Consider the following 71,562-nt stretch of genomic DNA (forward strand, 5'->3'; position numbering starts at 1 on the left):
TGAGTCTTTTTTGAGGTTTCTCTGGTCAGTTGACAAAACAAACAAAACAAAGTTCCCTCCCCAGGCGGTGGTTTATGACACCAACTGTCTGCCATCTATAATCCAGTTTTGAGTTCCCTCCCCAGACTCTGACCTCAGGAATTCACATGATAAGGTGGGGCCAGGTTTCACAATGAGCTCACCCGAAACCCTGGCTGATTGGGACCCACACCCAGTTTCACACCTTGGCTCAGGCGATTAGAGGATCATCAGGGGGTCCATTTGTCCCTCTGTGGGGGATACTCCCACTAGGTTTAAATCTGGGACTCCCCACCATTTGACCTTAGAACTGAAGAAGCTTCTCGGATGAGAGGTGAAACGTCTTCAAGCAGCTTAAAGAAGTCCAGACGCTTTTCTTTGCAACCTCTTTTGACTACGATGACCTGGATGACTGAGAACCTTCACAGACAAACAAAACAAACAAATTCAATATTTACCACCTGTGACTGTAATGAGAGTCCTAAAACATTCAATATGGCTAACATTTTTTTGGTTATGATAGACTACCAGGTCATTTTCCTATGTAAATTAGGACAAGGCAATTGCTATAATCGCTACTGATAACTAAAAACATGTCACCATATTTAGTGATTAAGACTTTGCATTACAGACTGAGGGTGTGATTAGAAAAGTACAGCTACTATATGTGTTTGCCCAAGTGAACTGACCAAAGTACCAAATTGTTATGTCTGTAATTTCTATCCCCCGGTGGAGAGGGATGGCCCACACAGTTAGAAGATTGGCTATTAACTGAGGGATGACCATGGTGACTATGATGTGGAGGTCATCAGCGTTGGGGTTGTTTCTCAAAGAAGGAATGTATTACACATTATTTGTTACTTTTCTTAAAAGTAATCTGGCATGTTGGGTAATTATTTGCTACACAAAATAATTTGTTAGACTACTTGTTACATTACTTTTCTGTTACCCAGTAAAATTACCTGAAAGGCATTGTTATTTAATTATAAGTTCACAATATAAACTTTAGACAGTAGTCCCAGCACACCAAGATAAATTCCAGTTTCAATTAGATCATACAATGTTTCTTGTACAGTTCTGATCCAACTGGCTGTCCGTTAAGACACTGGACTATTCTTGACACAAATTAAGGCCTTTACTGGTGCCAACTGCAGCCCCAGGGTGTACTTGCACTGCATTTGGCACTGGGGTGCTTTTTCCTTCAGTGGAACAATGGAGATTCAGGAGGTGCAGGGGATTCAAACTGTCCCTGGCTATGTCCAGATGTTGCAGGGAGCATTCCTCGTGACTGAGGGCCCTCGTTGGTGTGGCAACAACTGGGTTTTTCAACAGGACAATGTTACAATACACAACGCCTGCACGACAAGGGACTTCTTCCAGAACAAGATCACTTTTTTTGGACCATCCTCCGTGTTCCCCTGATTTAAATCCAACTTTTGTACAATAAAAATAAAAAATATGTTTATCGCCACTCCTCAAAAGTTGTGCTCAAAAGTTCCTTTCAATACACTCAGAATACAAATAACTGAAGAAACTTTGTAATGCAAGTAACAACATAAGTATAATCTTAATATAATTACTGAATTTAGTACATTAATGCGTTACGTTACTGCATTACTGTTAAATGTGATGCAGTTACAGTAACTTATTATTTGGGAATCTGATACACCCAACACTAGAGGTCATCTGCCTTAAAGGATGTGAGTTGACATAATTTCAGCCAGGACATGTGGGGGATATGATGTCCAACACTGCATTTATCTCCTTCAGGGAACAGAAGTTGAAGACATAAGACTCACTCACAGATTCCCTTTCAATGAACTACATTTCCAAGTGAGCAACAAATACATGTGAAACACTTAACCTTGCCTTTGTTTGGAAGGAAGATCCACAAATTCACTAAATTCACAGTGAACCATGCTATCAGCAAAACAGGTTAACAAGAAGATATTGGATTGTGATGAAGTAACGGCAAACAGGCCCTGTGATGCTAGTACAAGTATATGAAGTGTTGGTCATAGTATCTCTCATCAACGGTGGTTTTCTCTCCGAGCTCATAAAGAGGAAATGAGACTAATTTACAAATTTGAAATGGATGATGCCTGGGGGTTTTTTGTGTGAAAAAGAAGCAAAAGTTAAAATGATTCTATTTTTGTCATTGTGCACGAACCATTTTAACATGTAAGAACATTGTCACAGGGATTTTTTTTTAAATTGTCTTTGGTTAGTTGACAGAACAAACCTAAGCAAAAATTTGTATAGTTTGTTTGTTTAGTTTTTTAACGTAAAGTTGCCTTCATCATTAGTAACATGTTCCACTTTGTCTCACTCAAACAAACCTTTCCTTCTGGTCATCGAGCAAGATGTATGTGCTTTATTGAAGAAAAAATAAATAAAATAAGGAACTGATCAGCATGACTGATAAATAAAACCCTGACCCAACTCTATTTTAACAAGAAACAAAGCCAACTCTTAAAATTCTCGGTCACTACTGTTTTTCTTTGTCACTCCTCTGAGCACATTTACTTAACATAAGGACAAAGGTAAAGTCCTTTCTTTAATTACAAAACATACAACCTTTTGATGACATGCATGAGAATAGTAAAGAAAATTAGTAACATTGGTTGGGAGAAAGTCAAATGAAAAAATCAGGAATATCCAGAAAAAATAATTGTATGTGATTATAAAGACTCCACAAGAGTGAATCTGCACCATTAAAATTATTTCTTACAAACTGAAAACATGAAAAGGCACAAACAATAACACTGAACTTTATCCAAAAACAAATCTTGTAGGCGGACACATTTTGAATAATTGATCATTAGAGGTGATGAAGGTCAAAGGGTGAACTTGTTAAATACTGTATTTCTTAAGTGACAACATTTAATTGTCTTACAGTACTATCTAGACATAGTTTGTAGGCCATAGAGTCACTTTTGGTCCAACACTATGTCTCTCTTATCATGCAGAGTGTCACCAATTCTGAGGCCTCAGTTTGTATGGCTGGGGTGGTGACCTGCCTCATGTGGTCGATAGTAATGCTGGGGCAACACATGGGACGGTCCAATCTTCATTCCTGTTTTTTTTATACACGTCATTCCCAGCATAACAGCGCAGTACAGATGTTTTCTGATGACACTGCAGTGGTTGGGTGTATTGAAGGTGGGAGTCAAAGTACAGGGAGCTGATGAAGAGTAGATATAAAGTTGCCCTTGAATAGTGAGGAGGTGGAAACAGCTAGAGGTCCTTCAGTGCACCTGAATGACAGACAGGATGGGAAGACCAACAGTGATGCTGTAGAAGAAAGGGTTTAGCAGAGTCTACGTTCTGAGGAAGTCCTATAATTTGTGTCTCTGGCACTTTTATTTTATGTTGTTTATTTACTGTCGTGGTGTCACAGACATTAATGTTTAAATAAACTGGCCTCCTTTAGTAATCTGTCAAATACTGTTACCGTCCAGAAGATGGCAGTGTACTACAAAGAAAACAAAAAAAGTTTTAACAATGAATTATTTACTTATGTCAATTAAAATGTCATAATGCATTGTATGTTAAATAATGGAACATGGCATATTAACTGATTGTTTTAATTGCAATACATAAGTAAGATGAATGCAAGAAATATTTATGAACAGAGTCTACAGGTGAATATGTTTGTGTTACCAAGTTATGATGATGCAAAGTGTTGTGTAAGAAGGGGAGAGATTTAGTATGCCCTAAAGGTGTTGTGGTTGTTGATTCTTGATGTTATTGGGGTGCAGAATGGAATAAAAGAGGTAGGTAGAGAGTGTCAAATGTCTGGCTTAAAGTTCAGAAAGAGTTCTGTGCACAGAGTAATCATATACAATCACTGAATAAAAAAATGTGTGTTTTCACTTAAATGTGCTTTTGCAATACTTGTAATGGGTTTTTCTGAAGTTTGTATTTTTAGTCAAAAGATAAGAATACAGCTTTCACTACTACATGGGAAAGAAGACAGACAGGAAGAGTGTAGATCACAAAAACCTGAAGGTTTCCACAGCAGACACAATGCTGTTGAGTACAGTGAGGCGGGATAATGGAGAAGGGCCACTCCTGCAGTCCACTGTCATCACTACAGTTTTGAGCATACTAGGCTTGGTTTTAACTGCACCACAGAGCCAGATGGTCAACCCTACATCAGTCTGCTGACTCATTGCAATCCTTGATGAGTCAGATGATCATCATGGCACACACACTTGACTATTTTGACAGACAATGGATGGATGGGTCTGTTGAGGTGCAGTCATTTGTGTAATGCAGGGGTGTGAGACGTATGGCCCATCCAGCCCTTGAGCTAATTTCACATGTCTTCAATTCAACTATTAATCGTTTATGTTGGAGCTGAATCTTCAGTCCTGCTGAGAAGCTGGGTAGACAGGGGTGGGACTTTACTTTGATGGGCACAGCATGCGGCCAATCATATGCAAAGGCAGACTGGGTTTTTATTTTCCACCATCTTCTGTTGTGGAGGGCAAAAGACATTTTTTCAAATAAGGCCTTTATGAAAAAAAGTATTTAGTATTGAATATTGCACAAAAGTAACTATATACAAAGTGCCTTTGAATGGCAGAAATGCAGGAATGTCTGGATGTACCACAAAGCCATGGCTCAGTGTCTGAGTGTCTAAAGGAGTCTCGCAGGCCTGAACGTGCGCTTGAAGCCATTTGTAACTTGTTTCATCACCACAAACAAGCACTTGCATAATTTTCAAACTTTTAATTGTATTCTCATACGTTTTACAGCTTTTTCTACTGATAAAAACATCCCTTATGGCCATTCATACTACATGAAGTAATTAAGCAATAAACAATTAAAGCTGACATCTCCCCAACCAAAATTTACTGAACCAGCAGCAAAAGAAAAACAAAACTATGCTTCACATGCCACAGAGATGAAAATGCTGGTGTTGTCTCTCAGAGATGAAACTCAAGGTTTCGTCTCTCCCCAACTAAAATTAGCTGAACCAGCAGCATAAAAAGACCGAAACGATGTTTCACATTTGAAAACCACAGCTCTCTCTCTCTCTCGCTCTCTCTCTCACTCTCTCTCTCTCGGTGCGCTTCAAGACCAGTTTCCCATAAAAAATCTATATTTACTGCCTTATTCGCTTGCGTATTACTGTTGTGCACAGTGTTGTCGGCCATTGTTGTTTTTTCCCCCCAAAAAAACTACCTCTGACAAGCCTAATTTCTGCAATTCAATACCAAAGATTTTAAAACTTTTCCTAAATTATGCCAAGTTGCAAAATACTTCTCTAATAAAACCTCTGTTTTTCACAATGTAAAATGAGTTTGACACCCCTGGCGTAAAGTATCGTCCACTACAGTGGAATATCTTTCGTGGAGCGAGTCACCGGAACCAATGGAATTTCCTCCTTCCCGGAGTCAGTGTCTGCTGATGTCACATCACCACTAAGCACAGCGCAGACACTCCATGTACATGCCAGTCAAGAGTGCACCCCTAAACATTACCCCATTAACATATTAAACCCATGCAAATCCATTCCCAGGATTAATTGGTATGTAAGGCAAGAGCTAATTACAGCTGTAAGTCTATAATTTTCTCTTGAACTTAACTTGCAGTGGCACTACAGAATACTTGCAAATATCCCCATGCACACATTTAATTTCCACCCATTCTGCCTCCCCCAAACCTCCCAGTGGGATACAGTTGGGTAAGTGTGAGTGTGAATAAGTCTCTCTCTGTGCTTACTGTGTCTAACACCTGCTATAATCACCTGTTGGAGATCCAGGCCAATATACAGGCAGTATTCAAGACCAGCAGCAACATTTCTTCTTCACCAGGTGGTCAACTAACCACACGTTTGTAGCAGGCCTTTTGCTTCTTGTGCTTAGTTCCATGTTAAACTTATCTTGTTCTCTTGTGACCTTTGTAGTCTCTCAGATCACCACTCTAATTACCTGGTAGTTTGCATTCCTCCCTGGAAGCTGGTCACCACCTACAGCAGGTGGCTGTAGCTTAGGTGGTAGCGCAGTTCATCTATTGATTGGAAGGTTAGTGGTTCGATTCCTGGCTTCTCCAGTCTGCATGTCGTAAATGTAGTTAGGAAGCACTCAGTTAAGACAAAGTGTGTGGTTGGGTGAATGTGGCATGTTGTATAGAGCACTTTGAGTAATCTGGGAAAGTTGAAAAATGCTATATAAGAATCAGTCCATTCACTGTCTGAACAGAGTTTTCTCATGTTACTTTTGCACTATTATGCACATGTTGTTATTACATGGCTTAATTAGGGTACACATTAGGCTGACATCTGGGGCCAGAGCTGAAACTGTTCTGGGCCAGAACAGGGCCAGCAGTGTGTCTGCAACTGGCCTGTGGCTGCTCACAACTTGCACATGGCCCACATACCGCAAAGAATGACGGCCCTTTGGTGGCCCAGACCAGGTTTGCCAGCGGTAATCCACACATGTGCCAGCAAAGGACCACCAGTGTGTCTGCAACTGGCCAGCACAAGGCTATGATTGGACTTCCAACAAAATCATTGTAAGTATAAATGTACAAAAACTAAGAACTGGGAACTGAAACTAGGAACTTGGGATAAACCAGGGAGAGACAGCAAGAGTGGATGACATGACAAAAAGCAGAGGGAAACTGATGACATAAATACACACACACAGGATAATGAGGTGATGGGCAACAGGTGGGAAGATGTGATGAACAAATCATAACATGACAAAAAAGAGACAGGGGAAGTGATACTGAACACAATGCGTGTGAGACAAAGACTGCCAAAATAAAATGAGAAACACAACACAGAGACAGAGAGCAAATAAAGAAACATAGATAACCATGTCATCAAAGTAACCAAAGAAGACCAAAACTATACTCCACGTTTGAAAAACACTGTCATGAATTCCCTCTTACTTTGGCCATCTTGCTTCCACCATGATAAATTCACACTTCCTGCACAGCTCTATTTCTCATTTCTAGATCAGTTTACCATCAAAAATTGATATTTTCTGCCATAATCAGTTGCTTTTTACATGCCAGTCTATTGTTGCTTACAGTGCTGTCAGCTGCCTTTTTTTCTTTTTTTCAATAAGTGACCTCAGACAAGAAGGTCGGTATTGCAATTCTACTATTCAACATTACATTCAACAATTTTACCTTTCACAAATTATGGGAACCCATATGGAAAAGAAATAGTAAAATCTTATAAAAGACTTGCATAAGATGTGGCCTAATCATATAAGGCTTATATGATTTACTCATTGAAAGTGGCCACTTTCTCATTACTTTCATATTTTGTTTTAGTAAGTATCCAAAACATACAAGTTTCATTTATAAAAATTTTCAAGGGATCTTATATCTGTTTTCACTCATGTATGCTTTTCATACAAGTTTCACACAAGACAGATACAAACTATATAAGATTTATATAAATCTTTTCCATATGGGAAATTGCAAAAGCAATGAAACCTATGTAACTTTGTGAAAGACAGAACATTTTGTGTTTGTGGTGGGGTGTGGTCTGCGGTGCCTTGCGGACGCACCTGCACGGCATCCGCAATCACGCCTGCCGTGTTAAAACACAGGGACTCAGGGGTTGGTGTGGGGTTGTGGTGGTGTGATGCAAATGTTAAATAAAGATGGCTCAAAACATGGATCTGTGGTCCCGTCGTGCCTTATTCACACCACAGTGTTGTTTGTTTTTTCCCTTTAGAAATTTGAGCTTTTTACAATTGCAGTTTTAAAAAACAAACAAACAGAGCTAACAGAACTTTTTCTCTAATTTTAAACATTTATTATTTACAATTTTACACCTACAAGATGTAGTGACATATTTCTTTTTTTTTCTTACAGCAGCTTTTTTTTTTATCATTTAGAACAACTGTTAAATGTGTAACTTCTTTACACTGGAGTTTTACTGGCGTCCTACTTCAGCTCAAAGTGGGCTGTATGGGCCTGGCATATAAAAGGAGTTCGACACCCCTGGTGTGGAGGGAGAAGAGCACAGGAGAGTGGACACAGAATACTAGTATATGTACAAGGGCAGTCACTTCTTTTAACTTAATTAGTAATTCACCTGTCTTCAAACTGACATCCAAGTTGTGGGTCATACTCTCTGACAGCATTCAATATCATATCTTTGATTTCCAGCAACATCTGTATTCGCATACAATCAACAGAACTGCTACTCTATTTCTCTACCTATCAAATCAACATCCAATACTTCTTGCTTCACTTCCAACTAGTGTCCTGCACACACACTACAGGGAGTGCAGAATTATTAGGCAAATGAGTATTTTGTCCACATCGTCCTCTTCGTGCATGTTGTCTTACTCCAAGCTGTATAGGCTCGAAAGCCTACTACCAATTAAGCATATTAGGTGATGTGCATCTCTGTAATGAGAAGGGGTGTGGTCTTATGACATCAACACCCTATATCAGGTGTGCATAATTATTAGGCAACTTCCTTTCCTTTGGCAAAATGGGTCAAAAGAAGGACTTGACAGGCTCAGAAAAGTCAAAAATAGTGAGATATCTTGCAGAGGGATGCAGCAGTCTCAAAATTGCAAAGCTTCTGAAGCGTGATCATCGAACAATCAAGCGTTTCATTCAAAATAGTCAACAGGGTCGCAAAAAGCGTGTGGAAAAACCAAGGCGCAAAATAACTGCCCATGAACTGAGAAAAGTCAAGCGTGCAGCTGCCAAGATGCCACTTGCCACCAGTTTGGCCATATTTCAGAGCTGCAACATCACTGGAGTGCCCAAAAGCACAAGGTGTGCAATACTCAGAGACATGGCCAAGGTAAGAAAGGCTGAAAGACGACCACCACTGAACAAGACACACAAGCTGAAAGGTCAAAACTGGGCCAAGAAATATCTCAAGACTGATTTTTCTAAGGTTTTATGGACTGATGAAATGAGAGTGAGTCTTGATGGGCCAGATGGATGGGCCCATGGCTGGATTGGTAAAGGGCAGAAAGCTCCAGTCCGACTCAGACGCCAGCAAGGTGGAGGTGGAGTACTGGTTTGGGCTGGTATCATCAAAGATGAGCTTGTGGGGCCTTTTCTGGTTGAGGATGGAGTCAAGCTCAACTCCCAGTCCTACTGCCAGTTTCTGGAAGACACCTTCTTCAAGCAGTGGTACAGGAAGAAGTCTGCATCCTTCAAGAAAAACATGATTTTCATGCAGGACAATGCTCCATGACACGCGTCCAAGTACTCCACAGCGTGGCTGGCAAGAAAGGGTATAAAAGAAGACAAACTAATGACATGGCCACCTTGTTCACCTGATCTGAACCCCATTGAGAACCTGTGGTCCATCATCAAATGTGAGATTTACAAGGAGGGAAAACAGTACACCTCTCTGAACAGTGTCTGGGAGGCTGTGGTTGCTGCTGCACGCAATGTTGATGGTGAACAGATCAAAACACTGACAGAATCCATGGATGGCAGGCTTTTGAGTGTCCTTGCAAAGAAAGGTGGCTATATTGGTCGCTGATTTGTTTTTGTTTTGTTTTTGAATGTCAGAAATGTATATTTGTGAATGTGGAGATGTTATATTGGTTTCACTGGTAAAAATAAATAATTGACATGGGTATATATTTGTTTTTTGTTAAGTTGCCTAATAATTATGCACAGTAATAGTCACCTGCACACACAGATATCCCCCTAAAATAGCTAAAACTAAAAACAAACTAAAAACTACTTCCAAAAACATTCAGCTTTGATATTAATGAGTTTTTTGGGTTCATTGAGAACATGGTTGTTGTTCAATAATAAAATTATTCCTCAAAAATACAACTTGCCTAATAATTCTGCACTCCCTGTATATTTAACCTCCTTCTGTCCATCATGTGCCAATCATAACACATTGCACATAACATTATACATATTACACATTCCACACTCTTAGCTTTCCTTCTCTTCTTGTGGCAACAAGGTGTATCCATACATTTGTGAAATACTTTTTTCTAAAGCAGGATCCATAAATGATTATGCGGCCAATTCATTTAACGTTAACAGCTCCACAAGAAGAAACCTAGTTGTGATGAGTAAACAAAAGGAGCCTTGGTGCTGCTGGTACAAGTATATGAGTTGTCTCTTCTCTCAAAGTGTGAAGAGGAAATGAGACTAACATGCCGATTTAAAACTAACCCTTTTTTGTGAAATGAAAGCAAAACAATTTTATTTCTTTCTGGGATTGTGTAAGAACCAGTTAAACACACGACACAGTGTACTGTTTTAATTTGATGCTTTGGTAATTTGCTGTTAGTATTTGACACACATTGCTTTACTGGTGCTTCTATACATTGTACTGCATATATCATACATGGTCTGTAAAATGTAAGCATGCCTACTAAACAGCTATGTAAAGCCTCTCATTTGCTGCTTTTTTGGTCTCATAGTTTGTGGTCTATTGTTTTTTAGGTCAACTGGTGAGTGTTTTTTGGGTGTGTGTGTGTGTGTGGGGGGTGGGGTGGGGGAGGGGGGGGTTCGCTCAAAGTTCGCTCAAAGGGAAAACTGAGCTTATACTAACAAATAGCTCTGTAGATGTGTTAAAACTACTTATAATCAATGCAGTGAAGAGTCCATTGATAAATTAATAAAACAAGCTTTCCCCATAATACATGCATGAGACTTTGTGGTAAAGTGAACGCAATGGCTAATACAAGCAGGAAGGAAACCAAACCTTTCACTTCTCCCCTGGAGGAAATGAAAGCACCCACACAGTCTTTATTTTTTAGAAGACGAGATGGATGCTTTACAGTGGCTTGTGTTTTTCATATGCATTTGCTTCAAAGGTATGATATGTTCTGCGTTTTGTATGAATTTATTTTCAGAAATTCTAGAACTAATTCAGGGGAATGTGCATTTTGTTTCATGCATTTAAGCATTCTTTCTCTTATCGATTGTCCTGTTTCTGCGCCTCACTTCACTCCATTTTATTATGCAATTTATTGCAGCCACTCAAACGGAATCATCCTGGACAGTTGATGTGCCATCCTCAGTGGAAGGTCTCCTTGGCTCGTGTGTGGTGATCCCCTGCTCTTATAACTACCCAGATATAACGGCCCATACATTCACAGGGATTTGGAAGATTGATGACCAAGTCATCTATCATCCAACTGAGTCTAACACTATGGAGAAGTATAGGGGACGAACAAAACTTCTGGGAGACCTCAGCAAGAAAAACTGTTCTCTGATGATTGAAAATCTTCAGCAAAGTGATGGAGGACCTTTCTTTTTCAGGATTGAACTAGAAGGTCCAAACATGTTTTCCTACTCTAATAACAAAGTCTCTATTTCAATGATCGGTAAGTAAAATTTTAGTTAATACTGTAAAAAATTACATTTTGTAGGTCTCATAAGCCTTTCTTTATTTCTAGGCTTTTTTTTATTTTCAGAAAGATATGTGCTCAATTAATATAAATTAATTTTAAATGTTTTCAGGTTCTTCATTTTTGGTATTAAAATAGGCTTAATCAAATTTCTTTAAGCAGATGTGTGATGTTACCACACAGTTAACAAGTTGTTGTTGTTGTTTTTTTACAAAAATTATAATTTGGTTGGGAAAAGTGCAGACACAGTAAGAAAATCATGCCAAATGAAGCCCCTACTTTTTTTAAATCTTATATTTTTAAGCAAAATAAATTATTTATTTATTTTTTCCTGTGGACAACAACCTAAATGAGGCAGGAAATATATTTTTTATGTTTTTTTCCCCACATTTTTCCTTCTTAGATTTTGTGAAAAAGCTAATGTTTTTTGTGTTGGTCACCTCAATGGACTCTTATTCATGTTTTATCAATAAAGACAAGCCCAGTCATTTTAAAACATGACATCAACTTCCACATGCGTCAAGTGCCATGTGTTGCATTACAGCAGTCATATGATGTTCATGTGTTTTCGTTAAAACAGGTGAACCAAATCCCACTGATTTCTTTGTGCAAGAAGAGGTAAAGGAGGGTCAAACTGTATCTGCATTCTGCTCTGTGTCTCACTCCTGCCCCACATATCCACCTGATTTCCACTGGAGTCACTCTGGAGAGCAACATTTTCAGACACAGAATCTTCAAAATGGCCAGTGGAAAGCAACATCTACTCTGACCTTTCGCTCAGACCGCACTGATCACAACAAACCTTTACAATGCAGAGTTACATATCACGGAGCAAAGCAGCGGGAATCATCCAAGACAATTAAAGTAAAATGTAAGTGTGCAACTTTAACAACATGTTGATGTTAAAAACGGGGCGAGCGCTCAGGGGGTTGGGAAGCGCATCTGTAACCGGAAGGTCACCGGTTCAATCCCTGGGCTCTCTGTCCTGATCTTTGTGTCCTTGGGCAAGACACTTTACCCTACCGCCTACTGGTGTTGGCCAGAGGGGCCGATGGCGCGATATGGCAGCCTCGCTTCTGTCAGTCTGCCCCAGGGCAGCTGTGGCTACAACTGTAGCTTGCCTCCGTGAATGTGAGAGTGAATGAATAGTGGCATTGTAAAGCGCTTTGGGTGCCTTGAAAAGCGCTATATAAATCCAATCCATTATTAAAAAAGAATCCCTTAAATATTGTAAATGCTGTAATTTAGTAAGAACTTTTTAAAAGATGGGACACAGTTTTATATAAAGTTTTAGTTGTTGTTTTTTTATCGGGGCAAAAAAATGTAATAATGAAACCAAAGAGACTGAAAATTAAATGTTTTTCAAAAAATCTGAACAGAAAAAAATCATAAAATGTTTCTGGTTGATATGTAACATTGGCTTTGATATTTTGTCATAACATTTATGTTTATCTCTTTGGTTTCTGAAGTTTTCTTTTATTGCTACACCACGTCAAAATATTGAAACAAGCTCAACTTTGACCTGATTGTATGAAAAATAAACTAAAATGCTGCACAGTAACATTAAGGGTTAAATGTTTCTGTGCAGATGCTCCAGTGAATGTGAAGGTCGAGTACCAGCCAGATGTTAATGAGGGACAAACTGCACACCTGAAGTGCTCCAGTGATGCTAACCCTGTCAGCAGCTATGAGTGGCACAATGAATCTGGTGCTCTGCTGAATAAGGGGCAAACCTACACAATGTCAAATGTCTCCAGACACTCAGAGGCCGTGTACTGCACTGCTGTCAATGAAGAAGGACGAGTCAAATCAAGCACCGTGCAGCTCAATGTGTTATGTAAGTAAACAATACAAGAAATATAACAACAGAAGAGATTTTTCTTTTCATTCAAACATATAATAAATGTATGGTTATCTGCTAGATCCTAATTATATCTGCTGTCTTAACAGATGCCCCTGACATTGAGACTTATTCTAAGTGTTCCTCATATAACAGCATAGTAAAGTGTGATTGCATCGTACAATCCAGGCCTCCCAGCACGGTCCATTTTGTTCTTGGTGACAGAGTCCTGCCAAGCAGCAAAGTAGAGAAAAATGGCTCTGTTACTACTGGGACTCTGCAGACAGACTTTGGGTCCTTCAAGTTTGTGCACTGCCTGGCAAACAACACGTTGGGAAATGCTAATCTCACACTCTTTTTACCTGTTAATGGTAAGAAAAAAAAAACTTTGAATCTCAAGAAAACAGCGTAGATTATTATCACTCTATATTTACATGGCAAAACAAAAAATATTCAATGTGTTTTCTTTTTGAACAGACAACATGCAGAATATTTTCATAGCCTCTGGAGCAGGTGTGATTTTTCTGATAATTCTGATAGCCATTGGAGTGGGAGTTGTTAAAAAATGGTAAGTTGTTAAGGACAAGTTACACACTCTAAAACATTAACAGGTATAAGTTCAAGTCATGTAAAATGTCAATACCTGTTTTAAATATGATCATAAAATAAAACAATATTTATCTGCTTCTAATTGTTGCGATGTTATGCTAATGTTGTATTTTAGAGGTTTTGAAAAGTCTTAGTTTTTCTCCTGATGTTTTAAATTTCAGCAGGGGGCAATCAGACGGCACGCCAAAATCTGACTTAAGCACCATGAGGTCAGACAGACCTGTGGAGCCCCCTCGTTACGCCCAAACAAAAAGGTTTAATTCTTCAAATCAGTAAAAAAAAAAAAAAAAAACATTATTCTTTATTAAACATGAATGATGAATATTTGATATAATTTGTGTGTAGAGGAAAAACCCAAACTTGTTTCCTTTTTGCATTCTTTGTACAGGAAGGAGAACTATGAGGATGTCCATTGCAATGACATTTACGCCAATGACAGTGTGTATGGGAACATAGAGGTAGGTAAAGTTTTGTATTTTTTAAAATTTAATCTAATCATGCGTCAAAGACTGGAGTGAATTAAGCAGTCTTTTCTGTGCAGACTGACTGGGATGAATCAGTATACGCCAACATGTAATATATGTGGAAGACCAGCGGCGGTCAGGTCGGACTCAAGGGGAAATAAAATCCTAGTGCTATATTCATCTTATACCACATACATATTATATCAGTTTGCCTGTCATCTGTCATTCACATTTCCTTGTAAAATATTGTAAGAGAAGTTCTGTTTTGTACTTTTGTTTGTCTGATCAAATAATGTGCTTTGAAAAATTACTATTAAAGTTTTGCAGTAATTACAAAGTTGTCAAGTTACTAAATATGTTTATTAGCTGTTTTATCGCTATTGTTTTTGTGATTAGTTATTGAACAACAGCACAAGGTGTGCTAATCCTCTTCATAAAAAATGACATTTAACACATAGTAGCTGGGAATGTTTTAACTGGAGAAAATACTCAGGAAAGCGTGTCAATTTAAAATCTTATATTAGCTACATTGTGAGTTAATTAAATATGCATTACAAATAAATAGTATCAATGCTTACAAACAGCCTAACAGATATGGGTGACCACATCTCCCACTTTATGTGGGACTAGACTGGATGTTTATCTCTCATCTCATTATCCCACTTCTCATGGCAGTGCGTTGTGATCTGGTCACCCTGGTCTGTTTATTCATTAATCAGCAACAACCATCGAGATAAAAACCAAGAAATGTGTGCTGTCCTCAGGTCTAAGGAGCTAAAAAAAAATCAAGAAGAAAAAAAAATCAATAATAAGAAAGAGTACGCTGATTGTTGGCATGGTTGAAATGACTCCACTTTTTACATTACCCTCAATACAAACATGTTTGTTGAGGTTTAGCCAGAAGCCAATTGTTTTAAAAGTCTGTGTCACTCCTTTCAAGATATGTATTTAAAGTAGATGTTAAATTAAAAATCTTCATTTTAATTATAAGGCATATAAATCAGACTAACTTATTTTTTCTTCCACAATCCTAACCACCTGCTCAGGATGTTCAATTCGAGGGTCTGTATATGTACAGACGATATTTTTATTTATCACAGTTGATTGGAACCAATTGGTTGTGACAAAGAAAGCTTATTTTAAACATAAGTTACCACAGACAGTAAGAACGAAGATCCTTAAATAAACTGGCCTCCTTCAGTACTCACTGAAATATTAGTACGGGGCAGAAAATGACAGTGCAATACAAAATGATCATCAACTGTGTGTGTGTCTGTGTGTGTGTGTGTGTCATCCTGGAGAAGTTGAACTATGCAACCTCTGTAGGGTGGGTCCAGGTTATCACCTCATGCTCAGTGACCCTACTCAAACTTAAAACTAGTCCTTGTCGCCCCTCCCATCCTCCTGTGTTTGCCCATAAAAAATCATAAAAGAAACTTGTGGAAGGATCCCACAGTTAAGTCCACCACGGTTCAGTTGCTAGGTGAAAATTATATCTTCAGACAGGTATTGGACTAAAACATGTTAACTTCTATTCTTACTTTGTCATTTTTTATAATACAACTCATTACAAATTAATCTAATTTTAATTTGATTTAATCAAGAACAAGTGGTGTTTAAAAAAAATTAATCAAAGGAAAAGGGTCAATGCAGTGATTCATTCATATGTCACTTAAAATGAAGTCCATATTGGCCCATAGTGTAATAAATGTTTTCTTTTTTGCAGAGTTCAATGTCAGGTGATAAATGTGCCTATTTTATTAAACTTTATGACATATGACAACATCAAAATGAAATAAACTTTCTGGAGAATACATAAACTTAAACCTCACAACTAAAAACTGTTTGTTTTGGTTATTTTCATCAACATTTCAAAAACCTTTAAAATGGTGATTGCATTTTCCAGTAATTGATTGATTGATTGGTTTATGTTAATTACTATGAGATAAACTTCAATTGTTACTGTCTGATGACTCTTAAATGTTCCATCAATAACAGACACGGTCAGGCTTTTAAAATAGACCAGATCAGCCATCATTCAGCATTCGTTGCTTCAGTAGAAAGATCCAGCAGCTGCTTTAGTGACCAGGTAAAACAGAAACAAAACTCTGTTCTGCAAATTCTTCACTCATACATTCATACATGTATTTATTTACTGGTAGGCTTGTTGTTGTTTTTTTCTTTTTAATTTACAGATTTTCTCCTTGGTATCATGGGTAATTCAGCAACCACTGGCTTCAGCATTCCCAAGAAACTGTCCTGGGGAAGCCAGAAAGAGGACACAGTCAGGATGCAGGACTTATTGGTAAATCGTGACGATGATCTCTGGAGTGTTACAGGAACACACAGCTTAAGTATGGAGGAGATTGATCTCGCTCACAACTACCCTTATGCTGAATTACCTGTTCAGGAGAGCAACAAAGTGTATTCATACACATGTGAAATACTCAACCCTGCTTTTGTTGGAACGGAGGATCCAGAAATATGTGGTTTTACAGCGAACAATTCAAGCAACACAACAGAACAACAAGAAGATACTCAGTTCTGATTAATAAGGTGGTAACAAACAGCCCCTGAAGTGCGAGTGCAAATATGCTTCTTGGTAGCATCTCTACTAAAGAGTGGCTTTCTCTCTCAACTTGTGAGAGGAAGTAACAACAAGATGCCTGCATATGATGACATACAGGCATTGACTATGTAAAGGAAGTCCTTTGCTCTGTAGAAACAATAAGTTTCAGCCATTCTCTTTACAGATTAAAAACTGTATTTAAAATGTGTTTTCCTTTTTAAACAAATGTAATTCATGTCTTCTTTTGTGAAAACCGTGCATATAAACAACTTTGCACTTTGTTGTTGCTTACAGTTCCATCCTTGTGTGACAGTTAAACACATGGTACTGGAGGTATTATGTAACAGAAGTATTATATTAACAGTTTGTAACTAAAATGTAAGCCTCCTTGCAGAAGTGAAAGGACATACATTCTGACTTCCATGTACTTCTGGTTTGGCCTCTTGGTTTATGGTCTAATGGTGAGTCTATTTTGGGATTTCTCTGCTCAGCTGATAAAACAAATGAATATTTGTTATGCATCCAAGAATCCATCACCAAAACTAGTATTGACAAAATATACTTTTATAAGATATTTTGTCTTTGATTATCTTTTAATAATAAACTTAAATGTAAATAGGTCTGGTATGGAGCAATAGGCAGGGTACACTCCGAACAGTAGCTCAGTCGGTCAAAGGGACAGATTGACAGCAAACCATTAATACTCACATTCACGCCTACGGTCAAGTTTAGAACCATCAGTTAATCTAACATGATACTTGGATTTGAACTGTGGGAGGAAGTACCCTGACATAACTCATGAAAACACAGGGAGAACATACAAGAAAAGGCCAGACTGGATTCAAACCCACAACCTTCTTGCAGTGAGGCAACAATGCTAGCCACTGTACCATGGAACACTTTGAGTTATTCATAATTCAGTGTCAGTGTCCAGTATCTACTTTTGTCCGTGCAGTGAATTCTTCTATCTGTTAATTTTTTAGTTTTTTTTTTTTCTATCTTAGTTTTTCATGCTTCCCTCCATCTCTGGAGTCTTTGTGTACTTTATGTTTTGATGTTGTTTGCATGTTTCCCAGCTGTTTTTGTTGTCTTTCTGGGGCTCATTTTGATCTTTTTTCACAGTAGTTCTGTGTGTATGTGTATTCCAGTCCATATTGTCTGTTGTCTGTGTGACTGTTTTTACATCATTTGCACTAAACCTGCATTCTTTGATTTTATTCATACTTTGTGTTTTTATACTTGAATGGATGTGCAGTCTTGTGTCAAAGTGTAATTTATGCCAGATATCTTTATAGACCAGATTCATAACTTCCTGTTTTTAGTGCCTATTTTTGAGCATTAAACATTTATTTGCACACAGGCTTCAGCTGCTGCTTCATTGCTTATCAAAATTTTTCTGTGTCGTAAATATGAAAAAAATCATTCCCAGTCACTTCAAAGTGGGAAAAAATAGCACCACTGCACCAAAGAAGTATTACTTTGAACACGACTTACTGGCGACTACAGCCAGGAATATTTGAAAAAAATCACCAGAAGATGGTGCTGAAAGACTATAATGAAAGAAAAGCCTCCCAACTACAAGGGATTACGTCATACTTGGAACAAGTCAGTGATTAACTCGTGATCAGTGGTGATCAGTGGTTATATTTAAGGTATATACTTAAAGACTTAGCGTTACAGATTCCTTCTAAGAAGAAAAAGAAATTCTGCAAATACACTTCATTTTGTTTTCTCTCATTTCGTGTTGTTCAGGATGTTCAGGTTGACAATGTATGTCAACATTAAAACTTAAGCAAAAAAGGCAGTGGCAAGAAAACAATCACAAAGCATTTTCTGGATTTCTTTTTTGAATAAAACAGTAAACAAAATCATTAACACATAAATGCACAAACTGACATCTGAAGCACAACTGGTCTAAAAGAAAAATCTTTTTGCAAACATCAGGAAGTGTGAGCCATAGAGAGAGGAGAGCTCCGAGCAGGTAGAAGCCACTGTGAAGACAAAGGCTTTTTTTATTTTATTTAGTCATTTTTTATGAGATTTCATGATTTAACAGATCTGGCAGTATTTAGGACTGGGTATGGCTTATGAAATTAAGTCAACGTCACAAAAAAAATGTAGTTAATTGCAATAATTCATGATTTAAACAGATGCCAACAGCCTTTTCCTGTGTACTGAGGGATTTACAGTGTTAAATGTGGAAAAGGGCGATCGTGGCTCAAGAATTGGGAGTTCGCCTTGTAATCGGAAAGTTGCCGGTTCGAGCCCCATCTCGGTCGTTGTGTCCTTGGACAAGACACTTCGCCTACTGGTGTTGGCCAGAAGGGCCGATGGCGCGATATGGCAGCCTCGCTTCTGTCAGTCTGCCCCAGGGCAGCTGCGGCTACAACTGTGTGTGAATGCGTCCACCAGTGTGTGAATGGGTGGATGACTGGTTGTGTAAAGCGCTTTGGAGTCCCTAGGGGGGACTAGTAAAAGCGCTATACAAATACAGGCCATTTACCAAAAGAACCCAACCCAGTATGTTTATCATTCATCTTTTGACTCCTTAAGACCTTTTAAATAAGTGTTTGTTTTCTTCCTTTGTATTGTTTAATCTTGTGTATTTGTGAACTCACTGAATGGAACCTGAGTCATCACCTTTAAAACATAGCAACTCAGAACACACAGTTCACTCACTTCAGCACAGTAACGTCAGAAAAGCTCAACTTAGCATTGGTATATTCGAAGTCAAGCATTTTCTCAAAGTGTGACTGCGCAAATTTACCAAGAAGATGGTCTCTGAGACAATAAACAGTGTAAATCTTGTGCCCTCTGATAGAAGCTCAGGTAAGTCACCCTCTGATTTTCATCCACTGCAGACAGCTTCAAACTGAGTTTTATATCTGTAATTTAGTGTATTTGTACACTAAAGTTTTTCAAATGCAAATTATTTTATTTTAAGTATTTTTTTATTTAGTTACAGTTAGCATCATTTTTCTTGGTTTTTGTGCAGAAAATACATGAAAATACAACTGGTTGTTATTGGAAACGGATCAACTGTATTCTTAATTTTCTGCTGGAGTCTTTACATTTTTACTATTTGCAGTATGATGTTATTGTGACTTTAAAGCCTGGTTGTGTAGACTAAGTTAAAGGACAAAAACACCACTTTTGAGTGTTGTTATATTACAAATATAATGTTATATCTTCGTCATATAGTTATGAAGCAAAATGTGGACAAAATAGAAATACCTGAGTAAAGACATAAAGTAACTGGACTTCAGTGCAGTCTTAGAGTAAATGTACATAGTTACTTTCAACCAGCTGGATATATTGTAGAAAGTCTGACACAGACCTTAAACTAAACCCCCAAATCTTCTCTAAACTTTAGCTGCATTAATTAGTTAAGTATTTTCAAATTTGTAAAATGGTGAACATTAAAACTCAGTGGCACTGAACATCACACAGACTTCTTGGTTCAATTGAAATCAAACTGCATGCTGTCATCAGCTTGATAATAACTGGGATTATCTGATTTATAGAGAGCTGTGGCAACACCACTAAAGCCAAATGTAGCTTGGAAAAAAAGAGGAAAGCCAGCACTGCATCAGAGTCACCTAGAAAAAGGCTGAGGAGTGGCTGTGGACCTGCTCAGTCGGCAGTAGACACTGTGCCAATAAAGGGTGTGAAAAGAAAGGCCAGCACCTCGAGAGAGACACCAGCTAAAAAACAGGAGAGAGGCACCAGTATCAGAGAATCACATGAGGATCACAGAACTAAGCAGCTGCCAGGAACAGAAACATCTAGACAGACAACCAGGGAAGATGACTGTGAGCCCTCGCCAGGATGCAGCAGTCAATCAGCTCCCATTTACAACAGTGGGAACATGTCCCTCCCATTCAACAGAAACAGAGGTAAACTAAGTAAGATCAGTGGTAGATGACTATACAGGACCGAACTGTATGGTTAGGCTGTGGATTTAGGATTAAAGGTATCTTAAGTTTGTTTTGTTGCTTTTAGGTTTGCAAATTCTTCATTGAGTTTTAAGCCTTTTTCCAATGGTTCAAGGTTCAAGGTTCTTTATTTGTCACATGCATAGTTATACAAGTATAACACACAGTGAAATGTAGCCTGACACGCTCCTCGACATGTGCAAAAATGGGGGGGGGTAGAGGAAGAACATTTTATATATATATATATATAAATAGTATATACATTGGGTGAATGTGCAGTAGTAGCAGCAAGCAGGTGAATTCTGTACATTAATATGAATAGACATCTGACTATTTTACAGAATAGACAATATAAACATATTTAAAATTAAAGGAATTTGGAATGTACATTGTGCCTTGGTTTAGAGTGTCTGGAAGAGAGTCCTGTCTCAGTCAATTATAGATGATGTGAGAGGGCGGGTGTGTGTGTGTTTAGGGCCCGGATGGCTTGGGGATAGAAGCTCCTCTTGAGTCTCTCTGTCCTTGCCCGGATGATGCGGAACCTTCTACCAGATTGCAGAAGTTGGAACAGTTTGTTGCCAGGATGGGACGGGTCCTTCAGTATCTGCGCTGCTCTAGTCTGGCATCTCCTGGTGTAGGTGTCCTGAAGCGGGGGGAGAGCAATCCTGCAGCAGCGTTCTGCTGTACGGATCACTCTCTGGAGAGCTTTTTGGTCCTTCACACAGCTGTTCCCAAACCACGATGTCATGTTCTGTGTGAGGATGCTCTCCACAGCGCCTGTATAGAAAATCCTGAGGATCTTTGGAGAGACCCTGAACTTCCTCAGTTGTCGTAGGTGATACAGGCGCTGCCTAGCCTTTTTGGTCTGGACCTGAATGTGGGCAGCCCATGTCAGGTCTGAGGAGATGTGGACACCAAGATATTTGAAGGACTGCACCCTCTCCACTGGAGCTCCATTGATGATAATGGGCTTGTAGTCTCTGTGCTGACCCCTTCTGAAGTCCACCACCAGCTCCTTGGTCTTGCCGACGTTCAGCTGGAGGTGGTTGTCCTGGCACCATGATGCCAGATTCTTCACTTCATCCATGTAGGCCGCCTCATCGTTGTTGGAGATGGCACCCAACACCACTGTGTCGTCAGCAAACTTCACAATGGTGTTGGAGCCATGGGTGGCCACACAGTCTGAAGTGTGGAGGGAGTAGAGCAGTGGCGAGAGGACACATCCCTGAGGTGCTCCTGTGTTGATGGTGATGCTGTTAGAGACGCATCTACCCACCCTCACCACCTGAGTTCTGCCAGTGAGGAAGTCCAACACCCATGCACATAGACGGCTGTTAAGTCCCAGATCCCTGAGCTTTGTGAACAGTCTGCAGGGCACTATTGTGTTAAACGCTGAACTGTAATCAACAAACAGCATTCGCACATAGTTACCCTGTTTCTTGTCCACGTGGCTGAGGGTGGTGTGCAGGACGTGGGCGATGGCATCCTCTGTGGATCTGTTGGATCGGTAGGCGAACTGCAGCGGATCTGTGGTGTCTGGGATGGAGGAGGAGATGATGTTCTTCAGCAGCCTCTCAAACACCTTCATTACTACCGAGGTCAGTGCAACTGGCCGGTAATCGTTCAGGGATGAGGGTTTGCTGTTCTTGGGCACAGGGATAATGGTGGCTCTTTTGAAGCATGTGGGGACCAAAGACTTCGCCAGGGACTCGTTGAAGATGTAAGTGAACACACCAGCTAGCTGGTCAGCACAGCAGCGCAGCAGACGGCCGGTGATGCCGTCTGGACCCGCCGCTTTCCTTGTGTTCACTCTCCTCAATGCCGCTCGGACGTCATGCTCCGCGATGCTGGTCACCGGTCTCTCGCTGATGACGTCACTGTCCTCGGTATTCAGGTGGTAGATAGCATTAGCCGCCTGGCTAACCTCAAAACGGGCGTAGAACTGATTCAGCTCGTTGGTGAATGCAGAGTCGGCGTTGATCGGCGCAGTGTCCCTGGCTTTGTTGTCCGTAATGGTGCGTAGTCCGTGCCACATACTCCGTGTGTCGCCCTGGTGGAAGCGGGACTCCACACGCTCCCGGTACCGGCGTTTGGCATCTCTCACCGCGCGCCGCACGCCGTATGAGGCCGCTTTGCGCTCATATCGCCAGTGGCGAGACCCGCGTTGTAGGAGGCGGTCCTGGCGTTTACTGCAGTGCGGATCAATCTGTCCATCCACGGTTTCTGGTTTGGGAATGTGGTGACCCTCGCAGTGGGGATAATCTCCTCCGCTAGCATATTGACGAAGCATACTGCTACTTCCGTAAACTCGTTGATGTCGACTGCGCATGCTCTGAACATGTCCCAGTCGACGTCGTTGAGTGCGTCCTGTAGCGTAGCTTCTGATTGGGCAGTCCACCGTTTTACCTCCCTCGTGGTTACGTCTTCCCTCCGTATGTTTTGTTTATACTGGGGAATGAGGAAGATGGCGTTGTGGTCAGACTTTCCAAAAGCTGGGTGTGAGACAGCTTTGTAGCCCTGCTTGTATGGCGTGTAGCAGTGATCCAAAATTCGATCCCCTCTCGTTGGACACGAGACATGCTGGTAAAAGTTTGGCATGACTTGTCTGAGGTTCGCTTTATTAAAGTCTCCTGCTACAATGAGGGCTGCGCCCGGGTCCTTGTTTTGAAGCGAGCTCAGCACATCATGTAATTCGGACAAAGCCATACCTGTGTCCGCTTGGGGTGGGATGTAGACCACCGTGGCGATGACCGAGGTGAATTCACGGGGCAGATAGAAAGGGCGGCACTTAATGCTCAGGAACTCCAGATGTGGCGAGCAGCCGCTGGAGAGAGTAGAAATGCTCCTGGCATCACACCACTTTCTGTTTACCATGAAACACACTCCTCCACCTTTGGTTTTGTTCGACTCTGCCGTTCTGTCTGCGCGGAGCACAAAGAATGAATCCGACGGAGTTACGGCACGGTCCGGCACGGTGGGGGTCAGCCATGTCTCCGTGAAGCACAGAATGTTGCAGTCCCTCATGTCACGTTGGAAGGTGACCCTTGCTCTTAGGTCATCGAGCTTGTTCTCCATGGATTGTACGTTGGCCAGTAGGATACTGGGCAGTGGTGCGCGATGCGCCTGCTGTCTCAGTCTGTTCCTAATGCCAGCGCGGTTCCCCCGGCGCTTCTTTGTTCTGCGCCTTGGATGAGCGGCCTGTCCTTTGTTGTTCTCCGCGCCGCGTAGAATCTCTGGCGGCCAGGAAGGGTTGGGTTTAAAAGTGTCCAAGATTAGATGTGCAACCTTGTCACCGATGTTTACAAGTGATCCGCTGTCGTATACTATAAGACTAGAGGATTTTGGGATGTAAACCAGAGCAAAAAATAAGTAAAAAACAAGAAAAGTGGATAGTCGGAGCGGAGCGGTCAGGAAGGCGTCTAGACGTGGCCGCGCCATCTTGTCTCGATGTCTCGATGTCTTTCACTAATTGTAATTATAGCAACGTCATGCAAACAGCAGTCATTTTCAGAACTCGGTGTGTTAGGTCAGTAAGTGGTGCTAGTATGCAGTCATTTCCTAGTTGTAATCTCCGTCTCCTCCACAGTGGGACACACCAACAGTGTTGTGGAGCTGGGTTTAACTTCCAGCTCTTTAGTAGCTGATGGAAACTTTTTAATCACTCTGATACAAAATACTAAACAATGTATACAATATAATCGCCGCTCTGTTTAACATCAGCAAGCCCTAACATACTGACTCAGACACAATTGTATGAAAATGGCTAAACTCCATGATGCAGCTATGTACCGAGGAGTCGAAATATTGTGAGAGGATGTGCAATTTTCTCTTTTGTTCAAGAAATGTTTTGTTAACAATAACAGATTTAAAGTAAATGAGACCTAATCAAAAGTAGCATGTCATATTATTCCGTTTACAGTAATACCAATACAATATTAGTTAATGATAAGAAAATGAAATATCGCGATAGAATAAACGTACATGCGCAGTGCCTTTGTTTTCATACGCACATGGTGGAAAGGAATTTGCATTTGCACTATTAAATTTTTATATAGCTTTAATGCACATAAAAAACAGCTGCTTGTTTGAGTGAAAATAAATTGATGGGGTTTTTTTGCACTAATAAAGTTGTGGAGTTGTAAAGTATTTTGTCTCGCACCAATTATATCGTCAGTTATATCGTTATTGCAAATTTTCAAATATATATCGTGATAAATATTTTTGGCCATATTGCCCTGCCCTACCCTACTTCTTACAGCAACAAAGTAAATACTCTGAAATGCTAATACTTGACCCGTTGAGCTTCCTTCTACACTCTTTCCAGTTACCTGCTTCAGCTAAACAAACCAAATTGAGTATTTCTAGTAGTGGAAACATTTCTAATTTTACTATTTCCTACTTTGTGCTACACGTGAGAAAACAATAAGATATTTGTTCCATTTATCCCACATTATCCGAAGTTCATATGCAAAAATACGTTTCTCTCTTTGTCTGTGTAGCCTTCTTTGAGGCCAAATACGAAGAGCTTGAAATGCTCGGGGAAGGAGGCTTTGGTTCTGTTTATGCTGGGAGAAGAAAAACAGATGATTTACCAGTGAGTACAAATCTTAACGATATCTCTCTCTTACCATTGCCTGTAATAACCAAAATACTAATGACTGGCCTGTAGGTGGTGATCAAACACATCAACAAAGATGATGTACAACGTGAACAAGTGGTGAGTGACTAGTAGTGTTAAAGATGTTTCACCTTCTTGTTCCTTTGCTGTGGAAATCAATTTTTTTCCCTTTGCTGTGGAAATCAAACTACTCATCATTAAATATCACTGAAAACTTATTTCATTTCATTCATGTATATGTATAAAAATAATGATAATTTAAATAAAAAAAACTAATAACAGATGTAACAACAGCTAAAAAAATAATAGTTTATAAAAATAATTTAGTAATTGCAACAAAGAGAAACCACAAGTATAGAAAAGCATCTTGAGGTGACTTTTGTTGTGATTTGGCGCTATATAAATTACACTTAATTTAATATTCTTCACTTGATTGATGCAGGGTTTCTTTTTAATTTACAAATTTTCTCCTTGGTATCATGGGTAATTCAGCAACCACTGGCTTCAGCATTCCCAATAAACTGTCCTGGGGAAGCCAGAAAGGGGACACAGTCAGGATGCAGGACTTATTGGTAAATCGTGACGATGATCTCTGGAGTGTTACAGGAACACACAGCTTAAGTATGGAGGAGATTGATCTCGCTCACAACTACCCTTATGCTGAATTACCTGTTCAGGAGAGCAACAAAGTTTATTCATACACATGTAAAATACTCAACCCTGCTTTTGTTGAAACGGGTTTCTTTTATATTATTAATACTGTTGTTTACAGTGATTGATACAGCATATGTTTCAAAGTGGCTTCAGCCATTAGTAATGTGTCCTACTTTGTACCACATGAGTTTCTTGTGATCTCGTCACCTTATTCACAGACTATGTTAATTCATTAATTAAAAATAAAATTAAGGTAAACACGCAGTGGTCCCAGTATACTACTGCATAAAATAGAGAGGCATAATTAGGTGATGTCTACCGGCTGTGCCAGCCAATCCAGCCACCAGCTGAGCCAAAATCCACACCCTGCATCCACAATTTCCTGTGTTCTAAACAGAGCAGTAATGTAAACCTCTTTTTGAACATTAAAGATTCATTTACACTCAAACTGCAGTTTTTTCTTCATCATACTTCTTCTGTGTCCCCGGCCAGTAACTAAAAAGGAAACACAAGCTCAAGCACCTTTGCGCCCAGGAAACAAACTACATTTTTTCGTCTTGTGCACAGTATTGCGCCAACATTACGTTACATGGAGCTGCAGCTGCCCACGGTGATGGAGTGATGGAGCACCTCTTCAACCTGAGCCTGAGGCTGGGAAGAGTCCCACAGCTCTGGAAAACCTCCTGTGTTGTACCAGTGCCAAAGACTTCACGCCCCAAGGACCTCAACAGCTACAGGCCGGTGGCTCTGACATCCCACCAGATGAAGACCCTGGAGCGGTTGGTCCTGGCTCAGCTTCGGCGCCTGGTGAGCTCATCACTGGACCCACTTCAGTTTGCCTACCAACCTGGCATTAGAGTGGATGATGCCATCATCCACCTCCTACATCGTTCCCTCGCTCACCTGGAGACTCCTGGGAGCACTGTGAGAATCATGTTCTTTGATTTCTCCAGTGCCTTCAACACCATTCTTCCCTCGGTTCTGAAGGACAAGCTGGAGAACTCTGGAGTGGACCATCACCTCACTACCTGGATTTTGGACTACCTCACCGACCGACCACAGTATGTGAGGACTCAGGGCTGTGTGTCGGACAGGGTCGTCTGCAGTACGGGGGCCCCACAGGGAACGGATCTGGCTCCGTTCCTCTCCACCATCTACACTGCAGACGTCTCCCACAACTCTACCCAGTGCTTCCTGCAGAAGTTCTCTGATGACTCTGCAATAGTCGGCCTCATCACTGATGGAGACGACAAGGAGTACAGAGGACTGACTCAGGACTTTGTGGACTGGTGCCAGCTGAACTACCTCCAGATCAATGCCAGTAAAACCAAGGAGCTGGTGATAGACTTCCGCAGGCACAAGCATCCTCCACTGCAACCACTGAACATCCAAGGTATCGACATTGAGGATGTGGACAGCTACAGGTACCTTGGTGTTCATCTGAACAACAAACTGGACTGGACTCATAATTCAGATGCCCTCTACAGGAAAGGGCAGAGCAGGCTGTACCTGCTGCGGAGACTCAGGTCGTTTGGAGTAGAGGGCCCACTCCTGAAGACCTTCTATGACTCTGTGGTGGCCTCAGCCATCTTCTATGGTGTGGTCTGCTGGGGCGGCAGCATCTCTGCTGGGGACAGGAAGAGACTGAACAGGCTGATCTGAAGGGCCAGCTCTGTTCTAGGATGCCCTCTGGACCCAATGGAGGTGGTGAGTGACAGGAGAATGGCGGCTAAGCTGTCATCCCTGTTGGACAACATCTCCCACCCCATGCAAGAGACTCTGACAGAACTGAGCAACTCCTTCAGTGGGAGACTGCGGCACCCACGGTGTGGGACGGAGAGATTTCGCAGGTCTTTCCTCCCCACTGCTGTCAGACTCCACAACAAAGACTTTTGCAGCTGATCAAACCCTCACACGTGCAATAAGACTGCTATATGTGCAATTCTTGTACAATTCTTCTTCTGACGAAGTTGTACTGTAGTATTTTCTTACTCAGTTGTATATAGCATTTGTATTTCTATTTTATTCTATTGTATATATTATTCTATTCTATTTTATTCTATTGTAAATAGTATTTTATTTTATTTTATTGCATTCCAGTGTTTTCTAATTTCTGCTACATAACTTTGCACTTTTGCTGTAACAAAACAAATTTCCCACGAGTGGGACTAATAAAGGTCATCTTATCTTATCTTATCTTAAACTGTAACTATCACCAGGTAACGTGGGCATGTTTCCTGAATCAGCAGCAGCTGTTAAACAGCTAAAAGGCGAGCAGGATGTATGTAGGTAGGTAGGGTAGGGTAGGTCCACCAATGGTGTCATGAGGAAAATGTTGGCTCATTATTTATATAAATACGGAGACATGACACAAGGACGATTTTTTTATTAAAATTATTTCATTGTTGTCTGAAGATAATACTGATGTGTGTATGCATTTGTATGAGCTGGACAGGATGGAGACCTTTTTGCTGAAGTCTTTAATCTTGTTAAACTGCATGATGACACACTGACAGAAAGAGACGACCGTTAGGTGAAAAATAAAAATCTGCGATTGCAAAATGTGAAACATGGAGAGTGGAATATGTAAACAAATCTAACCGGTTAACGTAAAAAACAGTTAACCTGGAACACTGGGGCTGTGCGCTCGGTGCACTTTGTCAGCTGACTGTTAGCGAAGCTAGCGACATTGCAGAAAACATCGTAGCACTTTTGCCAACATGCTGTATGTTGACAACCTAACCAGACGTGAAGATTACGCCACTATATTCGCGGCTAAAATATTATTAAAAGTGTAGCTGGTGACAGAAAAACGGGGTATTCACGTCACTCATGGCTTTGCTTATGTTGAATTGGCTGTTCAAGTGAGCAACAAGGTATATCGATACACATGTGAAACACTTAACCCTGGCTTTTTTGGAAAGGAGGATTCACAAATGACTGAATTCACTGTGGACTATTAAATCAAGCTCAGCAAAAAGATAGTCATTTGTGATGAGTGACGGAAAAATGGCAAACAGTTTGGCATGAAGGTGCCAAGGACAATGGGGTGCTTGTACAAGAACGTGAAGAGTTGCTCATAGTATTTCTCATCAGAGGTGGTTTTGTGTATGAGCTCATGAAGGGGAAACAATACCAATTTAAAAAAGACTGGGTCCCTTTTTGTGAAATTGGAGGAAAATTTAAAATAGTTTCTTTTTTTGACATTGTATAACAATTTAAACAAATCTTGTTTTTATTGCATTAGTTTGGTGTCTTAGTAATGAAGTAGGTTGTGAAGTTGTGAGATAGTAAGAGCTTAAGCATAACTCATACAAGACAACATGTCATGTAAATGCCGAAAGGTATCAACTAAGTAAATGAAATCCTGTGTTGACAGCTCTGCACCAACAATCTCCAGGTACAACTTAAGACAATGAGGCGAATAAGTAAAAGGTACAGTCATTCTTTTCAAATTAGAAAAAAACATGAAAATGTCTTTCCTCTTTGTTAACTAAACTCCTCATTGATGCAGTTGTTGATATAACTGAGCATGTTTATTACTTTGGATCCATGTGCTAATTTTGATGTTATTTGAATGGATACTAGATGTAGTATGAGGTAGTCTATCACTCTATAACATAGATCTCATATTGTTTCACTAGAACTTCTACACATATTAGGGAAGGCGTCATAATAGTTTATAAGTAAAATGTGAATGTGCTGAGGTACAATCAGCCTCCCATTGAAGACTAGGTTGTGCATCTAAAAAGCTAAACTTTTTTAAAATACTAAACGAATGACCTCACTCACATATACTACAGCATAACTGCTTTTTTCCTTCCATTTCAAATGTGTTCTCTTTTATTCAACTCAAGATGAACTTTTACAAGCTCTGTAGAAGTACTAAGAGATGAATGAGTTGTAGTTGACCTCTATTAATATCACTGCAATAAAGAGCAAAGGACATCTGTCAGAGCCAGGCTAGAATAAGCACAGATATTTGTGCTCAGTGGAAGATGCGAGGCAAGATACAACATACGCTTAAAGAGACGACAAATACCTCGTACATCATTATTATTGTTATTATCATTATTATTATTACGTTACATATGACATCTGAAATTCAACTTGTGAAAAATAAAATGTGTTATTTTATAATCTTATAAATCTTCTTAACACCCCTTTGATAAAATCTTGGCAAATCATTCAAAAAGGATAAATATTGATACGTATGACCTGCTTCCCCATTCTACACTTAGAAATTGTGGCAAAGTGGATCAAGTGAGTATTAAAAGCAGAACGGAAACTTGACATCACTTGTCCATAGAGGAAATAAAAGCACCCACACATACACACATTTGTTATTTTTTTTAGATGTGGAAATAAGAAGAAGAGATGGATGTTTGGCAGTGGCTTTTGTTTTTCATATGCATTTGCGTCAAAGGTATGATACATTTTGCACAATGTGTATAAATAGAGGTAATGTTTACTTACTTATTTGCCAGTTACAGAACTGAACAGTCAGTTGTTTGTCTTATAATGCATCTTTTGTTGTCCAGGCAGTTTTTAGGGAATCAGCATTTTGTTTCATACATTTAAGATTCCTGTCTCTTGTTGATCAACCTGTTTCTGTACTTCATTTCTTCACATTTTGGTGTGCATTTTATTACAGTTACTCAAACAGAAGCGTCATCTTGGACTATTGATGTCCCATCCTTAGTAAAAGGTCTCCTTGGGTCATGTGTGGTGATCCCCTGCTCTTATAACTACCCAAATGCAAAGGTCCAAACATTCACAGGGATTTGGACCAATGATGGGAATCAAGTCATCTATCATCCAACTGAGTCTAAAATGCTGGAGCAGTATAGGAGACGAACAAAACTTCTTGGAGACATCAGCAAGAGTAACTGTTCTCTGATGATTGAAAATCTTCAACAAAATGATGGAGGGCCTTTTCACTTCAGGATTGAACTTGGAGGCTATAACAGTTTTTCCTACTTAAATAAGAAAGTCTCCATTTCAATGATTCGTAAGTAAAATGCTCATTAATATTGCCAATAATAAAATCGCATTTTCCAAGCTTAGTATTGTCTGTTTATTCAGTGTTGCTAGTTTTTTGGTCTGAGCTGATTCATTTGTACTAATAACAGATACGCTTTTGCTTTGTTACCTAACTCATTCAAACCTAAGCTCTGACAATGCATTTATGAACCAGCAAGTCAACCTATAATAGCACTTTATTATTATCCAGCAGCATGTTCGGTGTCTGTGGCTTTTTTCCCTCACATTTTACTTCTGAAAGCCCAATGTAACTAATCACTTAGAACCTTGAAAGACAGGTTTTGTGGTTAATACAAATTGATTTGGTTTAGAGGGTTTTTTTTCTTTAATATTTCTGTTTTCATGTTCATCATTTGTGCTATTAAATCAGGCTAATTCATTTTATCTTTCAGTTTATGTGTGATGTTGCATCCAGTTCTTTGTTTTCCTACATTCTCAAGCTTGAAATCAGACTGAAAGTAAATCTTGCATCGGTTTGGAAACATGCAGACATGGAAAGATTAAATCATTCCAAATGAAGCCACCACTCTTTTCCTGTTATATTTTCCAACCAGAGCTGATTCTTTTTTTCATGAACAGCAACTCAAACAAAACAGGAAATATCTTTCTTCCTATTCTTTCCCCCCATACTTCCTTGTAATATGTGTTAGTAATATATCTGTGTTATGCATTACTAAACTCACTAGACTCTGGTGGTGATTTTCAACATTTTATTCATGTTTAACGTATTTTCTGCACTATAAGTCACACTTAAAATCCTTGAATTTTCTCAAAAATCGAGAGTGCGCCTTATAATCCGGTGCACCTTATGTGTGAATTCTGGTTGTGCTTACTGACCTCGAACCGATTTCATGTGGTACGCTCAAAAATCTGTCAAAAAGTGCTTTAGTACGAAGCATGATGGCTTGTCAGAGAATTACGGCTACCGTACTCAGGAGCCTCGCGTTGTAATCTGGGTCCAAACTCTGCTTCAGGTCCCAAAGTCAAACAATCACTGCGGCATCACTGAGAGTTAAAACCTGAGTTAAAGAATTGTTTCATCTTTAATAAAATGATCTGCGTTGCTGCTTTACCAGGTGTAACAATTAAGTTTAACATCCAGGCATCCATGAAAACCATGAAAATTTATGAAATTTAAGGAGTCAGAATTTGGCAGGAAGTTAGCTCACTAGTTTCCACCTAAACATGATATAGCATGTTCTGACTGAGAGATTTCCTAAAAAAATAACTCTTACAGCTCTGCTATCACTTCCAACATAAACGAAGACAGAAAACTAAATAGCGGTGACTTTTGTAGGGTTACTGAAGTTGGATTAGCTGGTACATAATTATTTGCTACATAATCGCTAGCGGCACAGCTATGTTAGCATAACATAAACAGTGAAGCTGGAGGATGAACGCAAAATTTTTTCCACTCATTAACGGGAGGGTTCCCGATGGTTAGGGACAAATGCAATCGCAACGCAGAATGCTGTAAACGGACCAAACTTCAGTCAGGAGAACAACTGAGATAATTAATGAATCAATGGTACGGAAGTGGAGGAAGAAGAAGAAGGAGTTGAGTAAGGTTTGACTTATCTGACTGTTTTGTTTTGCTTAATATGTAATGTAATGTAATATGTAATTATGTATGAAAACAGACCCGTTCATCGACAGTGCGTCTTATAATCCGGTTCACATTATGGTCTGAAAAATACAGTATCAACAAATTTAATTAATATAAGGAAGGCAAGTTCATAAGTCAAAGCTTTATAAAATACAGTATCAACTGCCGAGTACATTAAGTGTTCTCTCAGAAAATTTGATTATTCATGATCTTTCTTGTTAACACAGGTGACCCAAATGCCATTGATTTTTCTGCGCATGAGGACATAAAGGAGGGTCAACCTGTGTCTGCATCCTGCTCTGTGTTTCACTCCTGCCCCACATATCCACCAGCTTTTCACTGGAGTCACTCTGGAGAGCAGCATTTTCAAGCACAGAAGCTTCATGATGGCCAGTGGAAGGCAACATCAATTTTAATGTTTCGCTCAAACCGCACTGATCACAACAAACTGTTACAATGCAGGGTAACATACCACGGAGGAAAGCACCAAGAAACATCCAAGACCCTTAAAGTAAAATGTAAGTGTGCATTTCTAAATATGTGTTGATGATAAAAGACAAATTCCTCAAGCATTTTGAAAACTAAAATTTGTGCAGTACTTTTTGATGTATCATTTACATGTTTAAACAGACAAAAGAAAGTCCAAATAAACAGAAAGGGGATTATATGTAAAGCAGAAGCTAAGGGGGTCAAATGTCAAATGTTCCAGCGTGATTGGTGACGTGATACATTTCATTTCAGCAGTGAATGTGAAGTTGTGTTACCATTTAAAAAAATTAAATTATTACAGTCTAATTTTTGCAGCTTCTGCATCTAGCTTCAGTCAGAGTCACAGGATTCGCAGTCATCATGACTCATATAGATTACAACCACAGTCAGCAATAAGATGTCTGGTATTTTCACTGGATGGGCATGTGACAGAAAGAAGAGCAAATTCTGTCTGTGTCTCCGTTTATCAGTTATGACTTTATAATCATTAAATTGACTCATATTTTTTTTTAAGTCGTAATTTTATTCTTTTTTTCTTTAGCGTTTCTTAGTCAATGGTGATGTTAGTTTAGCAGTCTGTATGGTCTCCATTGACCGAAATATATCAAATATTAGATGGACTACTTGGATATTTTGTTAGTTCATGGTAGGGTTGGGCGATATGTAAAAATTTTCCAACTGACAATCGTCAGTCCAATAATCGACGATGGGCGAGTCACCCATTTTTGATGGGTGGAGCAATGTAATCATGCATGAACTGATTTGCACGTTTACAACACAGAAGAAGTTCAAGCATGGACAAACTAATTTCCCAAAAAATTTAGAGCGTTAAAGCGGTCATCACCATTAACGAGGTTAAAATTTTTAATGCACTAAACCCATCTGGATGGGTTAATTGTTAATCGCTTTTATCATGATGATGGCACGTTAACGCTTACAGCACAAAGAAATATATAAAGGCTTTAAACCACATGAAGGGGGTAAACCTAAGGATGTAACCAAAGTGGTGTGCCACTTGTGCAGACATATAGTGCGAGCAAAGTACTTAAACACGACTAACCTGCATGAGCATGTACGTGTCCACCATCCGGCTGAGTATACTTGGCTGTCACCAGCTTCTGCAGCTCCATCAACAAGCATTTCGGCGCACTCTGAGGAGGGTGCATTTGCTCGCTGTTAAAACAGCGCTGTTTCTTTCTGTTGACTGCTTCTATTAGCTCCATCATTCTTAGCAAACTTACTCATTGGCAAATAAATAAATAAATAGCCTATCGCCGATGGGCTCAGCCTATCGTCGATATATTTGTCCAATCAGAATCTTGCTGACTTTGGCAACTGCTTGAAAATTTACTCTAGTACTACCATTATGTCAAAATGCTTAATGAAACTCAGCTTTTACCTCACTGTGTAAAATGATACAAAATGCTGCAGAGTAAGGGTTAAATGTTTCTATGCAGATGCTCCAGTGAATGTGAAGGTCGAGTACCAGTCAGATGTGAATGAGGGAGAGACTGCACACCTGAAGTGCTCCAGTGATGCTAACCCTGTCAGCAGCTACGAGTGGCACAGTGAAACTGGTGTTCTGCTGAATAAGGGACAAACCTACACAATGTCAAATGTCTCCAGACACTCAGAGCCCGTGTACTGCACTGCTGTTAATGAAGAAGGACGAGTCAAATCAAGCACCCTGAAGCTCAATGTGTTATGTAAGTAAATAATAGAACAAATATAACAACAAAAGATGAATGCATGGATATATGTTTCTAATTACATTTGCTGTTCTTACAGATGGCCCTGACATTGAGACTTACTCTAAGTGCTCCTCATATAACAGCATAGTAAAGTGTGATTGCATTGTACAGTCCAGGCCCCCCAGCATGGTCCATTTTGTTCTTGGTGACAGAGTCCTGCCAAGCACCACAGTAGAGACAAATGGCTCTGTTACTACTGGGACTCTGCAGACAGACTTTAGGTCCTTTAGGTTTGTTCACTGTCTGGCAAACAACACGCTGGGAAATGCTAACCTCACACTCTCTTTACCTGTTAATGGTAAGTAAAAATGTCAAAAATAGAACATAAATTCTTTTTATTCAACATTTACATGACAAAAAACACAGTATGTTTTTCTTTTTCTTCAGACAACATGCAATATATCTTTATTGCCTCTGGAACAGGTGTCATTTTGCTCATTATTTTGATAGCTACTGCTGTCGGAGTTAAAAAATGGTGAGTCATTAAACAAATTATTGTAATATCATTAAAGGTAATGCCAAAAAACTCAAACAAAAACACCCAAACATATTTCTGCTAGCACGCGGAGATCAGGAGAAACACCACCATCTGACCTGAGCACAATGAAGTCAGAGAGACCTGTAGAGATCCCTCATTATGCCCCAGCAAGGAGGTATACATTCTTCACCTCAATTAGCAAACAAACAAAACTTTTGATTAAATGTAACCTAAGAAGGAGTGACTGAACTTCATTTTCATGTAGATAAGAAAAAAACCTTGTGTGCTTTTCTTTATTGTTTCTGCAGGAAAGAGAACTATGAGGATGCCCATTGCAATGACATTTACACCAATTTTCATGTATATGGCAACGTAGGGGTGAGTTAGGTTTTCTTCATTTGTTATGTGCCTGCATCAAACAATGGAATGAATTAAACTTATTTTTCTATGCAGACTGACTTGGATGAATCAGTATACGCCAATGTGTAACATCTGTGAAAGACCAGCTGCAGTCGATGTTTGTGTCTTCAGATGGAAGTCAAGGAAAATGTTAAAAAAATCCTTATGCTATTTTCATCTTATATCACATATGTTATTCCAGTTGTTCATTAAGTGTTTTATCATCAGTCTCCCCGCAAAGGGAAGGGAGTATGTAGTCGATTCTGTCTATTTGTCTGTCTGTCTCATTTCCACTCTAGCTTCCAGTTTTAAATATACTATTTGCAAATATGTGTGGTTTTTGTGAAAATGGGGTCAAGGTCAAACAAAATCAGTTGCCCATCTAATGAACATTTCTGGACAGCCATCATTCACCGACTCTGTACCAAAGAGCCTCTTCTATGCTTTTCTCACCAACCATGTGGATTATTGTAATGAGATCCAGGATTTTCAGCAAAGCCCTGGACACGCTGTCGTATGTCCAGAACTTAGCCAGGCTGCTGACATGCACTTGGCAACATATCATCCCCATGCTCATAAATCTCCACTGTCATACAGTGCCACATTGTCACATGATCCAGTGACTGAATTCACTGTGGACAATTTATTCAACACAAAAAGCTCCACAAGAAGAAACTCATTGTGACGAGTGAAACCAGGGTTAGTGCAAGTACTGTATGTAAGTAAAGGCATTTTGCTCTCTCAGCTTGTGGAAAGGTGACATCCAAATTTGAAATAGAGTGGGATTTTTTAAATAGGGAGTGTTTAGTGGTTGTGAAATTAAAGCAATCTGTCTTTCCGGGATTGTGTACCAACTTCAACACAGAATGCAGAAAAGCACACTGTAGTGTATGAGTGTGATTGGTATTCTTGGTGTCTAATATCTTTAGGCATCAACTAAATACAGGAAACCCTGTATTGGCTATAACTTGAGGTGCAGTCATTCTGCTTAAAAAAATAAAACAACAAAAAAAACAAACAGAAAAAGTATTTAAAATGTGTTTAAAATGTTACATCTTTTTTAAATCAAACTCATCATTTACAGCGGTTCGAAAACATCTTTGCTCCCTTCCCGATTTCCTATTTTTTGTGAGTTTTCCACACTTAAATGTTTCAGATCAAACAAATGTAAATATTAAACAAAGGTAATATATGTGCTAGCAGCACAGATGGAGCACTTGGCGATACACAGGAGGCAGCTGACCACAGGCAGTTTTTGTGACACGAAAGAGTCCACCCAGACCGATTCTATGAGTTTTGTCCAGGTGACTCGTGTCATTCAGAGCAGAGACTTGCAATGATTCAGCCAAGGTGATTAGAAGAATGCTGGGCTCTTTTGCTAATGATTGATCAAGGAACCTTTGTTCAGCTCCAGAGTCAATCAGAGCATGACAAAAGTGAGTGTGAGTGTTAAAGGTGAGTTTGACCAGGCACCTAGGTTGTGGTAGGGAAGGTTAGTTTATTTTGCCCGCTAGTATCTCTACAGTTACTGGCAAGCAAAATCTTCTGGCCACAAGGGACAGGTGGTAATGACGTGCCCCTTTCTGCCACCATAAATACTCATTGACCATCAGCCACCTTCTCCTTACTGAGGGTCAGAGGCAAGCCCACCAAGCAGCATGAGGCACGCTTCGGCATTTGTAGGCTTGCTTCTCCCTGGGCTGTGCTCCTCCAAGTCAGGTCCTCCAAACTCCAGAGGAGAACCCGCTAACTAGTTGCTGGAACAGGACAGGAATCTGCTGGGTCCATTAATGACTGGATTTCTTCATCAGTTTTGCTGACTGGTGGAAAAACAGGACCCAAAACCAGGACTTCCACAACAGGGACTGTGAGTTTATTTACAGTGTAAAACCAAAGTGAAAACGGTCCAGCAAAACATGATTCCCTCCATAGTGATCATCCCAGCTTCTTTCCCAAACACATGCTCTCCACTGTCCCCTCAGAAATATTTACAAAAACTAAGAGTTCTCTCCAAAATTCCACGGTTTTCATGGGCACACAAGGACAAAGAAGTTAGTTTTCTTTACCAAGACAAGACATGATAAGATAAGATCACCTTTTGCTAAAGCCAAGGTTTCATTAACTATTGTCAATCAATGTTCCAACAACAACTGAAGATCAGCCACTTTGTTAAATAGTGCCCAGGGATGAGTTCATCAGCTGCAGGTGAGTGTGATTATCAGTAGGTTCAAGGAAACAGAAACAGAAATGGCAGGTCAAGCCAGCAAGAACAGAGGGGCCATGACAACTGCTCATGCTTAATTTGTGAATCTGCGAATTCAGTCAAAACTAAGGGCAGTGGAGATCTGTGTACAGCGAGAAAAGAGAATTTAAACAACCAATTAGCTAAAAATCAACTGAACTCTTGAGAAGAAAAGTCACCCTTTAAAGAGCCAGGCCAAAGCAAAGCAATCTACTGTAAGGGCTCACGTTCGGGTCTCTCGTCAAGCTGGATTTTGTTCAGGTGTATTTGCTGGAAAAAAAAAAGCTAGCACTGGTAACACTAGTGAGCACCAGCAACACATTGTGCTGTAGAACAGTGGCTCTCTGTGGGATGCATACCACTGGTGGTATGTGGGCTCCCTCTAGTGGTACGCAGGAAGCCTCAAAAAAAAATTAAGATTAAATAATATACCATGTTCTAATTGAGGGATTTCTGAAAAATTAAAACATACAGCTCTGCTATCACTTCCGACATAAATGAAGACAGGAAACTAAACAGCAGTGACATTTGTAGGGTTACTGAACTTGGGCTAGCTGGTATATAATGATGTGTTATGTGGTGGCTAGTTACACAGCTATAGTTAGCATAATATAAACACATTAGCACACTGAAGCTGGAGGATGAACAGTAACTTTTTTCCACTCGATAAAAGTTAATGTCAGGGTTCCCGATGGTTAGGGACAAATGCAATCGCAATTCAGGATGATGTAAACAGACCAAACTTCAGTCAGGAGAACAACTGAGATAATCCATCCACAACATGAGGTTAGTCATTAATATACTGCTGCATGGGCTGGGCTGTAGTTACATTGTAAGGTTTTAAAAACTGACCTTTAAAATGAATAGTGGTACTATAAACTAAGATAGGCTGACAGTGATCCCTGACTGTTTTTATGAGCTTGTTGAGATTAAATAAATCACGATGCAAAGCATTAAAACATGTTAAAAATACAACATGTTACTACACATCCTGTTTATGACAGTTAACATATATAACATTCATATAAGACATAAAATTGTCTTGTGTAAATCGTATGTGGTGTTAAATATACCTATACTTCTATACTTTAATGTCGGTCACAAGGTTATGTACTTAAGTAAAAGTACATAATTCTTCTGTGCTTTTAGTTAAGTATACTTTTTGAATACTTAATTTAATCAGGCATTATTCAATTTGTCCTTTTACTCAGAAGTGAGAAATGTTTATAAGCAAAGCAAACAGAGTCGATGCTCTCATGTGTTTTGGGGTTTTTACAACGCCAGATTACAATAGTAAGTCAAATAAGATGTATTTATATTATTATTAAGAGTCAGACTTTAAAGTGGTTGAGTAGAAAAGCTATATACAGTAAGAACAAGCTGATTTACTAAACTCTGCATTTGTTTTTTTTGAAAAAGTGGGGTCCACAAACGACTGAATTTACAACAGATCAGCAAGAGGAAACTCAACTCATCAAAACCACAAACAGGCTTTGTAGTGCTAGATTAAATATGTAAAGGGTCATTCATAGTAAGCATAACCCCATCAGGGGTGGTTTTCTTATGAAGAGGAAATGAGCCTGTTGATTTAAAATATGGGTGAATGGGTGTTTTGTTCTTTTACACACAAACACACACACACACACACACACACACACACACACATATATATATATATATATGAAAATGTTTATGTTCCTGTAAGAAGCAGTTAAACACTCAAAGTGAATCACTCGCAACAACATGTAAAATTTCCCGAGTGACACGATGGTTTGAAAAATTGTTCTGTCTTTCTGGGCTAAAGCTTTGCAATTGTCTTTGTAAGGCTGTTTCCCCTCAAGGTTGGTCACTATGGTTTTGATGGACTCGGTCATGAATAGTTCAGAAAAGGATCTGATGTCATCAAGGATATGGCACATTGTGTAGGTCCTCTGGTCATCATTAAGACACTTTCAGCCAAAGGCCTAACTTGATTTTCAGGTGGGCAGAAGTTCCTATTTTTTGACTTAAATGTGGCATCAGCCTCAGTACAGCCATCCTCTTCTGGCATTTCTTGATCTGGATCATATTTTGTGCCGTCTTCAACTTCTAACACTTTCTCCTCTAATCTCCTCTAATCCATGGTGTCTATATGTGTGTGCATATGTCCATCTGACAAATGAAGATTTACCAAAACTCAGTTGTTTACACTAATTTCTGTCTCTACCATTAATTTCTAATTATCAGTCATTTTTGAACTTGGGAACACCAAGTCTAAAAATGTTGAATGAAATTGATACAATTTATCTTGTGTGTTGAAATCCTCTTTGTGTACAAAGTCATGGAATCTCATGTTAATCTGATCAAATTAACAACATTTTTCAGTGATAAAACTTTTAAAGTTCTCCAATTTGACTGGAACACAACATGAAGGTTAAGGTACTGTCATGATCCTTCATAAGACACAACAAAAACTATAACTGCACATTTTCATTCTCATTAGGTTCTATAGATATTGCATATTGTTGCTTTCAGTGTTAGGAGAGATAGTACATCCTCCTGTAACATCAACCTAATATTGCTTGATTGATTCCTCTTGACAAAACAATATCACATAAACGATTAACAAAACTATCAATTTCTTGATGCATGCTCAATCATCCAGGTAAGTAAATCTCCAAAAGTTGATTCTGTTCATCTGGATGTAACATTTTCAGTGGGAGAAACGTTTCATCACTCATCCAAGTGACTCCCCGATTTATACATCGGGCAAACCAAACAGCCTCTGGCAAAGCGGATGGCACAACACAGAAGAGCTACCTCATCAGGCCAGGACTCTGGAATCTATTCACACCTACAGGCCAGTGGACACTCTTTCAATGATGAGGATGTAAACATCATGGGCAGGGAGGAAAGCTGGTTTGAGCGCAGAGTCAAGGAGGCCACTTATGTGAAAAGAGAAAGACCATCTTTAAATCGAGGAGGGGGCCTAAGGGTCCATTTTTTATTTACTTGTTTACTAACTAAGCTACAACTTGGCATTTTACAGTATCAGAGAAAGAACCCCAACAATTCAACAACTCAAAACACTTCATGATGGTGGCTAGGAAAAAAATTCTGTTTAACAGGTAAGAAGCTCTAGCAGAACCAGGCTTGAATGAGAGAGCCATATGCTGTGACTCATTAGTGGGTAAGCAGAGACTGAATTTTTCAAATATATGCAGAATGGAAAGTACGCAACTCACTTCACAGGAAACAAAAGCACCCACACTTATGTATCACTATTTTTTTTTTTTTTTTTTAGATCTGGCAGTCAGAAGAAGAGATGGACGCTTTAGAGTGGCTTTTGTTTTTGTGCATTTACTTCAAATGTATGGTATATTCTGTAAAATGTACACAGTTAATTGTAATATTTATTTTTAATATGCTCTAGAAGTGAGCACTCTTACAGTTGTATAGTAGACAGTTATTTGTTTTATGATGTGCTGTTTTTCTCCAGTAAAATGTCTAATTTTCAGAGGGTTTCATACTTTGTTTTATGCATTTATACTTTTCTTCCGTGCTACTTTTATGTTTAATTTTGACACATTTTGTTGTTCAATTTATGACAGTGACTCAAGTAGCGGAATTATCTTGGACCGCTGATGTGCCAAGCGAAGTAAAAGGTCTCCTTGGCTCATGTGTGGTGATCCCCTGCTCTTATAATTACCCAGATCCACAAGGGAAGGCCAAAAGCTTCACAGGGATTTGGATGGCCACTGAGGGGGATCGAGTCATCTATCATCCAACTGAGTCGAAAATTGTCAAGCAGTATCAGAGTCGAACAAAACTTCTTGGAGACGCCAGCAAGAACTGTTCCCTGATGATTGAAAAGCTTCAACAAGATGACAGAGGACCTTTTTATTTCAGGATTGAAATTGAAGGTTACGACAGAGCTTCTTACAGAAATAACAAAGTCTCCATTTCAGTGATGGGTAAGTAAAGTCAACAAATTGGAGGGAACAAATAAAAGTAAACTTACACTTTGTATTTGTATTTCTCATAATCCTTTCTTTATTTCCAGTGTTGATATTTGAGGTTTAGAATTCTGCATTTCTGATCAGTTGTAGTTTTCCTGTCTCGGGTCTGACCGGATTCATTTCCACCAGTAACAGATAAGTGAACAGTGTGAAGTCAGGGTGCGGTGTTCTGGAAAATTAGGCAGTAATTTGATGAGCAATTTTTTTAATGATGGTAACTGTCTCATTCAAATCTAAAACTTAATAAAACATTTGTGCAAATCAACCCATAAAAGCACTTTTATGTCAATCTTTTTGAGCAGTCTTGGTTTCTATGGCTTGCATCACAGGTTTTCTTTCAGAAATTCCAGAGTGACAAACTATAGCCTGGAAAGACTGGTTGTCAGTTAATACATATTCACTGGGTTTCAGATGTGTTTACTTCTCTTTCATTTGTGCTATTAATTTAGGTTGGGATATATGCCATTGCCACAAAATTTAAGTTTTCTTCAGCCTTAAGTTAAACTGAAAACCAAAATTCAATTTGCTAAGGAAACATGTACAAACATGGAAAAAAAAGCACCAGAAATAAAGCCCAGACTCTTTTCCTGTTATATTTTTAACCAACATTATTTATCTATTTATTTATATAGTTTTTTTTCTGTGGACAGCAACTCAAACAATGTATGCAATACTTTTCTTCTTATTACTTTTCCCACATATTTCCTTGGAATGTTTGTAGGTGATACTTCTGTATTGTGTGTGACCTCAGTAGTATCTGTGTGTGAATATCAAAATGTTTTTATATTTTGTTAACAAAGTTCTTAAACATGAAATGGGCAAGGTCATAATTGTAATCTTGATAAAACATAGCGTCAGTTACCCAGTGTGCTAACTAACATGTTGCATTTTTCATGATCTCTCTTGTTAACACAGATGATCCAAATCCCACTGATTTCTTTGTGCAAGAGGAGGTAAATGAGGATGAAAATGTGTCTGCATCTTGCTCTGTGTTTCACTCCTGCCCCACATATCCACCTGATTTCCACTGGAGTCACTCTGGAGAGCAACACCTTCAAACACAGAAGCTTCAAAATGGCCAGTGGAAAGCAACATCTACTTTGACCTTTCACTCAAACCACACTGATCACAACCGACCTTTACAATGCAGAGTTACATACCACGGAGGGAAGCATCCAGAAACATCCAAGACCCTTAAAGTAAAATGTAAGTGTGAAGTTATCAGTACATTTTTTGATGATTCAAGAAAATCATTGTATCATAAAGAAAGAGTAAGTATAGAAGTAAACCTGAGCAGAAAAATTGTCAGTATTTTTGCATTGTGATATGTAACATGATTTAGTTTCAGCACCAAATGTGAAGTTGTGTTACATATAAAATTAAATTGAATATAGTCTATTTTTTACAGCTTCTGCCACAGTCACAGGATTCACAGTAATCATGACTCATCTACATTGTCCCAACAGTCAACATGAAGTTGTTTGGTATTTAGACTGAGGTGATTTTGAGATTGATTTCTGTCCAATTTATCACCTACAAAAATGGTTTTGCAGATTATCCTTAAATTCATTATTAAAGTTTTTTTTTTCATTTTAATTGTCATTTCACTTTTGTGCATCATTGCTGAATTGATAGTGATGTCAGTCTAGTGATCTCTAAGTGTAATGCTTACTATCTCTACTGGTGAATGGGCTGTTTTGATATTTTGTCAGTACATTCATGGTCTACATCAGCGGTCCCCAACCTTTTTTGCGCCACGGACCGGTTTATGCCCGACAATATTTTCAAGGACCGGCCTTTAAGGTGTCGCGGATAAATACAACAAAATAAAACTAGTAGGGGAGAGTGAGGTAAGATGAGCCAGTGGGTAAGTTGAACCACCCCTTGTATCTAGGTAACTGTGTACATGTTTTGTCATGTGACCATAAATCCAGGAAGCACTCATCATTTCCATCCTGCTATATTAAAGAGGAGCACATTGGAGAAGGGGTAAGTCTGTATTACACAAAAAAATGTTTTTTGCTTGTCAAAGTAAAATTTCTGCATATCAGGTAAATTGACTGTAATATTAAAACAAATGTATCTGTGTCTAAAATGATATATTATACATGTTGGTGGGTTTCTAAAATATAATATCATCTGAAGAAGTTTTCTAAAGATTAGCCTAAATTGCTAAGCTAGCCCGTTTTTTTCAAAATGGTGGCTATGGGGCAAAGTGAGCCAAAGGCTATGGGGTAAATTGATCCAATGGTTCAACCTACCCCACCATAAGGCACTGAAATTTATTTAAGGCTCTGACTTATTAAATAGTATTTTAGTTCAGTATACTGAACCCTTTTGTTGTATTTGTCATATGTTAACTATTATAGAAAAGATATCATGCCAAGGACCTACAGACGGAAGACCAGCTGGGGCTCAACACCCCTGGAGGAGATTGAAAGGGCAGCGAGTGAAGTCAAGGGAGGAAAGTCCATAAGATCAGTGGCTAAAGAAAGACAAATTGACAGGTCAACACTCAGGAGATATATTAAAAAGAAGGACACACAGGAGGTCAAATCGGTTGGCTATAGTGGAACAGCTTCAGCAAAGAGAGTCTTCTCTGAGGAGGTGGAGTAGGAGCTAGCAGAGCATATCAAGAAGCTTGCAGAGCAGTTCCATGGCATTTCCCCAAAGAAATGCCGTGAACTGGCATTAGAATTGGCAGGCAGAAACAACATTTCTACTCCCAGCAACTGGACAGAGAAAGGTTTAGCCGGTAGGAAGTGCAAGAAACAACATTTCAGTAGGTTGGCACAGACTAATGTATTTTGTGTAGTTTACTACTTTACCATTACATTTTTTAGGTAAAGAATGGTTCAAGAATTTTTTGGCACGCCACCATCTCTCTTGCCGTATGCCTGAGGCAACATCTTTGGGAAGAGCTACAGCCTTCAATAAGACTACAGTTGGGGAGTTCTTTGACAATCTGGCTAAAGTGATCGACAGGTAACAGAAGTTATCTAATTGAAAACATTAATAACTATTTATGACAACTACAAACAACAGTTAAGTGAATAAATATGCGTACTCTCAGCTAACATTTTTTGCATAACTTAAAAATTTAACTAATCATCATTGCTCTTTTTTTGTTTGACAGGTATAAATTCCCCCCAAACATGATTTTTAATGTTGACGAAACAGGTGTAACAACAGTACAGACACCAAAGCAGGTAGTGGCAGAAAAAGGAAAAAAACAAGTGGGCTCCATCACATCTGCTGAAAGAGGCGAACTGGTGACTGTAGTCTGTGCTGTCAATGCGACTGGTAACGCAGTCCCTCCGATGTTTATCTTCCCAAGGGTTAGATACAAAGACCACTTCATTGCAGGAGCACCTCCGGGATCAATTGGTACCACTACAAGATCAGGCTGGATCAGTGAAGATGTCTTTGTTGTGTTCCTTGAACATCTGGTTCAGCAGACCAAGTGCTCCCCTGACCTGCCACTGCTGCTAATCATGGATAACCATGAAGCCCACATTTCACTGAAGGCTTTGGACATAGCAAAAACAAGTGGTATTGTAATGCTCACAATTCCACCCCACACTTCCCATCGCCTTCAGCCTCTGGATAAGTGTGTGTATGGTCCATTTAAAACCTATTACAACAGAGCTCTTGATGGCTGGATGAGGTCCAACCCAGGCAAAACTGCCAGCATATACCAAATTGCTGGTTGTGTGAATGATGCTTTCATGTCAGCAATGACACCACGAAATATCTCCTCGGGATTTAGAGCCATTGGGATTTTCCCTTACAACAGAGATATCTTCTCTGATGCAGAGTTTGAGCCATCCATGGTGTCAGACAGGCCCAACCTGGAGCAGCAGCCTGCCGCTGAAGGTGTTGCACCTGTGGTTTCAGCCTCTCTTTCTGCTGAGCTACCTTCACCAGACCCTGTACATGCATGTGGTTCACGAAGTGACCCCAACCATGCTCGATATGTGTCTCCCACTGATATTCTACCCTTACCCAAAAGTCAGCAGCCCAGGAAACAAACAAATCGAAAGCGTGTGAAGACACGAATCCTGACTGATACACCTGAAAAGCAGGCAATTGAGAGAGCCCATGAAGAAAGGACAAATAAACTGAAAGGCAAAAAAGAAATAATCCACAAAAAGCAAGGAATGTGGAAGAGGAAACAAACCCAGACAAAAATTGCAGTGGAAAGCAGCTCTGAGGAGAGTGATGTTCCCATCCCATTTGAAGACACTTCTGAGTATGACAGTTCCAGCGATGAAAGAAGTGAACCAGATGTCTCAGACCTGGTAGTTGGTGACTTTGTCATCGTAAGATTTGCATCCAAATCCAGGAGCCACCATTACATTGGCCTGGTTGACAGCTTTGCAGACAACGAAGTGAGTGCCAGATTTCTCAGAAGAATCCGAGGGATCACTAGCAGTAAGAAACCCACGTTTGTGTTCAAGGAAAATGATGAGGCATCTTTCCCACGCAAGGATGTGCTGAAGAAGCTACCTCAACCTCAACAGGCTGGAGGAACTGCAAGGAGGGAGCAACAGTTCATATTCCCCTGCAACCTTGATCATTGGAATATTGAATAGTTCTTTTGAATAAATGGTTTTGAACTGGTGGTTTGTTTAGAAACCACCAGTTTCCAGGTTTGTTCTCACAGGTTTACAACTGTTAAAATGGTTTGTTTTCACAATATGATCAGTTTTACATTTTAAAAACTACATGGTCAGTTTGCCCCAAGATGGCTCAGTTTACCCACTGACTAGGTTCAATTTACCCCTAATCTGGGGCAAGTTGAGCCAAAGGAGCATTTTTTTTTAATAGGTCATTATTTTGGGCAGTGTCATCAGACATAGATTCTGATCATTACATTTGAAAGGAGACATCCTGAAATAAAGGAATATGTTATCATTCTATTTCTGTGTCATTTTTTTCTCACATCCAGGGCAACATGAGTAAAAAGTGGCTCATCTTACCTCACTCTCCCCTACCGGTACCGAAAAAAAGAAGATTTATTCATAACACACGTGAAACGTGAAACGATAAAAACGATAACAAAATAACGCTGAAAACCGATAAAAACCCTGAAAACCATACATTTCACACCTGAGCCTCAACTCTTGCGGCCCGGTACCAAACGACTTACGGACCGGTACCGGTTTATAAAATGTGGTTCATTGTTGAATTATGAATGACACACATTGTTTGAAAATTCATGAAAATTACTGAAGTAAAAGTTGAAATGTATAATAACAAAACAATAAATCATCTAGCTCACAGGTGTCGAACTCCAGGCCTTGAGGGCCGGTGTCCTGCAGGTTTTAGATGTGTCCTTGATCCAACACTGCTGATTTAATGGCTAAATGACCTGCTCAACATGTCTTGAAGTTCTCCAGAGGCCTGCACTAATCATTTGATTCAGGTGTGTTGACCCAGGGTGAGATCTAAAACCTGCAGGACACCAGCCCTCGAGGCCTGGAGTTCGACACCCCTGATCTAGCCAATTCCTTCTGCTCATCTGAAGTCGCGTCATTGGAGCAACAGCATAAGCAGGGAAGCCAAGAACATACATCCCTTTCAACAGCCACACTGAGGCATTCACAGGACACCTGAGAGATATAATCTCCCTTGCATGTCCTGGGTCTATCACTGGGGTTCCCTCCTGGTAGGGCATGGCTGGCAAGAACACCTTACCTCAGCTGGCTTCTTTCGATTTGGAGGAATAGTGGCTCTACTCTGAGGACTTTCCAAATGACTCCACTCCTCACCCTGTGCTAGGGGAGAGCCGAAAACATCAGTTTCACATTCAGTGAACGGTCATTTGCACTGTGATCTTATTCTTTACCTTGAAAAAAAAAAACCTAACAATAATATTCTCAACAATAATGATGCTCCTCAAAAGCTGCATTTCTTCCACCATTTATTTCTCCCACACCTGGACTGAAACCAGCTGATTGTAGCAGTGTCATGGTCCTGGGTCATTGATCCAGTGCTTGATGTTTATGGACTTCTTGACAAATCATTATGGTGTTTCTAGACTGACTCATACTTCCTAGTTTAGTTTTGCTTGTTGTTTATCTCTAGTGGTTCTGGTGTAGTTCCCATAGTGTTTTCCTTGTGTGTTATCCACAGTATTTCCTTTGTTTGTCAGTCGTGTTGTCATGTCCTGTCCATTATAGTCTTGGTTTCTGTGTTCTGTCTTTAGCACACTCCTTAGTGTCTATCTTGCTTTCTGTGTTGCTCTTCTATTTTAAGTTTGCTTGTCTTTGTGTGGGTCTCATGGTGGGTGTCACCTCACAGTTCTGCAGCAATGGAGGTTGTGAAGCCTTGAAAGCTGGTACTACTAATTGCTACAGGTGTTCCAACATTTTTGAATTACTTACAACCCGCTCTGTCTGCATAAAAGCAGTGTTGGAACACACTGTGGTACCATGACCTCGTGAGCATCAGTTGAGCACTGTTGCACTGCAGAAAGTAGTGTGTTGCTACAAAAATGTCAAGAAAAAGGCAATTAGCAACGAAAGAGAGACAGACCCTCATAACACTTACAAATGTAGGCCTTTCCTACAGAAATATTGCAAAGAAAGTCAAGGTATCAGTGAGTCCAGTTTCCTTCACCATCATCACTCAGAAACTGGGGAAACTCTGATAGGAAGAGGTTTGGCACAACCAAAGCCACAACTGAATCAGAGGAAAAGTTTCTGAGAGTTAACAGCTTGCGTGATAGGCGTGATAGACAGCTCACATGGCAACAGCTTCAAGCACAGCTTAATATTAGTCTCAGTTTTAAGTGTAAAGAGAACACTTCGAGCTGCAGATTTGACAGGATGAGTTGCAGCAAAAAGCCATTGCTAAGATGTCAGAATAAGACAAAGAGGCTTGGCCATGAAACACAACCATTGGATTTCTGAAGACTGGAAAAAAGGTATTATGGATTGATGAATCAAAATTTGAAATCTTCATTCATCACGCAGGATCTTTGTACGCCGTCGAGTAGGTGAAAGGAAGGTTCCACAGTGTGTGGTATTAATGTCAAACATGGAGGAGGAAGTGTGATGGTCTGGGGTTGTTTTGCTGGATTGAGGGTCAGTGATTTGTACAGAGTGAGAGGTGAGAGTGAGAGGCACCAAAACAGCTACCACAGCATTCTGCAGCACCATGCAACACCCTCTGGTATGTGCCTAGTTGGTCAGGGGTTCATCCTACAGTAAGATAATGACCCAAAATAAAGTCCGAGCTATGCCAAAAAAACAAAATCGTAATCTTGAAAACATGGAGTGTCCAGCACAGTCTCTGGACTTAAACCCCAACGAGCTGGTTTGGGAAGAACTGGACAGAAGAGTGAAAGCAAGCTAACCTACAAGTGCCACATGTATATGGCAACTTCTGCAACAGATATGGGAAGAACTATCTGAAGAATATTTCATTTCTATTGCAGGAAGAATGCCAAGGGTGTGTTTAGCTGTTACATCTGCCAAAGGTGCCTCCTTTGATGAGTCAGAAGTTTAGTGTACATTTTGTTGTATAATTTGATTCCAGGATTTCTTTTCTTTTTTTTTTTAACTCCAATTGCTTATTTGTACTATGCTTTCATTTCACACTGCAATGAGTCATTAAACTGCATAATTTTCAATAAAAAACTGAAAAATTGGGGTGTTCTAAAACTTTTGAGTCGTAGTGTAATATTACACAGGAGCTTTAAGCAATAATAACATGCTGTTCCCCTCAAACACACATTTCAAAGACTGTGTTGTTAATCAGCAGCCAACCTTGACGATTAAACCAAGAAATGTGTGCTGTGGTCAGGTCAGGTGTAGATTCATATATATATATATATATATATATATATATATATATATATATATATAAATATAAATTCCCCACTCACGCCTGTGGGCGGTCAATCCTTCAAGCTCGGGTCCTCTACCAGAGGCCTGGGAGCTTGAGGGTCCTGCGCAGTATCTTAGCTGTTCCCAGGACTGCGCTCTTCTGGACAGAGATCTCCGATGTTGTTCCCGGGATCTGCTGGAGCCACTCGCCTAGTTTGGGAGTCACCGCACCTAGTGCTCCGATTACCACTGGGACCACCGTCACCTTCACCCTCCACATCTTCTCGAGCTCTTCTCTGAGCCCTTGGTATTTCTCGAGCTTCTCGTGTTCCTTCTTCCTGATGTTGCTGTCATTCGGAAACGCTACATCGTTCACTACGGCCGTCTTCTCATGTTTGTCTACCACCACTATGTCCGGTTGGTTAGCCACCACCGTTTTGTCCGTCTGTATCTGGAAGTCCCACAGGATCTTAGCTCAGTCATTCTCCATCACCCTTGGGGGTATCTCCCATTTTGACCTTGGGACTTCTAGGTTATACTCGGCACAGATGTTCCTGTACACTATGCCGGCCACTTGGTTATGGCGTTCCATGTATGCCTTGCCTGCTAGCATCTTACACCCTGCTGTTATGTGCTGGATTGTCTCTGGAGCATCTTTACACAGCCTGCACCTGGGGTCTTGCCTGGTGTGATAGACCCCAGCCTCAATGGATCTTGTGCTTAGTGCTTGTTCTTGTGCTGCCATGATCAGTGCTTCCGTGCTGTCTTTCAGTCCAGCTTTGTCCAGCCACTGGTAAGATTTCTGGATATCAGCCACCTCCTCTATCTGCTGGTGGTACATACCGTGCAGGGGCCTGTCCTTCCATGATGGTTCCTCGCCTTCCTCCACTTTCTTGGGTTTCTGCTGCCTGAGGTATTCACTGAGCACGCTGTCAGTTGGGGCCATCTTTGTGGTGTATTCGTGGATGTTCGTTGTCTCATCCTGGACTGTGGTGCTGACACTCACCAGTCCCCGGCCCCCTTCCTTCCGCTTAGCAGCCTCAGGGTGCTGGACTTGGTGTGAAACCCTCCATGCATGGTAAGGAGCTTTCTTGTCTTGATGTCAGTGGCTTCTATCTCCTCCTTTGGCCAGCCTATTACCCCAGCAGGGTACCTGATCACGGGCAGGGCGTAGGTGTTGATAGCCCGGATCTTGTTCTTACCGTTCAGCTGACTCCTTAGGACTTGCCTGACCCTTTGCAGGTACTTGGTGATTGCAGCTTTCCTAGCGGCCTCTTCATGGTTCCCATTCGCCTGCGGGATCCCCAGGTACTTGTAACTGTCCTCTATGTCTGCAATGTTGCCTTCTGGTAGTTTGATCCCCTCAGTTCTGGCTACCTTCCCTCTCTTTGTTATCATCCGACTACACTTCTCTAGGCCAAACGACATTCCGATGTCATTGCTGTATATCCTGGTGGTGTGGATCAGTGAATCCACACCACCAGGATATACAGCATATATATATATATATATATATATAAAAACATAATATTATATATATAACATACATTTATATTACAATCTACACAAATTAGACACAAAGATGGCCAAAAAAAACCCCACATGTGCAACTGTACCCAACTGTATACACGTCTAACTGTATCTCTTTGTTATCATACTACAGCGGGATAAGATTCATCTCTTATATTACATTTAATATTCAGCTCTTAATCCCAGAGGTAAAGATGCTCATGTATATCTTATACACATAACATCAGTTAATTTAAAGTGTAGAGATATAAGTTATTTATTGGTCATGTCATGCACTGGTCTCACTGGGCTGTCATATTAGGACAGTTATGGTGCCTCAGTGGCATTTCATAAATCTGAAAGTAGACGTAAAGTAGAAACACCTTTAACCTCAGACAATGCTGTCATAAAGCACCTGTCAATTAATATGTGCATGTAGCCTTGACATTGCTGTCATCTTGTGGCCGCAGTTTGCTATTGTCGCTGAAAGTTGCACTTCTTTCAGTCTGCAGCTCTCTCAGTTTTACAAGCTGACTGGCCAGCAGCTTTTTTCTGCTGGCATGGGCATGCACATTGTAGATAAACTGCTGCTCTTTGATGGTAAACAGACGGGAGACCAGAGTGCAAGGCAAGCTGCTGTTGGCTCTGATTTCACTGCTCTGACTTCCGTTGTAACATGCGATTCCTGTGAAAACACTGCACGTAGTTGATCTTTAGTGATTTAGCATTCTAAAAGATGAGTTTTCTCTTGCAAACCACCCTTTGTGAACCTGATGGCTTTTTTCCTGAGACCTGAGGATGTCCTAAAATGTACAAAGATGGCCAAAAAAAACCCCACATGTGCAACTGTACCCAACTGTATACACGTCTAACTGTATCTCTTTGTTATCATACTACAGCGGGATAAGATTCATCTTATCATGAGATATGTCTGATCTCAAGGAGATTGAGTTTGAGAAAGTTGTTAATAATAAGGAAAGCTGTGACAATGATAGAGAGGGTCCAGCAGTTCTGACCATGTCCCATCTAATAAAACAGGTAAGTTGAGGAGCTCCAGACAAATTAGCATATCTGAGAATGTTTAAATGAAATTTTTTTAACCAGCTGTTTTGACAACACTCCACCTTTCATTCAGTGTAGATATTGACAGTTAACCATGTCACACACTGCTCAAGCTTTTTTTTTTCTCCCTAATTAGTATTCTAATATAGTTTTTGAAAAATGAGGGCACTCGTTACAAAGATTTCTACACTGTGTTGAGAAGAGTGCTCTGAAATATGCATGACATGAGCTTGGCCAATCTTCTTTAGTGAATCTTTTGTGAAAAAGTTTCATTTGTGACAAAGACTATAGCACTTAAATTTTTACAGAAAGGTAAACGGAGACCGTTAACCCTCGGAAAAGCAGGCTTATACCTTGATTTTAAAAAGTAAATTAATTATATTTGATCACAGTGTCTTATTGTCAACTGTATATATCCACATTGGGATTGGATGTATTAGTAAAACACCTATTTAAATTTTGTACACTCAGTTGGTAACAGAAAATGTATCTGCTAAAATGATGAATCACAGAATGTTCTGTTCCCACAAATGTGTAGATGGTGACTGATCTCTAAGCAGAGAAAGCAGAGTACTTTGTAATGTAATGACCCCAACACTGATCAGAATAAAGACGGGAAATGCCTCGATAATGGAATCGGAATCACTAAATTCTTATCAATTCCCATCCCTACCACCTTACCACTTTAATCACACTCTAAATCTTTTTCAGACATGTGGCATAGTAACAGAACATTTAACGTTTTTTTCCTGAAAACCCTCTTTTGTCTGATCATTTCCTAATAATATTTGAATTTACAATAATGGATTATACAGCACGCGGCCCTAAATTGTATATGTGGAAGAGAATGAATGGATGTTCTACATGGCACTTGGGAATATTTTTCATTAAAGTTAATTTCTTTCTTAAAGTGCTAAATAAGTTTAAGGATAAAATGTTATCTTCTTCAATGCCACGTGCCAACACAGTGCAAAGCAGCTACCTAAACTGTACTCCCACTAGGGATGGGTATTGATAAGATTTTCACGATTCCGATTCCATTTTCGATTCTGTTTAACGATTCGATTCTTTATCGATTCTTTTTAAAAAAAGGAGAACACTAAGGTCGATTAGCTTAGAACTTTGTTTTATATCTTCTCTTTGAACAAGATAGAAATTTAGGAGTAACATGGCCTTACAAACCCAACAGTGAGATCTTAAGAGATCCACAGCCTACGGCTCTTCAATGGGGTGTCACGGGGTCCCCAGGAAAAACAAATTGTAAATGTAAAATAATAAAATAAATATTCTTCTGTAGCAATAACAAAGTTTAACATAAATTATTCTGTAGCAATTACACAAGAATATCCAGTAATGTCCCTGCCTACAATTAAACACATTCACTTACCAAAGTGAAATCGGGGGCATCTTCTGTGGCAAATGGGTGCAAGCCTTTTACCACAAACTTAGTCACTGCTCGGTGACATTCGTCTATCCTGGCCTGAAAGGAGATGCTACCGGTAAACTGCAGTGAGAACTGCCAGTATCTGAGCCATCCAGACTCTGTCTGTCTCTCTCATCATGGTCACCTAAATGCAGCGCACAGTAATGGCAGGTTTTGTAATAAGGCAGATCGCACTAACATAATATGCACTGTTAGTTGATTAATTACCTGCCGCATTAACGGGAGAGGACGTGCAAACGTTACCGCTGCTGCTGGGTTGAGATTCACGAGTCCGGAGCGGAATTAAAAACACGACATTCATTTAAGGTTATCGCGTGTTTTGTGAGCAAATGCTTTTGCATATTCGTAGTGTTTCCTCCCTTAAATGAAATATCTACTTTGCAAGTATTGCAAGTTGCCCTGTTGTCATCCGTTCTTGTAAAGTATAATCAAACTTTTGAGCGTTTGAGCCGCCATGTTTCCTGCCAGGTAAATGACGCTCCGCAACGTGGTGAAGTCATTCGGGGCGACTGGAATCGATAAGGGAATCGTTTTGCAAAAATGGCAAACAATTCCAAGGAATTGAAACAGTGGGAACCGGTTCTCAACAAGAACCGGTTTTCGATACCCATCCCTAACTCCCACAGAGGTCAAATATGTCATTAAGAGTCTAACAACTCACCACATACAACTCTGAATACTGTGGCTACTCTGACAAAGTTAGAGAAAGATAAAAAGTACTCGACTCCATGGTATTACTCTTAAATACACACCCTAAAGCAGATAATGACTTCAGAGGAAAGAACGTCTCACTAATTTAGAAGATCTTCATTTTTGTAGATAGTCTTCATCTGCAAAGATGTTGCTCTCACCATGACACAGAAGAGGAACTGTAATTATGGAAGGAGTATATAACCCCAGTGTTGACCTCTCTGCACCAGCTTTCTGTTCCTAACAGGATCCAATTTAAAATTTTACTCGTTTTTAAATCACTAAATGGCTGAACCCCTTCTTACCTGTCTGAGCTCCTGTTATGCTCCAGAAAGAACCATGAGGTTCAGCTCAAAACTAATATTATCCATCCCACGGCCTAAACTTAAATCTCACGGTGACAGAGCCTTTGCTGTGGCAGGTCCCAGACTCTGGATTAGCCTGCCTCTAATTATTAGATCTGCACAAACGCTGAAACATTTTTAATCTTTATTGGAGACACATTTTTATGGAATGGCTTTTAGCACACGTTGACCCAAATATTTTGTTTTAATAGCCTTAGTTGTTGTTATTTTAGTTGTTTTTATTGTCTTATTGTATTATTTCTTTCTTTTACATTTTATTGCATCATTGTTGTGCATTTTACTTATTTTAGTTGCATTTCAGTTTGTAAAGCACTTGTGCAGCATGAGCTGTTGGAAATGTGCTATATAAATAAACTTAACCTTGACCTTGGCCTTCCGTTAAATCACCATTCCATCCTTCAGTCCAACATGCGTAATGTCCATTTGGCTGTTTCCCATCTCTTCTGCACATTGTCCTCCTGCCTGATCCCTTTGCACCAGTCCTCTGTGAGTACTAAGAACATATTTTCCTTTTGGCTCTCGGAGGAGGCAGACGCACTTTTTCTCCTCTCCTCTCCCTTATCTTCCCTGCTTAGTTCTTATGTCCTTGTCTAGTCTCGTGTTTTTTTGTATTACTTTCCCTGGAACACTCTCTCTGTCATGTTTCGGCTGTGTGGCAGGCAGGAATTGGACCCAAACGCAAACTCACGGGGACAGAACTTGAACTCAAAAGCACAGCTTTATTGCTGGAAAACAGATCACAAACAATACAAAACTAAACTGGGAAAAGCTAATTATAATGTAGACTAGGAGACACGGGGAGAATCACACACAGCATGGGGGGGAACGCGACACAGAACTGAGGGAGACGCGGACCTAAATACACAGAGGGTTAACGAGGGAAGTGGGAGCACACGGGGAACACAGCTGACACAGATAATCGTAACGAGACAGGGCAGGAGTAAACACAACATGACGCATACTGACGAGAGACTGTCAAAGTAAAACAGGAAGTACACAGAGGTTCAGACAGGAGGAGAGAGAGAGCACAGACATACCGGGCTGGGGAAAACATTGAATGAGGAGGGGAGACGAGGGCTCACAGATACACAGAGGGGCACACAGGGGGTAAAAGTCACAAGGGGAAATCAAATAAGGAACAACTTAACAGAGCAACCCAGGAACCATGGCCTAAATAAAGAACAAAATACAAGAATACATGAAAACTAAGAATGCTGGGCCAACATGGCCCAGGATCATGACACTCTCACAGTCTGTTTCTAAAACCTAAAGAGAATTATGGATTTGATCAACTGGTCTCTGAATGCTATTGACACCCTTTTCTCAACGAGAAGTCTGGGCTTGGGAGAGCCCGAGTGCCCTGGAGGGACTTTCCCTGCCGGATACACGATGGACGGGTGGCAGGAATGGAGGGTCGTGTGCCTGGCGGGACTGTCGATCGAGGACGCTGAACATATCTACCTATTCGGAACCATGATAACAGGATTCTTGCTGATTGGAGCTGGCTTGGCCCTGGCTTATCGGAGAATTAAGAAAGCAGAACCGGCTGTTCAAACCCCCCCAAGGCTGCCCGCTGGGATTGAAACGATGGGACGAGGCGTGACTTCTCAGAACGGGCTCATGGAGAGCAGCATGGTTAAGACCTTGGAGACGCTTACAGCTGCCGTGAATACTCAGAATAACACCTCTGAGCGTATATTGGGTTACATCAAGGAGAGGCCTGCTCAGAATAACACCTTTGAGCGAAAGTTGGATTACAATCGTGGAACAGCTGACTGCAGTCATGAGTTCTCAGAATCGGCTCTCTGAGCAAAAGAATGACAACACCACGGAACGCAAGTTTGACACCATCATGGGAAAGCTTGCGGTTCTCCAACGGGAGATTGAGAGACCAGTGTTGGAGTGTTAAAGAACAGCTTTGAAATTCTCATGAGTTGTTGCAAAAGACAAATTACCATCATAATCCGGCTACCCCTTGGGCGCCAGCTGTGGGCTCAAGGGTGGAGCCGAACAAAAACTCCCTGATAACGACTGTGTTGAGTCTGTTTCTTCCCATTCCCTACAAGGCCACCTGGGTTGGCTGGAAGACTGTTTACTTAGCCTGGCAGGGCGAAGGACACTGTCTCAGCTGAACTATGGACACGCACACACATACATATACTGATACTGATAAGCACTCACTGACGCATCACCCTCCCTACCCCGGATCCAACGCCACCTCCAACGCTTACCTCCCCTCTGATGTGGACATCGGGTCAGCTGGAGGCGCAGTCGAAGATTGCAGCGGTCCCAGATCAGATGTACACACTGGAACACTTTCCCATGTTGCTTGTCTGTGTTTATTGTGCTATGGTGTGTTGATATCTGTGCATTCCTGTATTATCCTTTTGTGTTACATATTTCAATGTTTTTTTCCTCGCTACCTAGCCTGACCTGTCTCCCCAATGTGATGTTTGTGTATTGTATGTACCGTCGGCAAGGTCTGTCATCTCGGATGTGGGCAAAAGACCTGCAACTGACAAATAAAGGCTATCTCATCTCATCTCTCTCATCATATCTGCCAATCACAGCCTGTGGGGATTGTGATTGTTTTCTACAGCAGCTGTCTCTTAAAGGTTTAATCCTCAGTCCACATAGCATGCACTAAAAACAGCAAATCCACAAACATTAACCAGTAAAACCAAACAAAAAAAATGTATTAACATCATCTTTAGTGTCTTTTTGTTGCAAAGATTTAGCACATCAGCTAAAATTCACATGTTCATATGAATTTGTTCAAATCAACTTGTTCTGCTTTTTTAATTATGTTTACCACTCAGCCTCTCACATCATGTTTTATTTGAGCTCATCTAAAATTAGTAAAGCATTAACACTAAGAGTGAAGTGGGTTGCTGCACTGTTGTTAGGGTCACTTTAGGGCTGTAAAGTGCTGTCAAGTGTAACTCACTGTTCATGATTTTTCTTTGTTTTTTGCTACATTGTAGATACATACTGAAGACATCAAAATTCTTTTGATCAGCTTCATGATGTAGTCACCTGAAATGGTTTTCACCTCACAGGTGTGCCTTGTCTGGGTTCATTTGTGGAATTTCTTGCCTTCTTAATGGGGTTGGGACCATCAGTTGTATTGTGCAGACGTTAGGTTGGTACACAGCTGACAGTCCATTTCAACAACTGTTAGAATTCATATTATGGCAAGAACTAATTAGCTAAGTAAAGAGAAATGACAGTCCATTATTACTTTAAGAACTGAAAGTCAATCAGTCTGGAAAATTGCTAAAACTTTGATAGTGTCCACAAGAGCAGTCGCAAAACCATCAAGTGCTACAATGAAACTGGCTCACATGAAGAAAGGAAGGAAGACCAAGAGTCACATCTGCTGCTGAGGATAAATTCATCCAAGTCACCAGCCTCAGAAATTGCAAGTTAACAGCATCTCAGATTAGAGCCCAGATAAATGCCACACAGAGTTCCAGTAGCAGACACATGTCTATATCAACTGTTCAGATGAGACTGGGTGAATCAGGCCTTTATGGTCAAATAGCTGCTGAGAAGCCACTACTAAGGAAAAGCAACAAGGAGAAGACAATTTTCGAGCCAAGATACACAAAGAATGCACATTACTTTTGATTGGGACTGTACCCTACAGAAACACACTTCAGAGAATTAGACATAAGCAATTAAAAAAGGTTTACAACCAAAGAATTGAGACTACATTGTATATCTAGACAATACCTTAAACTATCGGAAAAGGCCTTAAAGCTGGTGTGTGTGTGCGTGTGTGTGTGTGTGTGTGTGTGTGTGTGTGTATTTGTATGAACATGTCAAACTGGTGTTTTTTTAGGAGACACAAAAAGGAATCAAAAGTAGAAGGAAGGCATGTTGATCAAGCTGTCATGTCAACAAAAACAACAACTGTGAATTTACTTCAAAAAAGAAAGATAAGACAAAACTGTCCCAACCATATGGTATATGAGGGTAAAAAAAAGTTTTGTGCACGATAAAGTGTATGTAGAGGGTATTAAAAGCAGACTGGAGACTCAGAAGTCACACTTCTGAAGGAAATGAAAGTAGCAACAAATGTGAGTGTGTAACAGTGACAAGAAAAGATGACATTACGGTGGTCTTTGTCTTTGTTCGTAATGTGCATTTTCTTTAAAGGTATGGATAATTTATCTGTAATCTTTATTTCTCACAAGATGTAGACTTAAACAGTTTTTTTTTCATATGGCTTTGCTTTTTTGTCCAGTATTTTGTGAGTATTAAATGATCTTTTCTGTATTTTCCCATGCATTTAATGTCTCCTTCTTTCACTGGTTGTCTTATTCCTGTACTTTGATGAAGCAAACTTCATCAAATTTTACTGTGGATTTTATTACAGTTTCTCCAACGGAAGCTTCATCTTGGACTGTAAAGGTGCCATCCTCAGTGAAAGGTCACCTTGGATTATGTGTGGTGATCCCCTGTTCTTATGACTTCCCTAGTCCACAAAATGAGGTCAGCGAGTTCACAGGGATTTGGTACAATGACAATGATCAAGTCATCTGTCATTCCAATGCATCTCAAATTTTGGATCCGTTTCTGAATCGGACAAAACTACTGGGAGATCTCAGCAAGAAGAATTGTTCTCTGATGATTGAAAATCTTCAACAAAGTGACGGATGGCCTTTTTATTTCCGGATTGAAATTAAAGACTACAACCAGTATTCCTACATCAATGATAAAGTCTCTATTTCATTGAGTAAGTACAATTAGTCAGTGTGAGTAAGTACTATTAACAATAGCACCACATTTTCTAGTTCTTGTAACTATCTCTTTGTTTCCAGTGTTTTTACCGTGATGTTTTATTATATTGATAAGTGCTGAATAAATATTTTAGTGTGAATGTGCAATGCTCTAGAACATTTTGCTTTATTTTTGTTTCTCAGCCTTTTCTTAATTTACTGAATTATTCCTTCAAAGCTAAGATTTAATAAAGCAGTTTTTTTAATTGCTAATTGATTTAATGGCAAGAGCACTTTTTTTAATCAGTATTATTTAACCCTGTTTGTTGCTATGACTTACTTTAAGTTTAATGTAAAACCTTGCATAGCAAATTTTTTGTCAAACTGGGTGATTTGGATTTAGATGTTAAGTGTCTCTGTATGGAAGAGAATGGGCAAAAATGAAAACAAAAAACTCATCAGCAGCTATACTGTTTAAGTGGACTTGTATTTCCATTACAGCAGCGGTCTCCAACCTTTTTTGCGCCACGGACCGGTTTATGCCCGACAATATTTTCACGGACCGGCCTTTAAGGTGTCGCGGATAAATACAACAAAATAAAACTACTACCGGTACCGAAAAAAAGAAAATTTATTCATAACACACGTGAAAAGACCCAGGAAAACAGAGTAAACGATAAAAACGAAAACAAAATAACGCTGAAAACCGATAAAAACCCTGAAAACTATACATTTCACATTTGAGCCTCAACTCTCGCGGCCCGGTACCAAACGACTCACGGACCGGTACCGGTCCGAGGCCCGGGGGTTGGGGACCGCTGCATTACAGTATACTTACCATCATGATGGAGTTCGGGTTTATGATCATAATCTTTTTTGTTAACACAGGTCAACCTAATTTATCTGTGCAAGAGGAGATAAAGGAGGGTGAGAATGTGTCTGTATCCTGCTCTGTGTTTCACTCCTGCCCCACATATCCACCTTCTTTCATCTGGAGTCACTCTGGAGAACAGCACGATCAAACACAGCAGCTTCATGAAGGCCAGTGGAATTCAACATCTACTCTGACCTTTCACCCAAACTGCTCTGATCACAACAAGCCTTTAAAATGCAAAATAACATACCATCATGGTCTGCTCCAGGAAACATCTAAGATACTTCAAGTAAAATGTAAGTATACTGTACATTAACAGTGTATCAACCACTGTAAATAGTCTCATTTTTTTAAGCATTCAAAATCGGCGATACAGTATTTTTTGCAATTAAACAATATAAACAAGCAAACAAATAAAATAGGTGCAGTAACCCACATAGCAGACAGGTCTAGCCCAGATCTGGTGTCAAACCGGCACTGCTGGCTGACTTCTGGCATGGTAAGTGGTATGTTGTCCAGATATGGGTCAGGCCTGGCGTAGATGACACCGTTTATGTGATGGCATGCCAAATCTGGCCCGATTGTGGTTTGGTGTATGTGGCCCAGGCTCATAGAAAAGAGGTCTGGTCCGGATCTGGCATCAAGCTGGCACTTCTGACTGACTGGTGTCATGGCAGGGTGTATGTCAGCCAGATGTTGGCCAGGTCTGGCAATGATGGCACTATTTATGTTCCTATTTTCGTATTTTAGTTAGAAGACCCAAATGCCATGTTGCAATACTATACTGCTATGGTAGCCAACGTTTCAAATGCAGGTTTGACAGGTTTGTGAGTGTGCACTTTATCCACAACCTAGTGACGGTTTACTCATGTTTACCACTGGGTGGCTGTAGCTCAGAGGTAGAGCGGGTCACCTAATGATCAGAAGTTAGTGGTTTAATCCCTGGTTCCTCCGTTCTTCATGTCAAGAGCATGAATGTGTATGAATGTAGTTAGGAAGCACTCAGTTGAAAAAGTGTATGATTGGGTGAATGTGACATTTTGTCTAGAGCACATTGAGTAATCTCTGAAAAGAGATTCGTCATGTTGCTTTTGCACTATTTTGTTACTGCACATGTTGTTATTACATGGCTTGATTAAGGTACACATTAGGCTGACACTGTTCAGCTCTGGCCCCAGCAAAGGGCCAGCAGTGTGTCTGCAACTGGCCCGTGGCTGCACACAACTTACACATGGCCCACATACCGCAAAGAATGACGGCCTTTTGGTGGGCCAGATCAGGTTTGCCAAACATTCAGTAGGGGCCCTGTGCTGCACTGCTATCAGTGAAGAAGGGGTAATTAGATCCTGCACCTCAGCGTGTTATGCATGTTATGTTACACTAGAATGAATTCAATTACAAAACACTTTTTTTCATTCAAACATACATAATAAATGCATGGCTATCTCCCATTTTTATTTCATGTCCTCACAGATGGCCCTGACATCAAGACTTCCTCAAAGTGTTCTTCAGAGGACGGCTTGGTAAAGTGTGAGTGCACTGTAGAGTCCGAGCCTCCCAGCATGGTACATTTTGTTCTTGGTGACAGAGTCCTGCAAAGCAGCAAAGCAGAGAAAAATGGCTCTGTTACTATTGAGACTCTGCAGACAGACTTTGGGTCTTTCAGGTTTGTGCACTGCCTGGCAATCAGCGTGGTGGGATATGACAACATTTTGCTCTCTTTACCTGTTAATGGTAAGAAAGACTTAGGATGGATTGATCTCTCTATTTTTACATTACAAAAATACTTAACATGGTTTCTTTGTCAACAGACAACATACAGAATATTCTTATCTCGTCTGGAGCAGGTGGGATTTTGCTGATTATTTTGATAGGAAGTGGAGTGGGAGTTGTTAAAAAATGGTAAGTTGTCATGAACAAAATCATTGCAGATAAACAAGTAAGTCATGCATGCATGAGAATCTCTAAATATAGCAACAGTTTTCAGAGCACCAGAGAGTCAGAGAGACCTGTCAAACTTCTGTAATGCCCGAACAAAAAGGTTTTATTATTCTTCAGCTCAGTTTGCAAACAAACAAAATCCTACCATGATAAAATAAGATTTTAAAAGATGTGTAAATACATTACATGTTTGTTTGTTTTTTTTGCATCCTTTCTGCAGGAAAAAGAACAGGGAGCATATCCCTTCTCCTGACATTTACGCAAATTATCCTGTCTATGGCAATGTAGGGATAAGCAATGCTTTCTTAATTGATTCATTCATAATGTACATGCATAAAAAGGGAGTTAATTAATCGTGTTTCTCTTTGCAGATTGCTTGAGATGAGTCAATATATGACAATGTGTATTGTGTGGAAGACCAACTACAGTCCATGTTGTTGAGTCAAGAAAAATGTTGTTTTGGGGTTGGGTTTTTTTTTTTTTAATCTGTTATATTTCTATATGTCTGTAATCTATGACTCATGTTTTCTTGGTCAGACCAATGATCTAGTTTGAAAGATTAATAATAAAGTTTAGTCAAATATACAAAATTACAAAAAAATTGTAATTTCTGTTTTTATTATGATTTGATATATATGACATTTTTGTTCATTAATTACATTCAGTAATATTTGTTATTATTGATAGCATAGAAGGCTATCCATAAGTATTGTGGAGTATATATGGAGTTATATACTCCACAATACTGCTTGTGCCCCAAAATGTAAGATACTTGGGAAATATTTTTTATTTTTATTTTTTTTTGACAAAATTACCAAGAAATTATACAATATTTTAAATATTTTAATTACTTGTTCAAAACTTAAATTTACTTAGGGATAAACAACACCAAGTGGAACAGAGGCAGTGATTAATAATATTAATGCTTAAATGCAGAATGGTGTATCACGGTGTAAACCAGGGGTGTCCAAACCTTTTTCACTGAGGGCCACATACATAAAAATAAAGCAGGTATATAGCCTTAACTTTAGTGTATTAAAGTTAGAAAAATCTATTAAAAGTGGTCAAATATGTTATATTGTTGAATATAATTAAAGACAAAACTGCCTTCATCACAGCTTTCCATAAATGGATCTTTCTTGATTTATTCAGAAAAAGCTTTGGTAGCTCATTCTCAGAACAGCAGCCTCAGCTTTCTTCTTAGACAGAAGATTTACAGTACAGAGAAAAAACAATAAAGGGGAAAATGGGACGGGTAAATTTGAAGCTTGTTATTTAAGTTATTGGGCTTAGCTTAGGGGCTCGCTCGGGCCACTTCGGGGATGGGGTGCCCTCGGCCTCTTTTGGCCTGGGGCTCGGTCACTCTGGCACAGCTGGCTGCCGGCGGAGCTCACGGGCATATATTTATATATAAACATATATAAATAAAACCACTTTTTTTTTTTACATTTGTAATTCCTTTTGTGCATAATTTTATATTATTGTTAATAATAAATTAATGAAAGCAACAAAACAACCTGAAGAGCCGGTTCAGAGCCGAAAGAGCCGGCTCTTTTTAGTGAGCCGAGCCAAAAGAGACAGTTCTCTAAAAAGAGCCGGAAATCCCATCAGTAGTAGCTTGGGGTAAATTTCTTCTGTGATTGTCCTTTTTGGTGGAGCAACTGCCTTGATCAACAGAAGCTCCCCCTAGTGTTAAAAGTAAGAAGTGCAATACACTCAAGCAAAAGTTGAAGTGCGGGCCATATTCTATTGTATTTATAAGATTTCTTGCGGGCCAATTAAAAATGGACCGCGGGCCGTAGTAAACACTCAGTCCACAATAGGAGGCCCCAGCAGCCTGTAATAGGCTTACTGTCACAACATAACTAAGAGAGGAATCAGGGTCACCCAACTCAGTCCTAACTATATGCTTTATCAAATAGATAAAGCATATAGTTTTAAGCTGAATCCTAAAAGTAGAGAGTGTGTCTGTTTCCCGAATCCAAACTGTTTTTATTATTATTATTAATCCAAGCACAAAAATTCAAAACCTTGCAGTCCCTCTACAGAAGAGGGGACTGAAAGCCGAAGGCTCTGCCTCCCATTCTACTTTTAAATACTCTAGGAACCACAAGTAAGCCAGCCATCTGAGAGCAATGTGCTCTAATAGGGTGATATGGTGTTATGAGGTCTTTAAGATAAGAGGGGATCTGAATATTGAAAAACTTGTATGTGAGGAGAGGGATTTTAGATTTGGTATTGGATTTAACAGTGAGCCAATGAAGAGAAGCCAGTACAGGAGAAATATGCACTCTCTTTCTAGTCCTTGGCAGTACTCTTGCTGCAGCATTTTATAGTTTATAGTTTATTTATTTATATTGCACATTTAATTACAACAGGAACGTTGACCAAAGTGCTGTACAAGAATACAAAATACCTAGTAAAATAACTTATAATATTGATAGCAAACATCCAATATGAATTAACAAATAACTCCCATACTGTATTAAAAGCCAGTAAATACAAATGTGTTTTAAGATAAGATTTAAAAAGATTGACAGTAGGAGCCTGTCTGATGTGTAGGGGTAAATTATTCCACAGCTTAGGCGCTAAAACTGCAAATGCTCGATCGCCTCTATGAACCAGCCTCGACCTTGGTATGGCTAAAAGCAAAAGATCACTTGATCTAAGAGATCTAAAGAGGGCATAAGGCTGCAAGAGGTCAGACAAATACCTGGGAGCCTGTCCATTCAGGGCTTTGTAAGTCAAGAGTAACATTTTAAAATCAATTCTGAAGTCGACAGGGAGCCAATGAAGAGAGGCAAGCACTGGGGAAATATGTTCACATCTTTTAGTGCGTGTCAGAAGACGAGCTACAGCATTCTGGACCAACTGCAGTCTTGCCATGCAGGTCTGGCTAACTCCAGCATAAAAGGAGTTACAATAGTCCAGCTGGGATGTAATAAAAGCATGAATTGCCCATTCAAAGTTTTTAAAAGTTAAAAATGATCTCACCTTAGATACATTAGAAAAAAACTTTGGCTTTTCTGCTTTTACAATGTCCTGACTGTCTCTCGACATGAGAAAAGACACCTGCAGCCCATCTTTTTTCCACTTACGCTCACCCTTCCTGCGCTCTTGTCTGGCTGAAGGAGTGGCCTTATTTATCCATGGGTCTGATTGTGGTTTCGAGCTCATAGTTTTTTGGGTTTTTTTTTTTGTTTTTTTTTTGTGTCCCGTTTGGATCTTTAGCCATCAGAATTGTTGTCTTAAGGCCAAGAAAGATGCCAAGCGGATTTATTTTACCAAGTGGATCATCATGGCCTTGCCATATTGGTCCATTTGATTGACCTTTATTATAATTATGTATTTATTTTATTTTCGGTTGCTACAAACGGGACAGACGTGACTGGGGGATAGGACAGGGAGAAAGAATGAAAGAAAGAGAGGGAGAGAAAGAAAACCAAAGGGGAGAAGAGACGGTGAGAAGGGGGGGAAGAAAGGAAAAAACAAACAAACAAACAAACAAAACGCCTGGATCACCTGTATGGAGAAAAAAAACAGAAGAGAAAGCAAACAACAAAGAGCAACATAATAAAAACAGCACCATCACAATAAACTAGCTAGCAGTAGATAACAGTAGATACTAAATAATAAACGATATTGTGCAGCACGCAAGATAGACAGCGCACAATGTGCTTTGAGGCAGCAGCCAAGAAAGGTGTAGTCCGCGTCTGTGAACACCCGTGTGTACACCTGTGTGCATACCTGTGTGGATCAGCATGCTTGTATTCCAAAGGTTTCTCCATGTAACGATCTGCTAGGGAGTGTGGGGAGCCATAGCCCCGTCCACCAGGGTATGAAGCAGGTATGGAGGAGATCCAGGCCCCAGATATCCAGAGGCCCCAGAGTACAAGGACCCGAGGAGGACCACCAAAGGGGGGTGGAACCGTGCCACCCTCCTGGGAAGAGCTGAGTAGAGCCCCAAACGAGAGGTCACCCCGCAGCTACGGAGCAGAGGCCAGAGGGGGTTGCAGTGGCGTGCCCGCGGGCTCCGCCGGCAGCCAGCTGTGCCAGAGAGGACCGAGCTTCAGGCCCAGAGGCCAGAGGCCTGAGGGCATCCCACCCCCCGGAAGGAGCCCAGCCGGGCCACAGGCGCCCGGCCCCGCCAATCGGCCACCAGGAGTGAGCCGGTACATGCATGAGCGCCCAGCCCCAGATGACAAGGACCACCAACACACCAACGTCTAAGGGCATCAGCCACCGGCAGGGAGTGTGGTGAGGGGAGATAGGCCTCCGTACTTTAGAGGGCCTGAGATGTACCCAGAGAGGTTGAGTCTAAGACCCAACCTGACATATAGACACAGACAAACAGGCACACGCAGACACAGACGTGCATTCCCACCCCCATATGCACAACCAAATACTCGGCACTCACCCAACGTGTAGACAGACACAAATAGACACTGCACAGACAGTCGCACTCCCCAAACATACTCTATATCCCAGGTCCAGGTACCCCCGCCCCCAGAGGGGCAAGCCGCACCTAGACCCAGGAGATGTAACCCTTCTCTCTGGGGTGGAGGCAAGCGGACCACCTCCTTATCTGCAGTAGCAGGGAGGCCCCGCATCCCAGACCCCAGTCCGACGGCCAGCACCTCCTCCCAGCCCCCCAGCCCTGACGGCTAACAGAACCGGGGTGAGTGAAGACCTCAAACCTCCCTACGCCCGCTCATATGTAATGTTGTTGTGTGCTGTTCTAAAGTGCATTTAAAACTCAGGAGAGCATGGTACTAGCTTCCTCTCAGAGAGCAGCACGGCTCCTCCCGAAAACCCTCAGTGTCTAAATGCATTTAAAATTGAGGGTAGGGCACCAGCGCCAGAGGTGGGTTGGAGTACAACGACCATCCTCTGGATGCTGTAAAACGTGCCCACCCCCAAGGCCCTATATGTATGTGTTATGTGAGAGTGTGAGTAATGTGGATGTCTAGGTTGCAGAATAAAATTGAGGCACAGGCGGCCAGAAGGGGACAGAGGGGGAGTGCCTCCCCTGCACCCTGGTGACATACCTGCACCCCAAGCCCTGCGTGTGTGGGTGGGTGTGGTAGAGCGGGAATAGGGAGGCAGCTGAGGATGGGGAGGGAAGAAAGGGAGGGGCAAGCGGCCCCTCCCTGGGGCCAGCTCCCCCGCTGACCCCAGTAGGCACCACCACGCTCTGGAACCCACCAGGGCAAGGAGGCCCAGGCCCATCCGGACTGGGGCCCGCAGCAGCAGCACTGCCCAGCCCCACAGAGTCCGGGGCAGCCCACCCGACTCCACCCCAGAGAAAACTGCACCCACCCCATCATCCAATCATCTCCCAAACTACACAAGACAATAGACACCCAGGTTGAGTTCATTCTCCCCCTCTCCTATATCTCTCCCCCCACCTGCAGAGTGAGCTCCTGTAGTGAGGAGACCACCTGCAAAGATGTAACAACCTCCCCACCAGTTAGAGAGCCCCCTAGTTGGGCCGATGCACCAGAGGTCCCCTGCACTGGGGCTGAGCCCCCCTGCACCCACCCGCCCACTGCTCCGGCGACACAACAGCCAGGACCCAAGCCCCCAAGGCCCGGCCAGCACCCCAGACCGGGGGGCGGAGCACCCCCAGACCCCCAAGCCTCCACGCCCGTCCCGGACCCTCCCAGGGGCAGCCAAGCTACCAGGCCAGTAACCAACGTCCGCCAGCACAGACCCTCCCCCATCTCCGCTGTACGCAGCCACAAGGAAAACACCATCCAAGAGCCCCAGAGCTTCTAACCAGGTCATGGCCACAGCCCCCAGGTTAGGCCCTCCAGGGAAACGTCCCTAGGGACTCCCCAGACGCCCTAAGGCCGTCCCTACCCCCACATCAACCACAATAGCGAAGGCAGGACCAAACCATGACCCCCCACCCCCACTAGGTGATGAAGCCGATCAAAGGAGCCCAAAGGGATTGATCAAATGTGATGGCAGAGGTTGTATCAAGACTAATGTGATCTATTAGATGGTTTTTATATTGGTTAGAATTAAGATTATTTTTATTTTTCCAGTTAATGAGGACCATTTTCTTGGCAATGCATAGGGCCGTAAAAACAACGTGGGCTGTGTTTATTTCTGCAGTGACCTCATCCAAGTTGCCCAGCAAGCATACTAAAGGGGAGGCTGGAATGTTACATTTCAGACACTTTGATAAGTCTTCACATATCTCACGCCAAAATTTCTGAACTGGTGGACAGAACCAAAGAGCGTGGATGTAATTGTCCGGTGTATTTGCTGTGCAGTGTGAGCAGTTGTTGGAAGGCGTATAGCCCATCTTGAACATCCTATGACCAGTATAGTGCACTCTGTGTAATATTTTGTATTGTATTAATTGCAAACTGGGATTTCTGATCCATTGAAAGGTTTTTAAGCATATCTGAGACCAAAGGTTTGGGTCTAAGTTGATTGATAAATCTGCTTCCCATTTTGCAATAGGAAGGGATATTGATTCATCTATTTTAGAAAGTGTTCTGTATATTTTAGACAATAATTTGGGGGGTTTTAGACTAAGAAATTGTACCACACTTGGTGGTGTTTGTAATTCAGCTTCACTGGGATTAAATTTCTTTTTTACTATGGATTTAATTTGTTGATATTCCAAAAATCGTTTCTTGTTGATCCCATATTGTATAACTAGTCTGTCAAACGAAATAAAGTCTGTTCCTTCCAATATATGTTCCAAGTATTTAATTCCTTTGCAACTCCAATCTGAAAAGTTTATCATATTATTGTTTTGTAATATGTCCGGGTTGTTCCAGATAGGTGTACGTTTGCATGGGATTAATGAAGACTCTGTCATTTTTAGAAACTCCCACCATGCTGTCAGAGAAGAGCTAATATTGATGCTTTTAAAGCATTCATGTCGTTTGATGTTTGAGCTGATAAATGGTAGGTCTGAAATTTCTAGGTTATTACATAGTGCCTGTTCTACATCTATCCAAGGTTCATCTAAGAAGGTGTGTTTAAACCATCTAGAGATGAACTGAAGCCTGTTGGCTAAAAAATAGTGATTAAAGTTAGGCAGATCTAATCCTCCTTTATCCTTGGTCCTTTGTAGTGTTTTTAAGTTGATACGTGGGGGTTTATCTTTCCAAAGGAATTTAGAAATGTACGAGTCTAGAGATCTGAACCAATCTTGTGATGGCTTATTTGGGATCATTGAAAATAAATAGTTTATTTTTGGCAAGATCATCATTTTTATAGCGGCGACCCTTCCCATGAGTGATATGGGTAAAGATTTCCATCTAGCCAGGTCGCCTTCTACTGTCTTTAAAAGTGGGATGTGGTTTAATTTAGTTAATTCTGAAAGTTTAGGAGAGACATTGATACCTAAATATTTTATATTTCCACATTGCAGTGGGGAAGGAGAAGAATTATGGAAGGAGCAATTAATCGGAAGAACTGTTGATTTCGACCAGTTAATTGAATAATCTGAGACACTTGAGAAGGAATTTATCAATGCAATTACCCCAGAGATATTGGTTTGTGAGTTTTGGAGAAAAAGTAACACATCATCTGCATAAAGGCTGATTTTATGTTCTATATTCTTACATTTTATGCCCTTAATTGTTGTAGCCTGTCTAATTGCTGCTGCTAATGGCTCAATAAAAATTGCAAACAGTGAAGGGGAGAGTGGGCATCCCTGTCTGGTGCCCCTCAGAAGAGAGAAGCGGGAGGATGTTTGGTCATTTGTTCTGACACAAGCTGTTGGGGAGTTATATAATATTTTTAACCAGTTTATGAAACAGGGTCCAAAACCAAATTTATGTAAAGTTGCAAATAGAAATTTCCAGTTAACTCTGTCAAATGCTTTTTCTGCATCTAAAGAAAATATTATGGTTTCAGTGTTTTTACTGCATGAGTAGTCTATTAAATTAAGTAATCTACGTGTATTTGTTGATGAGTGCCTACCTTTTATAAAACCAGTTTGGTCAGGATGAATTAAAAGGGGGGTTATTTTCTCTAATCTCTTTGAGAGAGCTTTGCAGATTATTTTAAGGTCTACATTAATAAGGGATATTGGACGATAGCTTGAGGGATATACAGGGTCTTTGCCTGGTTTTTGTAAGAGACTGATATTTGCAGAGTTCATATTTGGTGGTAGTCTACCATTTTCTTTGATTTCCTGCAACATCCTGTGAAAAACTGGTGCCAGAATTGTCCAGAATTCTTTGTAAAAATCTGTTGGAAAACCATCTGGACCTGGAGCCTTATTATTGGGCATACTTATCAGAGCTTCCTGGAGTTCACCTGGCGTCAGTGGCGAATCCAGTGCTATTGCTTGGGTGTCTAATAATTTTGGAAGAGTTATGTTGTCGAGAAATTGATCAATTTCGTTTTTAGATGGGTTTATTTGTGGTGTATATAAAGTTTCATAGAAATCCCTAAAAATGTTATTTATTTTTTTAGGATCATATATTGTATTCCCAGATAAATCTTTAACAGCACATATAGTTGTTTTTTCTTTATTGATTTTTAACTGGTTAGCAAGAAATTGTCCGGATTTGTTACCGTGTTCATAATTTTGCAGGCGAAGTCTTTGTACTAAGAATTTAGTCTTTTTATTAATAATTTCATTTAATTCTAGTTTTGTCTTGCGTATTTTGTTTAATATTTCTTGATCTTGGTGTGACATATAGGCTTTTTCTAAGGATTTGATGTTTTTTTCTAGTTCCTGAATTTTTTTGTTTTCTTCTTTCTTCTTATGTGATGAGAAAAAGAGATTATTTTACCTCTCATCACGGCTTTCCCTGCTTCCCAGAGGACAGATGCTGATGTTCCAGGAATGTCATTAAAGCCTAAATATAGAGTCCATTCTTTTTTAAAGTATTTGATAAACTCTTCGTCTTTGAGCAGTGATGTATTAAATCTCCAGTTTTTTCTTGGTGTAGTATTATTCATCTGTATTAGTGTTAAAGATACAGGAGCATGATCGCTGACAGCTATAGGATGAATCTCAGTGTCTGTAATGTTACTCAGCAGTGAGCTGCTGACCAGAAAATAATCCAGACGAGAGTAGGAGTGATGGACATGTGA

The 71,562-nt window shown here is 40.4% G+C and overlaps 5 protein-coding genes across 5 annotated transcripts; all 5 read left to right on the plus strand.

Moving 5' to 3' along the window:
* Nucleotides 1–10,729: 10,729 nt before the first annotated feature.
* On the plus strand, nt 10,730–14,554 carry LOC146377509 (sialic acid-binding Ig-like lectin 14). The gene is made up of 9 exons (XM_084944837.1): nt 10,730–10,811; nt 10,974–11,324; nt 11,929–12,219; nt 12,937–13,185; nt 13,299–13,559; nt 13,666–13,756; nt 13,959–14,051; nt 14,186–14,255; nt 14,339–14,554. The coding sequence occupies exons 1-9, from the start codon at nt 10,763–10,765 to the stop codon at nt 14,372–14,374; spliced, it is 1,491 nt and encodes a 496-aa protein (XP_084800963.1). The 5' UTR covers nt 10,730–10,762; the 3' UTR covers nt 14,375–14,554.
* A 15,860-nt stretch (nt 14,555–30,414) lies between these two features.
* On the plus strand, nt 30,415–35,893 carry LOC146377510 (myelin-associated glycoprotein-like). The gene is made up of 9 exons (XM_084944838.1): nt 30,415–30,463; nt 30,692–31,048; nt 32,914–33,204; nt 34,633–34,881; nt 34,964–35,224; nt 35,314–35,401; nt 35,487–35,579; nt 35,713–35,782; nt 35,858–35,893. The coding sequence occupies exons 1-9, from the start codon at nt 30,415–30,417 to the stop codon at nt 35,891–35,893; spliced, it is 1,494 nt and encodes a 497-aa protein (XP_084800964.1).
* Nucleotides 35,894–41,562: 5,669 nt separating this feature from the next.
* On the plus strand, nt 41,563–44,481 carry LOC146377511 (myelin-associated glycoprotein-like). The gene is made up of 3 exons (XM_084944544.1): nt 41,563–41,998; nt 42,959–43,242; nt 44,413–44,481. Exons 1-3 carry the CDS (start codon nt 41,563–41,565, stop codon nt 44,479–44,481), a joined length of 789 nt encoding a protein of 262 aa, XP_084800670.1.
* Nucleotides 44,482–44,781: 300 nt separating this feature from the next.
* Nucleotides 44,782–46,878, plus strand: LOC146377512 (uncharacterized). The gene is made up of 2 exons (XM_084944897.1): nt 44,782–45,028; nt 45,180–46,878. Exons 1-2 carry the CDS (start codon nt 44,937–44,939, stop codon nt 46,636–46,638), a joined length of 1,551 nt encoding a protein of 516 aa, XP_084801023.1. The 5' UTR covers nt 44,782–44,936; the 3' UTR covers nt 46,639–46,878.
* Nucleotides 46,879–59,271: 12,393 nt separating this feature from the next.
* On the plus strand, nt 59,272–62,535 carry LOC146377513 (myelin-associated glycoprotein-like). Its single transcript, XM_084944898.1, has 4 exons — nt 59,272–59,689; nt 60,561–60,842; nt 62,020–62,280; nt 62,358–62,535. Exons 1-4 carry the CDS (start codon nt 59,287–59,289, stop codon nt 62,450–62,452), a joined length of 1,041 nt encoding a protein of 346 aa, XP_084801024.1. The 5' UTR covers nt 59,272–59,286; the 3' UTR covers nt 62,453–62,535.
* The last annotated feature ends 9,027 nt before the right edge of the window (nt 62,536–71,562 follow it).

This window comes from Perissodus microlepis, chromosome 11, assembly GCF_051167445.1.
Source record: "Perissodus microlepis isolate ML-2025 ecotype Zambia chromosome 11, ASM5116744v1, whole genome shotgun sequence".
Classification (NCBI taxonomy): Eukaryota; Metazoa; Chordata; class Actinopteri; order Cichliformes; family Cichlidae; genus Perissodus; species Perissodus microlepis.

Bases quoted from the DNA above. Each gene is read 5' to 3' on its own strand.
- LOC146377509 (XM_084944837.1), top strand. From the start codon at position 10,763: ATGGATGCTTTACAGTGGCTTGTGTTTTTCATATGCATTTGCTTCAAA. The intron at 10,812-10,973 runs GTATGATATGTT...AATTTATTGCAG, and splicing joins CATATGCATTTGCTTCAAAG to CCACTCAAACGGAATCATCC. The intron at 13,560-13,665 runs GTAAGAAAAAAA...CTTTTTGAACAG, and splicing joins ACTCTTTTTACCTGTTAATG to ACAACATGCAGAATATTTTC.
- LOC146377510 (XM_084944838.1), top strand. From the start codon at position 30,415: ATGGATGTTTGGCAGTGGCTTTTGTTTTTCATATGCATTTGCGTCAAA. The intron at 31,049-32,913 runs GTAAGTAAAATG...TTGTTAACACAG, and splicing joins AGTCTCCATTTCAATGATTC to GTGACCCAAATGCCATTGAT. The intron at 35,402-35,486 runs GTGAGTCATTAA...TATTTCTGCTAG, and splicing joins GCTGTCGGAGTTAAAAAATG to CACGCGGAGATCAGGAGAAA.
- LOC146377511 (XM_084944544.1), top strand. From the start codon at position 41,563: ATGCATTTATACTTTTCTTCCGTGCTACTTTTATGTTTAATTTTGACA. The intron at 41,999-42,958 runs GTAAGTAAAGTC...TTGTTAACACAG, and splicing joins AGTCTCCATTTCAGTGATGG to ATGATCCAAATCCCACTGAT. The intron at 43,243-44,412 runs GTAAAATGTAAG...TAACTATTATAG, and splicing joins AAACATCCAAGACCCTTAAA to AAAAGATATCATGCCAAGGA.
- LOC146377512 (XM_084944897.1), top strand. From the start codon at position 44,937: ATGCCTGAGGCAACATCTTTGGGAAGAGCTACAGCCTTCAATAAGACT. The intron at 45,029-45,179 runs GTAACAGAAGTT...TTTGTTTGACAG, and splicing joins CTGGCTAAAGTGATCGACAG to GTATAAATTCCCCCCAAACA.
- LOC146377513 (XM_084944898.1), top strand. From the start codon at position 59,287: ATGAAGCAAACTTCATCAAATTTTACTGTGGATTTTATTACAGTTTCT. The intron at 60,843-62,019 runs GTAAGTATACTG...ATGTCCTCACAG, and splicing joins TAAGATACTTCAAGTAAAAT to ATGGCCCTGACATCAAGACT. The intron at 62,281-62,357 runs GTAAGAAAGACT...CTTTGTCAACAG, and splicing joins GCTCTCTTTACCTGTTAATG to ACAACATACAGAATATTCTT.